The sequence below is a fragment of the Pezoporus wallicus genome, unplaced genomic scaffold (genome assembly GCF_028554395.1).
Source record: "Pezoporus wallicus isolate ANWC-B61680 ecotype Strahan unplaced genomic scaffold, APGP_CSIRO_Pwel_v1 contig_7545, whole genome shotgun sequence".
In the NCBI taxonomy this organism is placed as follows: Eukaryota; Metazoa; Chordata; class Aves; order Psittaciformes; family Psittacidae; genus Pezoporus; species Pezoporus wallicus.
The window spans coordinates 3,993,235-4,065,323 of record NW_026642398.1 but is presented as its reverse complement, the minus strand read 5'-3'; positions in this window follow the sequence as shown (position 1 = coordinate 4,065,323).

Genomic DNA, 72,089 nt, shown 5'->3' with positions numbered 1-72,089 from the left:
GTAAAATTGCTTATAACATACAGCCATATTTATAGAGGTAGAAATGCTCAGCATTATTTCCACAAGCAATTAATAAGGTCCAGAGAGAGCCTCATGGGAACTAGTTATTTTTGTTGTGTTTGGTGCGTGTGGTACCATTTCCTCTTCTAGTATTTGAGTCTTCTTGCTGTAACCCAGAAGTAGTGTCCAGCATTATTTAAAATAAGAAGCAGAGGATAACTATTTTATGATTCTATGATTCTATGATATATATACCCTGTTTGAGCTCTGTATGCAAGTCTCCCTGCACACTAATACAGAGGAAATGATGTGGACTCTAGTCATGATACTCTGACAGAGGGGAATTATGATGCTCATTTTCTCCATCTCTAGCTGTCGTTAATGTTTTATGAAGGGAAAAGGAACGTTTTGACATTTGGTAAGGACAGTTTCTAATTAAGGTTTGGATTGAACAAGGCACTTAAGTTCTAATGGGACTTAGACACATGCCTGACTGGAAACCTGCCCTACCCTGTCCCAGATTTTCCATTTAACCACTAAACCACAGAGTCAGGTTCTTTCTTATTCACTCTTCTTCTGACCCCACCAGCTTTTCTCACAGCAGCCTATCTCACAGGGCAGGCTAAGAGGCTATTGCTATTCAGTGCATGTTCCCAAGTTATGTTATACACAATCTACACTACTGGCACCTAGGGCAGCTAGAGATAGCATAGAAAATAAGAGGTACTGGACTAAGTGGTAAAAGCCAATTGCTCACTTAAGGCAGGTTTCCTACTTACTGGGGAAATACATCATCATCTAGGTCACAGCCTCAGACTTCCAGACAGTGTAAAGACACATATAGGCCTCTTGCTGGCAATGCTTAAATCAAAGGTTTTTCAAGTTACAGAACATACTGAGCTACCAATTGAAATTAGACATTTAAAATGATAGCACTGATTACACTATTCAAACACAGTTAGAATAAATAAGATGTGGGAACTTATTAAAAAAAACAACAAAACCAAATGTTGTCTGTAAATAAACTGTTCTGTCTAGCTGTGTAGCTTTCCCTGGTGAGAGTAATGCTGAGCATGCATTTCTAGTGCTCAGATGAATAATGTTTTAGGATGTCTTTAGGTAACCTAAGTTGCAAGTGTGAAATATGGTATATTGCAATTGGATAGAATAAGAATCAAATTTAATTTCTTCTGGATGCTGGAAAATTGCACTGCCTTGTTTACTCTTCAGGGTGCTTTATGTTTGCATTTTTCCATGTGTTATCCTGCAAATAAATATATATATTGAGGTGAGTCCTGTTACTGTGGTAAGGCTTACTCATCAAGGTCCAGGGAAATAAGGAGCTTGAGAGAAGTCAGACTATGATGTAAAGTTGAACAATAGTACTGCTGCTTGCCAATGTGTTTTAGTGAAAAGACTGAAACTTTCTCAGTCCTTTGGAAGAGTTGTTGCTTATATACACCTAGGGGGTATATGCTGCAGATATTAGAGTAAGTTTTTGTTGCAGGTGTGTAAGTTCCAGAAAGTTTAAACTTTCAGAGCCAGTCATTTGGCTGTGTGTCATATCTCCTCTAACATAACATAATGATATTTCTGGATAGACTCTTAGAGATTTTTTGCTTTCCCTTGTCCTGATGTCAGATGTCCTTCGGAGAGCTCTGAATTACTGTCTAGGAGTCTGCTGTCTAAAAAACTAACCACTGTATTGCTCAATTGTTTTGCTGTGGGTTTATTTAATATCTTTGAGCTGTTGCATACTCACTAATTAAAATATTTTTCCTTCATTCCCAGTTCTAATCCACTTATATTTAACGTTGTTTCTATTCTTTTGCCATTTCAGAAATACTAATGGCACATATGGTGGTTTACAGTTTGGTCGTTTGCATGGACAAATGAGATCTCTTTCTTGTAGTAGTTTTATATATAGTACAGTAAAGTGCCTTCCATTGTAAAGCTTTGATTTGTGCTTGTGAAAAAGAGAATATGAAGAGGCCACTTCACAAAGAATATTTTGCAACTCTGGAACATTAGAGTGATCTCAGATTATGGTGTTTTCAGGCCATGCAAATGGCAAAAAATTATTTACAATTTTATGCTCATCAGTGGCAAAGTCGTCTTATTTACTCTGTGAAGAGTTATTCTGTGTTGACAGGATTAATATAAATGTGAAGGATATTACTGATTCATTTTTATTCAATGTAAGCTCACAGAAGAAAGGAAAAAAAGTCCATCTGAAGTTTATTATATCACTCCTAAAGGCCAGACCTTGTATAAATAGTCTAACCACTGTAAGACATTGCACTGTCCCAGATTACTCTGAGCATCTACTGTTAGATATGTATCATATTTCCTTAGATGTTTTCAAAACAGATAGTAATTTGGATGACAAGGGGAGGGTTAGATGTCAAAGTCATAGATTCAACTTTTTGTGTTATAACATAGCACATTGCTTTTATTCTTTCAACTTCTAAAAATGCTTTTCAATAATTTGCCATATTTTAAATTATTATATCTTAACTGTACAGTTCAAATCTTCCGGTAGAAAACAAAGCCAATTCTGGTCACTAGCTTTTGTTTTGTTTTTAGTGTCATTGCCTTCAGATGAGTCTGTACCTGTCCTGCCTTTGACTGGGATGGAGCTAATTTTATTCCTAGAAGCTGGTACAGTGCTGTGTTTTGGCTTTAGTCTGAGTGTCATAGGGTGAGCCACCTAGTGATCCCTGACAGCAAAACCATAGCTGTGCTATCAAGTGAACTGACTCCTAAAAAGCTGGGTTCCGCTTTCTGTTGCCTCTCTACGAATAATCTTGTTGACTGTTTCACAGTAATTCAATACAATGTTTTAACCTAAGGACTGTAATATACTTCACACGCATACCAAAATGGTATGCGTGTGAAGCCATGCCTTTTTATATCAAAAAAAAGCCTTTTTTACATCAAAAAGTGGTAACAGAAACTAAAATTATTTTTCTTGCATGAAACATAAAAGGTGAAGTTTGGGGACATCAGCTAGGAAAAAAAAAAAAAGAGAAAGTTTCTATTTCCTTGCTCTAAATCCAATGCCACGTTGACCAGAACCAGGCAGAAGTCTTGGATTTCATGAGTTAACTCCAAAGACACTAAATTTTAATGCTTAGGTAAATTCCCTTAATTTAGGGAAGATGGGTTTAACATCTTATGCCAAGAAACATGTCCACACCTCCACAAGCTCTTTATATTGTGTAGGCATGTAAAATAATGTTTCTGGAAGACAGAGGAACATTTCTTTCAGGATTTTCCCAGTCTACTGTGGCCATTTTTATTTTATTTCATTAAAAATCCCCAACCAAACTGTAGTAAAAACAGAGCAAAATACCTTTACTATGAGCACAGATAGTCTAACATCACTTTGTGACATTAAAAAGAATCTTATCTGCCCTAAAGAAAGGGCAGATTTCCAGAGGGGGGAAAAAAAAAAAAAAAAGATAAAAAAAAAGACAAAAATAACCTCCTGTTTATAACCATTCAACAAATAAATGTACCATTTCTTTCTGCTTAATAGGACACATCAAAAAAGCCAAACATTAAGAGCTGAGCCAAGTGTGGTAGTTGCTGGAGCTGCAAAACTCAATTTCTTAACTGATGGAAGCCTGTAGTTAAACCCAGGGCAGGAAAACTGAGCTTAAAGAAGAATTTGATGCAGTATAAAAGAGGAGCGTACAGAGTCGGAGGCGGACAGGCTGTGTATAAAGTGAGCTCTAAACAGTACAGAGAAGAAAAAAGAGAAAACAACCCCCAAAGCCCAACCAAGCAAAGAGGATAAAGAAAAAAGGGAAGAAATATCCAGATGGCCACAATCACCAAGTTTGTCAGCTGCAATCTGATTCATCATAGTCACGTAAGAATACTGGAGGTGAATGTGTCAATGTAATTCACTATTTGAGATCATCATTTGAAGAACAGTCTTTGAAAGATCCAGGAAAGGGCTTTTCTCAAAGTTATTTCCCTGCCTGAATGTTCATTCACATTGGAAAATGTGGTAGCAAAATAAAATAGCATTATCTTTTATAAATATGCCATTTATTCCAAAGTTCCTAGTTACATTAGTTAGGAACTGCGGTATGTGGCTCTATGTGTGTCTTTATGACTTTGAAAACACAAAAATACTAACCAATACTTAAAACACTACTGTGCTGTCAGTAATCACTAGCATCCCTCCTTTATCATTGGAAATGAGGAGTAGAAAGGAGACTGACCTTTCCTGAAGTTGCATGGGGAAATCTGCAGACAGGGGAGAGAAGGGTGAACACAAAGGTTAGGACACAGAGCCAGGCCATTGGAGGAATTTAAATGGTCTTGACTAACCACCTACCATCTTTACTACTGATCAGTCTTTATTACTACTGATCAGTCTTTATTACTACTGATCAGTCTTTACAAGATGTCTTCATGACATCTCTTTGCCCACTAAGGACGAAGTGTGCACATAGAGGATTTGGCTTCCTTAGTATATTACAGTGACGAGTTTAGGCAGAGAGCGTGCCTCTTTCATGTCCCTGCTTTGAAGTTGTCCAATGGTATAGTTTGCTGAAGAGAGAGGAGCAGATGGGTTACAATTTCTATGGCCTTAAAAATAACAGCTTTTAAATTGATGCTGAGGAGGTGGAAAGATGACAATAGAACACAAGTGAACACTGTAAGGAACTGGAAACTGAAATGGAGAAATACAACCTGACATACAGAATCAGCACAACTAGCACATGATCTATTGATTATGGCCTGTCATACCAGAGGGCCTCAGATAGCTGAAAAGCACAAAGCAAAGGAGTGTTTTTCTCTCTATAGAATTTGGCATTTGGAAATTGCATACTTTACCTTTACAGTGATTACTCTCTCCGTACAAAGAAACATGTATCTTTGCTTTTGAAGGCAGACATGGCGCAAACTGTGATTTTTTAGCTGTCAACACAAAAAAGGTGTGGATTATACTATTGATTCACACAGATAAATTGAAGGGCCAGAAAAATACTTGATGGAGAGCAGATGAGTGCAAAATCTGCATGCGTTTGTGAATACAGATTATTGCAAGAATACAAAAGCCACCACCATGGACAAAGACATCCTTTTATCTCCCTCTAATTGCACTAGTTTTGACTGCATGAACTTCTGAGCCACCCTTTTGTGATCCTGCCTTCTTTCGTGATTTAGACAGTAACATGTACAATCTGTACTCCTAAACCTGAAAAATGACTTCAGGGTAATATAACTGTAGCAAAATAGCCCGAAAGAAAATATTCACACAGTGAGTGATCCCACTGCATCCCTTTTGAAGTCAATGGAAATTTGGCTTCCAGAATCTTTGATCAATTAACTGCAGGAAGCTCAGCAGAGGCCACCAAGATGCGTGGGACTGGAACACTTAGCCTGTGAACGGAAGCTGAGGACCAAGTGCTTGTTCAGCCTGAAGAAGAGGTGAAATTGGGGGGACCTAACAGCAGCCCTCAGTATATTGTTGGAGATCACCAAGAAAATGGAGCCAGGCTCTTCACAGAGGAGTGTAGTGTAATGTTGAGAGACAGTTGGCATAAATCAAAACCAAAAGATTCAGATTGGATAGAAAGAGAAAACCTTTTCCCTTGTGGATAATCAGACAGTAGAGCAGGTGGTCTAGAGACCTTGTGTTATCTCCATCCTAAAGGATTTCAAGACCCAGGGGGATACAGCCCTAAGCAACCTGGTCTGACCCCATAACTGACCCTCTTTTTGAAGGAGTTTAGGCTAGAGATGTCCTGAGGTTCTTTTACACCTGAGTTATGCATTAAACTACATACTTGAGTGCTTCAAGAACTCATGTTAGCTCCAGAATGTATTAGCGTCATGCATACTTGCCAGAAGATTAAATATAGAAGTAACATTAAAAAATATGCATAGGGATTTTGGTTTGTTTTTCTTAAAGTGGCTGTATCAAATTCCAGTATTGGAATGTTTTATTGAAGTATACCTAATTTCTAGAAAGGAAGGTGATTATCCTAATAGATAATCCACTTTTTCACAGAACGAGTCAAATTGGTAGATGTTGGTGCTTGGACATTTGTATGTAGGTGGGCTTTAAAGAAGATTGCTTCTCTCATTTATGGTAATGAAGCTTTCACATATATAACCGGTATCCTAGAAACTATTGCAAACTGATATTTATGCATCACATATAAGGAAACTAAAACCTTTACAGTTCCTTTTTTTTTTTAATTGAGAAAAAGAAGTGTTTTCAAATTTCTGAATAGGATTTTAAAAAGCATTCCAATCAAAGTACTTCTTGGAGTGTAATGGAATGTGCACACTACAAATCCATGAACACTGCAAAGTCAGAATAACCTATAATGCTTTAATAAGTATCTCTGAATGAATTTTCAGGATATTATGAAAACATGCAACTCCTTGTAAGCTGCTAAGGGACCAGAGTACAGATATCTAACTCAGGTGACTAGAACAAGAAAGGGTATCTCACTATCTGACAATTCAATGCACTGCCGAAGATATCTGTTAGGATCCTGTGTCTATCTCTACAAGGTTCACGACATTCTTCTTTACCTCCACAATGCTGCTAATTAAACAAAAACTAGCCTAAATATCAAATACTCAGAGCAGTAAGTTTCTTCTATTTTCTCAGGGGCTCAAACACCATTTTAATGGGGTCTGGTGAAGACGACAAACAAAATAAACAGGGATGTATTTCACAGAATGCCTATCTTATAAAATGTTTGTATTATTTAATAATTTTCTTTTTAAATTCACCATCATTTCTACTTACATATTCTTAGAGGTGTGTTTTTTTTTTTTTTTGCTTTATATACTTTGAATGATGTAGACCTGGTTTCAGTATCTACTATTAGTCTGTTCATAAGAGTGATTTAACGGCCAGATCATCAAGAGCTGAACCTTATCTCACACAGCTGACAAATCTTAAATTCCATTTTTTTTAATTTACTGCCTACTTTTCCAGCCAGACCTGCAAACATCTATTGCAATGATTTCCTAGGAACAGTTCTGAAGGATAACCCTTAGCTCCAGAAAGATATTTCAAGATGATGCAATTGTGAACCACTAAGTTTTGATACAAAGAAGTTAATGAAAAGCCATGAGAAACTGATAACATTTCCTCAGCATTTTCTCAGGAAAGCAAAATGGAGAATAATAAGAGTCATAGACTCAGCACTGATTGATCATTTTTGCTGTATAATTAATCAAAAGATCAGAGAGAACCATTAATTACTGTGTCCTTAGAATTTTGAATCATTAGCTGACAGCTCTTCTACACAAGCACGAAGAAGCTACACAGGGGCTAAAAAATTATACAGCACAGCAGAAGTCATCCTTGGTGTGAAGAAGAAGCTAGTGTTATTATCTTCCATCTCCACCTCTTCCTTTATCGTTTGCCATTTGTTAACCTGTATGCAGTTCAGAGGACATTCTCTTTTCCCATCATCTGTTGGGTTAGGGGTTAGAACAGGATCAAATAGAATCTTGTAAATGATAGAATCATAGAATAGTTAGGGTTGGAAAGGACCTTAAGATCATCTAGTTCCAAACCCCCTGCCATAGGCAGGGACACCTCACACTAAACCATGTCACACAAGCCTGGTCCTGAACACTGCCAGGGATAGAGCATTCACAGCCTCCCTGGGCAACCTATTCCAGTGCCTCACCACCCTAACAAGAAAGAATTTCCTCCTTATATCCAATCTAAAATCATGCAGGTTTTATAGCTCAAGTTTATAGTTTTCCATTCCATATTTGTTTTGTATTCAATTTTAGGTCTGGCTGAGGATTATTTAGTTTCTAGGGTGTGATGCATTTGGTACAGCATGGCTTAGACTGCCTAGCTATTGCCTTTGCTTATTTCAGCTGCTATGAGCTACTGAGCTCTTACTAGGGTCCTTAAACTGGTACAAATGCTCTGTAGTAAGAATAACAAAATCATTGGTGCAGATTCTGAGCTAACTGAGAAACAAAGGGTACAATCCAAAAATAATATTAAAGATGATTAATTGCCATGATACCACAGCTAATAGACAGCCACCAGCCACTTCTATTAGCCAACAAAAGCAGAGGGATGGTCCACTTGCAGGCATAGCATGAAAGCAGCAGACAAATTCTAACACTTTCTTACACTTTATTACCTTGTAGGGCTTTAAGAATAGAAATATTTGTTTTAAGAAATTGCCAAAGATTAAAATATTCTTGGAATCCACAATCCAAATGAAATTGGATTTGTTAAAGGGAGACAGACTGCAAAGATACTAGCTCCTGTAAATGTTATAGAAAAGGTGTTTGGAATATGCCATTGGGTAGAGCTTGACACTTATTTGACAGCAGCAACGCAGACAGTTTGAAGGTCCCAAAGAATCAGACATCTTTATAAATGCCAGTGTGTGAAACCAGAGTTCCAATTGTTCCAGTGAGTGTGTGAAGGTTTGGGTGCCATAAAGAAGAGACAAATAGGCTGAAGCAAATATGTTTTTATCCTGGTCAGTGCACTTTTGAAGTGGAAGAAAATGAGATCTCTATGTCATATATCTGAGAGGATGCAATGTATTATAATAACACTTTTATTACATAAACTTTGGAGAAGCTCAAAGGCCATTGCATTATGCGTTGTACAAATATACAGACCAAGATATTCTCTTCTTGATAGTGCTTGAAAAATGAATAAGAGAGACAGAAAGAGCAATGTTGAATAAAGGGGAGATAGGGAGAGGGCGAGAGATTGAGTTACATTTAGAGCACTACTGAATGGTGTTTGTTTTGGAGTGAAAAAAACAGTAATTTCAAATGTAACCAATAAAACTGGTTAACAAGAGAGGAACTGAATCACATAAAGACAGTCAAAAATTCAAGAAGAAACCTGTACAGAACCAGCAACTCACTCCCAAATACCCAATTCCCACTTTAAAAATAGATTTCCTAGCAAATGTGTATGTTTTGGTTATGGGTGTATAGCTTCTCTTAGTGCTCAGAGTCTGGATGAGTATACAAGTTCATTAAACCTGCATGTTTATTCAGATTAAGCTTTCAAAATTCATTACATTCCTGCCTCAACCAGTAAGTTCACTATAAAATTTTACTGAAATGGTATAGAAGGATATGCCTACCTAATTGCAGAAGGCTCGAGAGTAAGGAAGACGCTTGTCTACAGGACTCGGCAACTGTATCATTCCACACACAACCCCAGTGTTAACTTTAATATTACTATTCCATGCTGATTCAGAGAAAACTCCAGGAACAAACTTGCCAACAAAGTTTTCAAGCTGACAAGCAGGTATTCTTTATTGTGGTGCAGGGAGACATGGGGGATAGCACCTCCTAACGTGTGTCTCCCCATTGCCACACAACCCATCCTTTTATAGCCACTGGGCATACATACATATTCATGAGGCTACATATGGATTACATAATTTTCCAGAAAGTTCCCCGCATGCGTACAGAATTGTGGTGGTGGTCTCTGAGGGTCATTTACTTCTTCCAACAATCTTCATCACTTCTGGCAGCCTTTGAAGCATGTGCAGTAGATGCTCATACCAGTTTAATGGTTCGTTAGCCCCAGAGACATAATAATCCTCCTATCCTCCTACTTATCAGTTAGTTTAACTGTAGCCCATCCTGGACACCTGCGGTTCCCAGATACTCCTTATATCTGCGTCCTGTTCTTCTAGACTGTTTTTCTTAAACTATGTCACAACTATAACAGTTTATCTTCTGAGAATTCTCAGTATGCTCTCTAGCTGTACTCTTTTTTTTTCTCTATGTATCATGCACCTCAGTAATTTTCCATTGCTATTGTTACAAAGCCATCAAACTTAACATTACTTAAATCTAATTCTAAAGGTTTCTATATTCCATTTTGTGATTTTGTTCCCCCTTGTTTCAATGCTCTAGCTTTGAAAAGAGAACATTTATGAAAGTGTGGCTTTTATTTTATGTCCTTCCACTGCAAAGCAATGCACAACCCACTAAAAATATGGTATAAATTAGTCTTTCAGACAAAACTTCTACAAGGAAAAAAATAAAGCAATAACACAGTGAGGTTTATTTTATTAGTCTGAAGCCATAAACAGCAGGCTCTATGCAGTGTACTAGCTGAACCAAAGATTTCAATTGCTTCTGCAGTTCAGTGATTCACTCAAAGATTTTCTCTCAGCAGCACAACTATGCTTCCCTGCAACGTCATTCTGGTCATTTTCCTTTATCCTCTTTCTAGTTGGTCTGAGTAACTTAAGAAATTACTTTGAAGATTAGCCTAAATACATTTCCATGTTCTATTTTGGTTTTCACTCTGTAGTTTGCCAGGAGCTTGACCTTACTTTAATGATGGCCACGTAACTCCTGAAAAGAATGATTCCCTATACGTACAGTGAGCCCTCTCCTTACTTGTTACCTGCAAAATATATGGGTGGGTGGAGCAGAAGAGCTATAATGACAAATGTCTTTTGATTCCTTATGTGTGGACAAAGAATTCACTTGAAAAGACAGATTTCAGAAAGATTCAAGCCCTCACCCTGATCGCTTTGGTGTTCCAGGGTGTGCAGCCAAACAGAGAAGCAACCAATAAATTCTAGAAGTTTCAAGACATTTTGAGTTTTTCCCTCCCTACCTGTTGTCTCCCTCAGTTTCAGCAGATGCTGAAGTTACACTGTAAGGCACGGTAGCACAGTGGTTTTCCTAACACAAGTAAATTTTCCCCATGTAATTCTGAATCAGTTAATGTATCTGACTTTAAATTTTACCAAGGCTAATTCATAAGTTCATTTCACTTTGCATATCTCTCCTGAGAGTCTACTCATAGCTGTATATGATTTAGGGTCAGTCTCCTTCAGAAGTCTTAGTCTCATGTGACTTTAAAAGGCAATGAGCTGATCTTAAAAAGCTGGCCAGCAAACATTTAGTAATTTCTTCCAAATTCTCGGCAGATGTAAATTGAGATGGTGCCATTGATAGGAAGAACTAAATTTACATCCACTGAGAGTATGGCCATTGTAATTTGCTCTTTGTTCCCCACTGCATGAAAGTTTTCCCAGGTGCACAGTTCACAGGTTTATCTCTAGTTACAGAATGACCAAGTAAAGGTCAGAAAACACTATTTCCACAGCACCACTCTGAGACATTAATCACTTCCTGTTCATGAAGTCAACAGCTTATATAGAGATGTAAAAAGTTATGCATATATTTAGTGAAACTGATAGAAGAATATTCTAAAACTATACCTTTAACAGGTAAAAAACGTCTTTATAAAATTAACTTCTTAAAACTATGCTGGAAAGTGATTAAATTCTAACAAATGCACTTTACACCTGGAATAGTATGAATGATTTAAATAACAATTATATCTGTGAGAAACTAGAACTGTCATCAGTTAATAGGCTTTATTTCACTGAATTCAACTGAGCTTGAGTTAATTTACAGTCCACTCTCCAAAGCTATGCTGCAAAGGAAGTGCTTTTATCACAAGACATAATGCAGTGAAATTGTAGGATTGCAAGAAATAAGGTGAAGGAGAAAATCTGGCATACATACAAGGACAAAAACACTGGCATACATTCCAAAGAACAAAAAGGTTTCAACAGCAGCTTTACTGAAGTGATACTAAGAACTTGTCATAAAACATGGGGTCTCAATTTGGAATTCAGGGTTTTCTTTGTTAGATACTGAGCTCAACTATTTCCAGAAGATGGTCAGTATCCTGGAAAGTCTGCATGTCCAATGTAATTTAATAGGCTGAAATTCTACATCTGAAGTCACTGATGCCATATAGATAGGTAAAATACCTTCCCTATGCCTGACTTTGTATTTCCTTCCTCTTCTTTGTTCCTACCATTCATATAGTTTCCTTTCAAATTTAATTCTGTGTATGTGGGATTAACACTTAAACACTTTTCCCTAAATGATAATTAAAGATTAGAACTTTGCTAACACATTCTTTTCTCCTGTCTTTACTTAAAACACCACATATTAGAACTTCAACTTTATTGGAAAAGCATGATAAATCCACATAGAAAATTAGTACAAACCAGGCCCGATGAACCTCTGACAATTTTTTGTTTGGAAATTACAGAAAAAATAAGATACTTGTATTTGAAAATGGTCATAGTAAAAGCAAACAAACAAAAACCCAACCACAAAACCTTCTGCTACCATTTCTTTACCTGTATTAAGAAAGTATGGTTGCTGAGGTGAGCAGCTCGAGAGAGGACGCCTTCAACACCGGAGCGGGGGGAGATCAGCGTCCAGGAGCCTCAACTCAGAGCGACAAGAGCCACCGAGGGAGCCTCGAGTCCTCGACAGGACCTGCCCAGGAGCCGGCAGCTCAGCTGACGAGAGCGAGCAGCTGACTCACAGGGGGCGGAGCCTGAAGCAGCGGCACCAGCCCTGAGTGGGTAAAAACCTGCCCCAGGGAGCCCGGAGAGCAGAGCGGGTGGAGGCGGTTTGCGCGGGCAGGCGGGCGGGATGGTGAGCCCTCGGCGTGTGATGGTGAGCCCTCGGCGTGTGATGGTGAGCCCTCGGCGTGTGATGGTGAGCCCTCGGCGTGTGATGGTGAGCCCTCGGCGTGTGATGGTGAGCCCTCGGCGTGTGATGGTGAGCACTCGGCGTGTGATGGTGAGCACTCGGCGTGTGATGGTGAGCACTCGGCGTGTGATGGTGAGCACTCGGCGTGTGATGGTGAGCACTCGGCGTGTGATGGTGAGCACTCGGCGTGTGATGGTGAGCACTCGGCGTGTGATGGTGAGCACTCGGCGTGTGATGGTGAGCACTCGGCGTGTGATGGTGAGCACTCGGCGTGTGAGCAGGGCCCGGTCCGGGAGCTCTGCTCTGGCTGCCCCGGCGGTGGCAGCGTAGGCACCCAGACAGAGCCGATGAGAGGGGAGGCTGCAGTGCAGAGCTCGGGGTGCAGAGAGTGCCTGCACTGGTCTGGTGAGGGGAGGGTGCACAATGGGCAGGGCTGCACTCGGTGCTCCCTGGTGGAGGTGCTCCTGCAGCAGGGGCTGAGCTGAGGGATGCTGTCAATAGACTGCGAGATGTCAGGGAAGCTGAGAGGAAGCAGGAATGCTTGCTCCCGGCCCAAACTGTGCAGGGGCCTCGAGCTTCCCCTCTACCTCATGAAGGAAAGAAGGAGGCCGTTAACCTGGGAAGCTGGGAATTAGTGACAAAAAAAAACAACAAAAAAAAGAAGGAAAAGGACAATCAAAAGCAGGGGGCTTCCTGCTAAATCTGTTGTCCCCATGTAGAACCACTTTGCTGTCCTGCAGGAGGCTGATGAGGAAACGCACTCGCACCAGAAACAGCCGGCTGGTGCACTGCTAAAGAAGATCTCTACTGGTGCTGCCAGGAAAAAGCGGCGGGTTGTAGTAGCAGGGGACTCTACACTGAAAGGGACAGAAGCACTCGTCTGCTGGCCAGACCCCATCTCAAGGGAGGTGTGTTGCCTACCAGGGGCACGGATCAGGGATGTGGCAGAGAGGCTGCCTGCTCTAGTAAGTCCCACGGACTATTACCCACTCCTGGTGATACATGTGGGTGCTAGGGACATAGATAGTAGCAGCCTGGGGAACATAAAGAAGGACTACAGAGCCCTGGGGGAGGTGGTTAGGGGCTCTGGAGCTCAGGTGGTCTTTTCATCAATTCTCCAGGGTACAGGGGAGGACCTAAAAAAGCTAGGAGGATTTGCCAGGTTAATAACTGGTTAAAAGGGTGGTGTCATAGTCAGGGCTTTGGGCGTCTTGAACACGGGACGCAAGCTTGTAGGCCAGGTCTAGTGGGGGCTGGTGGAGCTGCTGAAAAAGAAGGGAAAGAGCAGTTTTGGCTCTTGTTCTCATGGGTGACTTCAACCACCCTGACATCTGTTGAAAGGACGGTACGGCCCAGCACAAGCAATCCAGGAGGTTCCTCAATTGTGTAGAAGACAACTTCCTTCTGCAAGTAATAGAGGAGCTGACAAGGAGAGGTGCTATGCTTGACCTCGTGCTCACCAACATGGAAGGGCTTGTTGGAAATGTGACGCTCCAGGGCAGCCTTAGATGGAGCCATCATGAGATGCTCGAATTTGAGATCCTCAGGACAGTGAGAAGAGCGTGCAGCAAGCTCACTGCCCTGGACTTCAAAAGAGCAGACTTTGGCCTCTTCAGGAGCCTGCTTCAGAAGGTTCCATGGGATACAGCCCTAGAGGGCAGAGGGGCCCAAGACTGTTGGTTGTTATTCAAGGATCACCTACTGCAAGCTCAGGAGTGTTGCATCCCAACCAGAAGGAAGTGCAGCAGGAGGTCCAGGAGACCTCCTTGGATGGATAAGGAGCTCCTGAGGAAAATTCAATTAAAAAAGAGGCTTATAATAAGTGGAAGCGAGAACAGGTGGCATGGGAAGAGTACAGGGATGTTGTCTGGGAAGCTAGGGACCAGGTTAGGAAAGCTAAGGCTCAGTTAGAATTAAACTTAGCTAGGGGTATTAAAGATAACAGGAAGGGATTCTACAGGTACATAGCAAATAAAAACAGACTAGGGAGAATGTAGGCCCCCTCAGGAAGCTCTCAGGAGAACTGGCTACACGGGATTTGGGGAAGACTGAGGTTCTGAATGACTTCTTTGCTTCGGTCTTCACTGCCAAAGGCTCTGACTGCACCACCCAAGTCTTGGAAACCCAAGTCTTGGAAGGCAGATGCAGGGACTGTGAGAATGAAGACCTTGGGCCCACTGTAGGAGAGGATCTGGTTCGAGACCATCTTAAAAATCTGAACGTGCACAAGTCCATGGGCCCTGAGGAGATCCATCCGCAGGTCCTTGAAGGAGCTGGCAAATGAAGTTGCGAAGCCACTGGCCATCATATTTGGGAAATCATGGCAGTCAGGGGAAGTTCCCTATGACCGGAAAAAGGGAAATATAACCCCTATTTTCAAGAAGGGGAAAATGGATGACCCAGGGAATTACAGACCAGTCAGTCTCACCTCTGTGCCTGGCAAAATCTTGGAGCAGATTCTCCTGGATGGCATGCTAAGGCACATGAAAATCAACAAGGTGCTTGGTGACAGCCAGCATGGCTTCACTAAGGGGAAATCCTGCCTGACCTATTTGGTGGCCTTCTATGATGGGGCTACGGAACTGATGGACAAGGGTAGAGCAGTTGATGTCATCTACCTAGACTTGTGCAAAACATTTGACACCGTCCCACGTGACATCCTTGCCTCTAAACTGGAGCGACATCAATTTGATGGGTGGACCACTCGGTGTATAAAGAAGTGGCTGGATGGCTGCACGCAAAGAGTTGTGGTCAATGGCTCAATGTCCGGCTGGAGACCAGTAACGAGTGGTGTCCCTCAGGAATGGGTGTTGGCATCGGTCTTGTTTAACATCTTCATCGCTGACATGGACAGTGGGATTGAGTGTGCCCTCAGCAAGTTTGCCGATGACACCAAGCTGTGTGGTTCGGTTGATACGCTGGAGGGAAGGAATGCCATCCAGAGGGACCTTGACACACTTGTGAGGTGAGCTGATGCCAGCCTCATGAAGTTTAACCATGCCAAGTGCAAGGTCCTACACCTGGGTGGGAGCAATCCCAGGCACAGCTACAGGTTGGGGAAAGAAGAGATTCAGAGCAGCCCTGCAGAGAAGGACTTGGGGGTGCTGGTCGATGAGAAAATGAACATGAGCCGGCTTCAGTGTGTGCTTGCAGCCCAGAAAGTCAACCGTATGCTGGGCTGCATTAAAAGGAGCATGACCAGCAGGTCGATGGAGGTGATCCTGCCCCTCTACTCTGCTCTTGTGAGACCTCCCCTGGAGTATTGTGTGCAGTTCTGGTGTCCCTCAACATAAAAAGGACATGGAACTGTTGGAACAAGTCCAGAGAAGGGCCACGAGGATGATCAGGGGACTGGAACACCTCCCGTATGAAGATAAGCTGAGAAAGTTGGGGCTGTTCAGCCTGGAGAAGAGAAGGCTGCGTGGAGACCTCATAGCAGCCTTCCAATATCTGAAGGGGGCCTGTAGGGATGCTGGTGAGGGAATCTTCATTAGAGACTGTAGTGACAGGACAAGGGGTAACGGGTTAAAACTTAAACAGGGGAAGTTTAGATTGGATATAAGAAGGAAGTTCTTTCCTGTTAGGGTGGTGAGGCACTGGAATGGTTTGCCCAGGGAGGTTGTGAATGCTCCATCCCTGGCAGTGTTCAAGGCCTGGTTGGGCGAGGCCTTGGGTGATATGATTTAGCGTGAGGTGTCCCTGCCCATGGCAGGGGGGTTGGAACTAGATGATCTTAAGGTCCTTTCCAACCCTAACGATTCTATGATTCTATGATAAACAAAATAAATATAGCTAAAATAATTTTTCTGTTTTCATAAAAATAATAAATACAAAAAAAGACTAAATAAGATTCGGATTCATTTCTGCACAGAATTACCTGATGCAGGCTTTGGGGTTTCAGCTGTGTGGGCTACAGCTGAATCATCCTCAAGGTGCAATATTCGGTGTGGTATGAAATGGTCAAGGCCTTTAAAAAAGGCAGAAGTGTAACTTGTGGGATGCAAATTTCAGGGCTCTCTCTAAATCCCATTACCTAGATTCCCTTCTATTACTAGTGTAGTTTCAGGGGAAGCTTTGTTGCTACAGGCAAAAACTTCATTTCATACCCTCTAAACGTAAAGATGTAGAAGGGAATTACAGCTTTTAGTGCTGTCAGCAATTTTAACCTATGTCTATATCAGGAAATTAAATTGTGCCAGTTTACATTCCCAACAGGCAGATTGCCAAAGGCCAACTGGTTTTACTCACACAGGCATAGGCCAAGCATGCGCAGGTCCTGTGGATGTCTGAGTGAGTTACAGGTACAGGCAGCAACTGTAAGCCTCACTCCCAAAAGGAAAGGAAGTCTACAAGACTCAAATTGAGACAGGATGAAGAAGGATGCTTTTTAATTTAAACTGTTTCCTTTTCCCACTTTCTCCTCCCACCATCTACCATTTGTCCCCCAGCAAAGATTTGCAAAAACTGCACAGTTAGATGCAGGAAGAAAATGCAGTAATATCACCCAAGGCCTCGTCCAACCAGGCCTTGAACACTGCCAGGGATGGAGCATTCACAACCTCCCTGGGCAACCCATTCCAGTGCCTCACCACCCTAACAGGAAAGAACTTCCTTCTTATATCCAATCTAAGCTTCCCCTGTTTAAGTTTTAACCTGTTACCCCTTGTCCTATCACTACAGTCTCTAATGAAGAGTCCCTCCCCAGCATCCCTATAGGCCCCCTTCAGATACTGGAAGGCTGCTAGGAGGTCTCCACGCAGCCTTCTCTTTCCCAGGCTGAACAGCCCCAACTTTCTCAGCCTGTCTTCATACGGGAGGTGCTCCAGTCCCCTGATCATCCTTGTGGCCCTTCTCTGGACTTGTTCCAACAGTTCCATGTCCTTTTTATGTTGAGGACACCAGAACTGCACACAATACTCCAGGTGATTCTGAGTGTACTAACAAGTAAAGCAGTGGATGTAAGATACTATTTCTAACACATTGGTTTTTGTTTAGGAAACAGTTTCATAAACTCCTTAACTAATCTAAAATGGCTCTGATGACTACTGTTTAATTTACATTCATGTTTTAATCTTAATCAAAGAGAATTGTAGTGAACATAGACCTAGTGCAAGGATTCAATGGCAACAGTAGTAAAGTGTAGTGATAAACATCCCAGCATCATCCTCCTCTTATTTATCCAGGTGGAAGGCAGGAGCAACTCCACTCTAGCAAATATAGTCATACTGGAGTAAAACTGGTGTAAGCAAGAGTAGATTTGCTCTGTATAAGCTAAAGCAATTGAAGACTTGGCACTAAATTCTGATAAATACAGTGCAGCTGTATATTAAATAACTGATTTAGAACAAAACCAAGCCACTAATGACTACATTTTTCTTCAGACTAATAGGTGACTGAAATACAGTAGTTCGGAAATAAATGACAGCAAATGTTAGCTTCTGAAACATGTTTTCTTAGTTCCCTGCAATAACAGTAGACAATGAAGGAAAAATTGGCTTACATTCACAGGGAAGAATATGTTTGTATGCAAAAGGGACATCAGATCCTGACATACAGAGGGAATTTAAGACATCTGTGCTGAGATTTATAAAGGTTTTTAGATACCTAACTCCTTATAGAACATGAGACGCCCAGGCTGGATAAGAGGAGAAAGGAGGTTACAGGAATCTTTGAGCAGGATATCCATGCCCTGAGCTGTAGCTCTGTTTCACAGGAGGACACAAAGGAGGAGCAGGGGAAGAGGTTTAGTCTGTGTTTTGGGGGCAAAACCCCATAATAACCATTGTGTGAAGAGTCCTTGTCTTTCTAAGAAGAGCATACCAAGCTTTTTTTTCCTCTGGAGTTCTGTTTTATCTGAAAATAAAGGAAAATTCGATCAATAAAAAAACATAAACTTTAAATTTCCAGGAAAATGAAAGAATCAAGCACAAAAAATCTCTTTCCTGCCACTTGCTTCTGGGAGATTGGTTCTTTTCTAAGTCTTGGTCTCAAACTAAGAATTCCAAGGACCTACTGAGCTACAACAAACTCCACATGGTCTTCTGTGAAAACATCTTTCTGTTATCTCTGTGTTGTAGCCGTGATCACACACTCAGAAGGTATAACAGTCCTCCATGTGTAAACACCCTACTTTATTGCAGCCAGAACAAAACAAATGAAAAACTTCCTTCTCTGTTGTTCTGCCATGGCCCATAAATCAGAAAGAACAGATATGCCCTCCAAATAAAGCATTTTAATCATATTGTGGAAATCAAACTCCTATTAACTTCATCTCTTACCAGCTTTGATCTCAATAGCTGAATGTTTTAGAAGATGCCTTAAGACAGCTCCTACTTCTCCTGGTAGTGCATAAAGTATTGATTATAGTAGTCTTTTGATATGGAGAACTTACATGCCTTCCAACTAAGACCCCAGGTATTCCAGTTCCTGAAAAATGTTTTAACTACTGGGCTGTCATACAAAATACAGCACAAACCTCAGATTCTGGAGTTTAGGAATTTAGGATTTTCTTTCTGGAGAGAATTAATACCTCTAGAGGGTGATGATTTGGCTTAATTAAGAAACAATCACTTATCTTCCTTGAACAACCCTTATCTTCTTTTCCAGCCCTAATGATTCTATGATTCTATCAATACGAACAAAGCCTTGGTTGTCTAGATTCTTAACCTCAAACAAAGCAGTAATGCACACTAAGTACAGCAGTAGGACTCAGTGGCCTTGACCAGCCTTGCACAGACCCATCACCTGCACCGTCTGCCCATGGGACCAGAAATACTATTTAAGCTTAGGCCTTGTCACCCAGGCATCAAAGCTGTGCAGTCGGCAGCTTGCCTTATGGGTAAGCTCTTTGTGTGTGCCCTGTAATGCATCTCCAGTCCTGCCTTTGTCCCTGTACCCTGGATGTACCCCCAGACCTATGTTTTAGCCTTGTCTCCATTCCTGTTTCTGGCTTCATCTCATTTAGGTCCTGGCTGGGCTCACTGGATGGGTCCCAGACATGGTTCATCACTTGCTCTGACTGCCACAGCAACCTATGGGTGAGGTCATTATATGTGCTGGAGTCACAGAATCATAGAATCATTGAATAGTTAGGGTTGGAAAGGACCTTTAGATCATCTAGTTCCAACCCCCCTGCCATGGGCAGGGACACCTCATGCTAAATCATATCACCCAAGGCCTCGTCCAACCTGGCCTTGAGCACTGCCAGGGGTGGAGCATTCACAACCTCCCTGGGCAACCCATTCCAGTGCCTCACCACCCTCACAGGAAAGAACTTCCTCATATCCAATCTAAACTTCCCCTGTTTAAGTTTTAACCCGTTACCCCTTGTCCTGTCACTACAGTCGCTAATGAAGAGTCCCTCCCCAGCATCCCTATAGGCCCCCTTCAGATACTGGAAGGCTGCTATGAGGTCTCCACGCAGCCTTCTCTTCTCCAGGCTGAACAGCCCCAACTTCCTCAGCCTGTCTTCATACAGGAGGTGCTCCAGTCCCCTGATCATCCTCGTGGCCCTTCTCTGGACTTGTTCCAACAGTTCCATGTCCTTTTTATGTTGAGGACACCAGAACTGCACACGATATTCCAGGTGAGGTCTCCTGAGAGCAGAGTAGAGGGGCAGGATCACCTCCTTTGACCTGCTGGTCACGCTCCTTTTGATGCAACCCTTTGGCTCTTGGCTCCAGTTCCTTATGGGAGCAGATGGACCTTGCTGCTCCCTAACAGTTGGATCTTGATCCAAGCTGCACGAATTGCCACATCCTGTGCTGAGTGTGTCAGGAATGTACTAGCTGTGATCTGAGCAAGCCTAGGAAAATGGGGTCTTAGGAGACGTAGGCATCTGAATTTCCAGATGACCTTAGGTAGGTGCTTACACACTCAGCTCCATCCAAACGGTGGTGACTTAGTTTCAGATAGTATAAAGGTATTAAACATCTGAAGGAAATAGCCCCTAAAAATAGAGGAGCTGAAGCAATCTAGTGTCAGCAATCTTTAGAGCACACTGACACATACATTTTGCCTCTGTTGTATTTAGAGCACTTTTATTTTACATTATGGTTTTGATACTTATCCAGCTCCTGGATCATAGCATGACTGCACTCTGTTTTCTGGTCATTTTCTGTCCGTTACTTTATAAAGTCTTTTATGGAGAAAGTCCTGTTATAGGAGTGTCCAGCACTTTCCATAATAAGGACTTGCTTTCAGCTGGAGGTTTCTAAGCACTACTTTAAGAGGAAATAGTCATGCCAACAATAGTGACGATGTCTGTGTGTTAGTTTCAGTCTGACTAATGTTTTTTGCAAGGACCTGTAGCATCTTTTCAGTTTTCTGTGCCTCATACTTCTACACTAGCAAAAAGGAGATCACATTTACAAATGCCACAGGATAACACAAGATAATAAAGCTTCCTGAGCATTAGCTATCACATCAGCGATGTCTTTCAGAAAGAAATATTCCTAGAAGTGTGATCCCTCAACTTACTTGTGGGTTTAGCATTTTGATGGAGAAAGGGTGAATTGTATTAGCTGCATTTGCACAGATATTTATATTCACATATGAATCCACACCTATTTAGGACTAGAATTCTCAGTTTGAAGGGCAAAAGAAATCTGGTACAAGTGACAGTATTTCATCTCTATTTCTCACAGCTGCTGGAGGAATTTGTAATGCAAAAAGACACAGGGTGAAGCAGGTTGGTATATTTGGGATTCAGCATTTCATTTAAAGCCTGCTCCCAGAACTGGGAGCTGTAATGAAATGGGTGAATGTTGATTTCTATTAAGTACATTGCAAATATGTACAGCATGTTCTGTCCCTGGGAAGATGCCACTACGAAGAGATAGCACAGCTGAATTGCCAGAGAATACAAGTGTGATGGGGAGGGGGAGGAGGAAGGAAGGAAGGCAGGCACAAAGAACAAAATGTCCCCACAGCCACCCACCAGGACACACTCCCAGTGAGATATGAATCAGCAGCAACCGAGGAAGCCCTGATGCCTAAAAGGGATTATGTAAGAATGTGAGCTAAGTGATAGCACCTTTGGGTATTTCTCAGGCATTAAAGTGTGTCACCTAACCTGAGGATAGATATCCTGAGCTCTCCTGTAGTCTATGGAGAAAGCCAAGCAGCTGCTGAGTGTGATAACTTTAATAAGGAGCATAGACCAGACAGGCTTGTAAATTACGCATCTTGGGTAAATGGTCTTTGGGTGTGCTGAATGCAAGCCTCTAGCTTAAATCTGCTGTTTAATGCTTTGAGGACAGCTCTTTACTATCCAGTCTCATAGATTATGGTCTCCTTGTGCAGGTATAATACCTTCCCCATTCTAGTATTCTGTTGCAAAGGAGAGATATCAAAAGAATAATGATAAGGCATCATTACCATAAGATATTATAAGAATAACCATAAACCAACAAACTGTAAACTTTTCAATACAAAGGTATGTCTCTGTGTTTTATTGACCTTGGCAAAATAGGGACTTCTGTAGAGCCTTGAGACACAAGAATCAGAAGTTTTCATTGCTGCCATCTACTCAGCAAAGTCAAAGATCAGACTGTTCACAAGCACTGATATCTCTTAAGCCAGATATTCAACTAGTTCTCCTTGGGTTATGAGTGTGACCTTTTGTAGATCTTTTCTTCCTGCGCTGTGGAGGTCTACAGTGATTTAACTATCCAGATTAAGGGCATGCAAAACTGACTGCAACTAATACACAACTGTTAGCAAATATTTCTGAGATGGTAGTCATAATTTTGATATTCAGCTGCTAATTTTTAAGCCACATTAGGACTAAAGAGCTATTAGGTTGTGTGTGATTTAGGTGTCAGCACCATAGGAACACAGGGAGAAAAACTTTCAGTAGTACTTCAGTTGCAAAGTCACTTAGTTTTTATGACAATTACAGTATTATTACATTCCCTTTTAAGGAACATGAGACAGCAGCCCCTAGGCATTACAGATGTCTATACAGGGATCCTGTTTGAATCTGGGAACAATAATCCTATACTGTTCTTAACTTTTCTCTGACTGTGGGCAGGATAAACAGGAATAGGAAGGCAGAGGAACAGAAATTTAAGGAAAGAAGTTTCAGATTAGTGTTACTGGAAGATATGCTCTCAAATGTGGCACAGCCATGTGACTTCACTAAGTGATTTCAAGCTATGAGGAGCTCAACCACAAGTAGAGCTTCAGTAATTTTATAGAAAAGACACAGTTACAGGGTTTATCACCTGAGTGGTCAGGGGGTATGGGATCAGGTCATTAACTGTTGGACACTGAGTACTGCTGTCACTCACAATATCTGCAGTATTTTTGGTCCATCAGAGGGCTCTTAAGGAAATGAGCAAGATGGTGGTTACAGAGAATGTGAAAAAAAACCAAAATCCCTTATACACTTATTTATCACAGACAAACGTGTAACTATAGTTGGTAGAACATGGAGAAATTTCAGCAGAGGAAGGGAAGAGAAAGACAATACACAGGTGGAAATGCGAAAGAAAGAAGTCTAAGTCTAAATTTATATTGTTTGATCCTTTATTCGCTTAATGCTTTTATTATTTGATTCCAACACTTCAAAACTTTAAATGCATAATGAACTTTAATGCATTGTTTTGTCCAAAGACTCACAAAGTCAAGATGAAATGAGATTTATTTATTCCTTTATAATAAACCTTCACTTATCAGTGTACATGTTAGAATTTTAGGAGTTAGTTTACTGTGGATTTAATGAGATATTTGGTAAAAGGCAAAAAGCTTCTAGTTTTAATTTTATTCAACGTCTGAAAATGCTCAAAACACTGAAAATATTGTTAAGGCAATTAGAACCATCCAAAATAAGATACTTTGCAGTCAATAGGCTGAAAGTACTGTGATTCGTACAGACTCCTGGAAGTGCTGGCTTTCTGATCAGTACTCTAATTCCTTATACAAGATAGGTCAGATTATACCCTTTTTCAGATTCCTGATATCAGAGTGCTATCTATTTACAGAGAGCATTTTTCCCCCCTTTCCTTGTTATCTGTGTTCCTTGATCAACACCAAAGTTTGTTTGAAAGAGGAAGTTCAAAGCTACTTTACTTAGAAAATTGGACACCCATTCTGCTTTAGCTTTTAAATGCATCATCAACTATTCACCATGGTTGCAGAAATCCACAGTAAATGTCCCCCTACATCATCTCTGTTTCTTGAAGCTTGCTATAATCTGGACTGCAAAGCTTCCCAAAGTTGTGGAACAGCCTATTTTGAGAGGACTTGTAAGCAGGAACACATTAATGAGTATCAGGTGCAGCTATGAATTTAATGAATGGTTTGTTGGAAAGCACATTAAATAGCAACATCCGTCTGCAGATGAGCTCTGCAATGTCCTTATTTCAAGCCCAGGCAGATGGAGGATTTGCAACACGCTTACTGTTTTCTGGTTCATGCAGCATTGCTTGCTTGTAAATACATTCACAATCATGCTTGAAAAGATTTGGAGCTTGACTGTCCAGCCTTTTATTTTTGCAGCTTCCTCTTCAAAGTAATGAGTGTAGCAAGAATGTAACAAGGTTCATCACAAGAATTAAACTGGCTCACTAGTTTGTCCTCTTTCAAACAGCTTTGCGCTGAAGAATGGGGTGAAAGGGAAACTATCAGGTTCTGTTTTAAATTGTCATTACTTTCTGATGTTAAAGTAAACAGGAGTTTCATACTTAGGAACCAAAAAGGCTAAGTAAGTGCCACGTAAGGTATCAACACCAGTGAGTTGCTAGCATATAGCAAGTCACATCATACAGCTCTTTCAGAACATCACTGTAAATTAATTTTTAATGTTGATATGAAAAAAAAATCCCAATTTACTTTCATTTTCAGCCAATTTCAATCCAAATACCCCCTACAATATTCATATATAGCTGTCTACTGGGGAAAGAAGAGATGAAAACACTTTCCCAGGAAATTATTTGTATGGTAGATGAGTGGATAGAGCAGACTAGCAGGTACAACTTCCTTCCCTTAGTGCTTCCCAAGCATATGAAATGAGTTAATCCCTCATATACTGTGTGAGCTGCAGGCTTTTTTTCCCCTATGATTCAAATAAAAAGGATAACAGAGGAAAAGGAAGAGCATATTGAATATTGACTTTTTTTGTCTCAAAAATAGGGAAGTTTATTTTGGGAATGGGTACAAAAAGTTACTGTTTATTAATGATATATTAAATGGCTACTGATTGCTGATCAGTAACTGGACCAGATTTAGCCTCCTGCATATAACTGTCCTGCTCTAGATAACAGGTAATTTAGATCAAGTTTTTAAGGGACCATGTTACTGAGTTGGTGAGATGAGATTTCAGAGACATCTGTGAAATGTGTGAAACATGTAAAAGTGTTCATTGATAAAATTATACAGGTTAAAACATGGAATACAAAGCATATTTCTATAAAATTCAGTTCAGGTAGAAAAGAATAGTCTTATTCCCAATCTTACTCCTACCATGATAACATAGCTTCACTGACTTCAGAATTACACCCAGTAGACAAATAACATAAATATACAGCACTACTGAAGTCAATGGGTCTCTGATGACTCACATCAGTTGGAGTTGCAGTTCAGCTTGTTGTTTGCAGAGATTTCCAAACTTGGAAACTCTTTCTCACATTTCTAGCAAAGTCAAAATAAGTCTTTGTGAAATAACCGCAGCAAACAGTAAATGATGTATGAAATGAAATATCTCATCCACCTCGTACATGAAGAATGGGCAGAGGAAGCTTTGCAGTTTTCACCACGCCATTTAAAACAAGTCCCTGTGCAGAACCATCATTTGCGTGGAGTAATGGGAGGAAGGGGGTGATGCTGTCATTCTCATCTGCTGTCAGGTATGGCACTTCCGTCTAGAGAGACTCAGATTTTATCCCTTCCTCATTTTATATAACGAATGTTGTCCTATATTCTGTCAAGTAACTTCCATTGAGTTCAACAGGAACTGAGCCTACAGTGTTGAGGATCTATTCATGTCTACATAAATATTTTACATATAGTTATTTTTTTGTATACAACAGAGCTAATCTCTTAGCATATGTCTACACAGTGATGTGCTAAAGATGCCTAACTTTCCACCAATAAATTGGCATATCTAGTGTGTTACGTACAAATATATTGTCTCAGGTAACAAAACCAATACTGATTTACCAGCTTGATGATGTGCCTGAGCTAATATTGCTAATATTGCTTGCAAGATATTGCTCATGCAACACCAGCTCTGCACCATGTAGCATTTACATCCTTCAGAAGGTCTAAATTTCACCTGAATTTCTCCATTTTGCAGCTAGATAACTGGTTCATGCAACTTATCTAGGTTTTCTTCACTAGGTAGGTCCAAATAGTAATTATTTTTACTGAATATGAACATCTCTGAATAGCTTTTATGAGCTTAATCAGAGTAAAAGGAGCTTACACGATTGGTACAAACCATCTGAGCCCAGTGAAGTTAGGTATGGTGAACCCCCCCTTTATGTTCAAATAGTTCAACAGTCATTGTAAGTTTTCTGCCATGGACAACTACAAATTGTGAAAAATGTGCTTTCTGACCATGTGCCAGAAGAAAACTGAGCTTAATAAGTTCCAAAACTTAAAAAACAAAAAAACTTCAACAAAGATCATAGAATGATAGAATGGTTAGGCTTGGAAAGGACCTTTAGATCATCTAGTTCCAACCCCCCTGCCATGGGCAGGGACACCTCACGCTAAATCATATCACCCAAGGCCTCGTCCAACCTGGTCTTGAACACTGCCAGGGATGGAGCATTCATAACCTCCCTGGGCAACCCATTCCAGTGCCTCACCACCCTAACAGGAAAGAATTTCCTCCTTAGATCCAATCTAAACTTCGCCTGTTTAAGTTTGAACCCCATTACCCCTTGTCTTATCACTACGGTCTCTAATGAAGAGTCCCTCCCCAGCATCTCTAGAGGCCCCCTTCAGATACTGGAAGGCTGCTATGAGGTCTCCACGCAGCCTTCTCTTCTCCAGGCTGAACAGCCCCAACTTTCTCAGCTTATCTTCATACGGGAGGTGCTCCAGTCCCCTGATCATCCTTGTGGCCCTTCTCTGGACTTGTTCCAACAGTTCCATGTCTTTTTATGCTGAGGACACCAGAACTGCACACAATACTCCAGGTGAGGTCTCACAAGAGCAGAGTAGAGAGTCAAGATCACCTCCTTTGACCTGCTGGTCACGCTCCTTTTGATGCAGCCCAGGATATGTTTGGTTTTCTGGGCTGCAAGCACACACTGCCGGCTCACGTTCATTTTCTCATCGACCAACACCCCCAAGTCCTTCTCTGCAGGGCTGCTCTGAAGCTCTTCTCTGCCCAACCTGTAGCTGTGCCTGGGATTGCTCCCACCCAGGTGTAGGACCTTGCACTTGGCATGGTTAAACTTCATGAGGCTGGCATCAGCTCACCTCACAAGTGTGTCAAGGTCCCTCTGGATGGCATTCCTTCCCTTCAGCGTATCAACCGAATCACACAGCTTGGTGTCATCGGCAAACTTGCTGAGGGCACACTCAATCCCACTGTCCAGGTCAGCGACGAAGATGTTAAACAAGACTGGTCCCAACACCGATCCCTGAGGGACACCACTCGTTACTGGTCTCCAGCCGGACATTGAGCCATTGACCACAACTCTTTGCGTGCGGCCATCCAGCCAGTTCTTTATCCACCGAGTGGTCCATCCATCAAATTGACGTCTCTCCAGTTTAGAGACAAGGATGTCGTGTGGGATGGTGTCAAATGCTTTGCACAAGTCCAGGTAGATGACATCAATTGCTCTACCCCTGTCCATCAGTTCTGTAGCCCCATCATAAAAGGCCACCAAATAGGTCAGGCAGGATTTCCCCTTAGTGAAGCCATGCTGGCTGTCACCAAGCACCTTGTTGATTTTCATGTGCCTTAGCATGCCATCCAGGAGAATCTGCTCCAAGATTTTGCCAGGCACAGAGGTGAGACTGACTGGTCTGTAATTCCCTGGGTATGGGGAAGCTTCTAAAAAGGACTGTTTGTTTCCCAAACTTTGTTCATCTTTAGTTGCATGAATGTAAATGAGATTTGTCCTAATGACCTAATGTAAATGAGATTTGCAGTATGCCTGATTTTGAAAACTCGTATCTGCAGATATTTGACTCTTTGGTTGGCATCTTTGCTATAAAAACCATGTCTGACCCCCACAGGACAGAATTTTAACCAGGAACATGCTACCATTCCCTGCCTGTCTCAGTAAGTTTTTCTCACTATAATACTATGGATGGACATGGGTTAATCATTCTGTGGTGACTGATTTGCAGAAGCACTCAAGCAGTCATCTAAGCATCTCATATTCAGAGTATGGGTGTTTAAGCGTCTCTAAAATTCATGCTGTTTTGATACCTCACATCTCTAAATTCCTCTCCTCCTCTATTATTCATTTGACTGTGAAGGTCTGCTTGGCAGGGATGTGGTAGGAGATTTAGCCATGAGGCTTGGGGTGACTCTGAGTTCCAGTGCACTCTTTCTGAAGGTTTGTCGGAAGCAGTTTGCTCATCTCTGAAAGCAGGGTGATGTGATCGCTCTTGGCAGTCACAGTTTCCCCCACGTATTTTGTTTTGTTCCAAGAATGCCAAGAAAATGTTCTTTCTTTTAGAAAATTGTCTTCTCCCTGCTGAATCCACATTAAAATATCCTTGGAGGGCTCTGCTGTTTTCTTCTGTAGGTTAAAACAACAGGATGTCCCCCTTTCCTCCCCCTAACTTTGAGGAACATCACACTGGGTTGCCTTTTAAAGCTTTTGAGCTAGTCTGTTTTCTATATGCAATCAGCATGATGCCAAAAACCAGCATCTAAGAACCTGAAAACTGCATTTGCTTTTTAGTAGAAGAAAATCAAGATGCAGAGTTATTAGATATCCTCATTCTCTACCACTCAGTAGGATATGTGAATGTGGCAGCTGCTGCTGTGATTTCTATGCAGTGTAGACACATCCAAGTTAACAAGAAACTAGCTTGGTAAGGCATAAGTAACCACGTAGCCTGTCCATTCCCAAATGCCATAAGATTTTCTGTACTGTTTGGTTCAGCCTGCTTGGATCACAAGCCAGGTAATTCCAAAGCAGTTCATATGTACGTTTACGAGACGGTAGGCACAGTGGTGCAGCTAAGATTCATAGGCAAGAAACAGAACTTTTCAGTATCTCATGTTGCTTTTCTACCTCAAGAATAGGTATCTATCTACTTCCAAAGGGGTTAGAGGAGTTGAAAAGCTGATGCCGACAAGACCATCATGTCAGCTGGCCAGAGCAGGAGCTCCACAGAGGACACAGCATGAAGAATTCAGATGAGCGTGACGGAAAAGCACAGTGACACATGGGGAAGCATGTAGTTCTCCATGACCAGGGCAGCAGGGGAACATGAACAGGGGAAGCATGTAGTTCTCCGTCCCCAGATCTAGCCGTTGCAGAAGGGAAACTTTCCATCTCATTGAAGAGTCTTTGACACACAACAAATTTATCGTGTGTCAATCATTTTCCAGCTGAACCATAGTAACTGCTCGTGGTGAACAGGATGTGCTTTGACTTCACTTAAGCCTCTTCCACTGTGTGCTAAAAGATATGAAATTACTTTTGCTGCCTTTTCTTTGCAGTGAAGATCTATCTTATGGTATTTGGAGAGAAGTTTCAGTTAGGAAACTCTCATCTACTTTAGGTTACTAAAAAACAGACTATGAGATATGGTGACTATGGGCAGAGAAAGATAACCCTTGTCCTCCCATTCTTTTCTGATAATAGTGTCCTGAGCCAGCAGCCAGAGTACCACTTTCCCAAACTTGTGTGCTCTTGAACTTGTGTGTATGTGTGCACATATACATGGACACTTCTGCCAGCTCAATGATGTCTTTGGAGCTCTTACTCTTGGTCAACATATAACATTATCTCAAATGCCTACTCAAGATAAGAAAACAAGGGCAAGATTACTTCTAATACCAAATACATTACAATAATGCAGGATATTATCTGTTTCATCCAGACAAAGAAAGAGGAAAAAGAGCACCTCTAAGACTTGTGCTTCCTTACAACTCTTCATAAATGAGGCAAATGAAGAAAGACAGTGGAAGATTTTGTTTTGAATTACCATTTTCAGAGAAATTGCAACTACAGTCAAAACATTGATCTAGCTTGCCAATGTTTAGATGCTAGGGGAAGTCAGAGCAATCTGAAGGTTTTGAGGGAAAAATAGAGATAACAGGAAAAATGCTAAACTGGGCATTAAGAAAAACAGAATCAAAAAACCACACTTTAGAAAGACAGCTACAGTGTATTCCTCAGAGAAGTGGTGGAAACCCCAAAGAATTCATTGCATAGCTTTTTTTTTTTTTTTTTTTTGCCAGAGCAGAAAATATGCTTTGGAGAACAATTCCTCATTGTCATGTGAATTAGGTATATTTCCTACTAGATCTTTCCTGTCTCAGGAATTCTATGAATATGTGAGATAATGCAATAGAGGAAAAGTACTAGCTATGTCTCTCTGCAGCAGAGGGCCAATGTTAATGCAATTCTGTCATTAAAAACTGAAAGGCTGAAGATTTTATTTATTTATTTTAAAGGTGATAATAACCTGTGTGCAAAAAAGATGAGGAATGTGTATAGAAACACAGCTGTACTTCTTTTGTTAACTGGTGTTCCAAATCCTGTCTTGAAACATCACAATTCTTTAGCTGTAGCTAGGGGAATAGATGAAATTACTTTAGGAAATGTTCTTGCTTTTGTTAAGCAGCAGAGCAGAGTCATGTTTCTTTGCAATTTCACTCTCAACTTTAACCTTCATGTTCATGTATGTCTGGTTAAATACCTTTAAGGCTTTCCCCTTCCACTACTTATGACTATATTCCTATTAAATCTGGCATTTCATTGTTGTTTCAAAGAGATTGAATATAGATTCTCCATACACAGCTTGAACCTTTGATATTTGCATCCAAGCATGCCCAAGGAATATCACCGTGTAGCTACAGGAATTTTGTATGAAACAAACACCCTATAAGAGAGAAATAAAGACTCAGATCAGAGTCTTTCATTGTCTGAATAGGTGTATCTTTTTTTGTTTACTTAGAGGTTTGTAATCATACCTCATTTCAACAGAAATGATAATTCAGAGAAACTGGACACTCCTGATAGTAAAAGGATATTTTGTGTGGTCCTCCATAGATCAATTTTATCTCTACTCTGTCTCAAAGAGAAAAAAGCAAAATCATATGGGTCTAGCCACACAAATTTCAGTTCATCAGAGATGCTGGAAGGAAAGTAATAGCTTATCAATTGGAAACAGTACCAAAAAATCAGAATAAAATACAATGCATTATGCAGGCAGCTATGCTGAGAGCATAAATGAAAGATTAATAGTTCATATGTTTCTCATTGTGGTACATTGGCATCTTTGACCAAAGGGAGGGAAAATATCCTTCTGCTGCTGGAATTAAATAATGATTTCTCAGACAGCTGCACTAGATTCATAAGGGGGTTAGCAATCAGAGAGAGATTAAGACCTACATTTTCCTAGAGTCTGCCATGCAATCATTTCCATAGTGCAAAATAAGTCTAAGGAAGCAATTACATGTCTGAATTCTTTTATGCACATGATCATAGCCTGTCTTTGTTGAAACAGTAGATCTATGGAGTTCCTGATGCTGTTTCACTAGGAGAAATACTGCTGTATTTAAGATTTTGCACTAGATAATCATACAAGTAATTTTGTGTTGCCTGTTTATAAGTGTTATTTTACTTCAATAGATCTGATTATGGATGTTGATTATGCAGTTGAGTAGCATACCTTTTCAACTGCTAGGGATGAGATTTACTCCGGGCACTTCAGACATTTTCTTGGTTTAGTTTTATAAAGGAAGTTATTGTTACTTTAAAAGCAGAGTGTAAACAGGTTATACTGCACTTGTTTAAACAGCAGGGCATGCTTCCTTGCATATAGGAGTAACGGTGCCCTCTCCCCATTTCCAGCAGTGATGTATCAGACCTCTCCTGTTCATCCCTAGGACTGCAGCACAGATTGCTCTAGACATGGGGATGCCCTGGGAAGAAACTTTTTGGTCAGAGCTGAGGAGCTTTGCAGCTGAGGTGATCTGGGTTAAATATGGGTGTAACAGACCCCTTGTAATCAGGAGGTACCAGGCACAAGCCTGTTTGGGAATACACATGGATTTCTGTCCCTGATGCTGCACTGTAAAAGGATCACTGTGTGCTTACAATTATCAATTCATCTCTGTATCACACAGTAAACGCAGCACCACTGAAGGTGGGAGGGAAGAATGGACCAGAACTGTACAGCAGGCACTTAGGTCAGATTCCATCCACAAGCTGCTTCTTGTAAAGTCCTGCTGGTTCTCACATGCAAAAATCTAGGCAAGGATCTGGGGTCCCCTCCAATCCCTGGGACCCCTATCTCTGCCCCAGTGTTGTTATGAATCTGTGACAGACCGGATCGATCAGTCCTACACCTTGTTTTAAACTAATGGGTGATAAGATTGGATACATGTGGGACAAGGATCCTGGACCATCCATGTTTCATCATGTCCCAGAAACAAGGCATTAACAAAGTCTTCCTTTATAAAAATCATCTAAGCCCAACAGAATATCAATGTATTTGCACCTAGGCATGATATAATATATCATTTTTAAATGTATAGCTGTAATTATCTGCAAGTGACACCTATCCATAACTAATATTGATTTAGTGTCTAGAGCAAAACTCTCTACAGCAATGTATAAAGTCACTCCATAAAAGAAACTTCTCTGTGACCCTAACTTCTCTGGCTGTACCTGCAGATCCGAGATTTTTGCATTTCTCTACACGGTGAAGATATTCCCTTTGCGCAGTGTCTATATATAGGTGTGTGTTGTATGTCACCATGTTAGTCTTACTACAAAACACAAAAGTTCAGATCCACTCTTGTAAATCAGTAAAGGTCCACTAAAATCAATAGGGCTGCAGTGATTTGATCTCCTTCTGCATCTTAATTTCATTATTTTCTTCCTTTCATGTAAACCAAATTACTATTCCCTAAACTCAGATAACTCATTTTTCTTAAATTTACTCACCACAATGCTAGATTTTTATAGAAATAAACAATCACAGAGAACAGCTATAGTTAACAACAGAAAGATTAAATATAGAACTTGATGCCATAGTGCAAAAACAAAAAACAAACCCAGCTGATATGACATCCTGCTCTAATTAAAGTATGTTAATTATGGGAACAGATTTATTCAAATTATACTTTCTATGTGTAAGTGCAATATATAACAGCTTTTTAAATATTTCTGCAAGCATGGGAGTAAGATAATTGAAATCCCTCACCTTATGTTTCAGTTAGAGCTAGCCAATTCCCATTTTCTAATGGCATGTATGAAACACTATGTCACAACTAAAAAGCTAAGTGAAAAAGCTGAGTTACTGATTTTAATCTGGAGGGATGATTTTAACACTATGACACCAACAGGAACAATAGGGGTTGTTATGACTGTCTGTTTCCTGATGTGGGAGATTTCCAAAGGGACTGAACTAAAAGAAAGCATCAGTCATTTGTACCCTCTGTTTAAAGGCACTCTGCTGTGTGTGTGTGCTGGATGACATGGGTAATGATAATATCAAGGCAGCTCACTTTAGAGCCAGATTGCCACAGATATTGCCTAAGGTAGTCCTTCCATAGATGCCAATGCACTTGGAGGCTTTCAGCTCTCAATTCAGTTGCTTAAACACAAGCAGCAAGTGTCACTAGAAATGTGTTTGGATATATGAGACATTCAAATAGTACTAGTCAACACGAACCTATGACTCTCAGGAATATCAGCTGTATATAGATTTCTGGGATCCGATCAGGCACAGCAAATGACACCAAGTACCTCTGTGTGGACAACTGAATCGAGTCCTCAGGGCTGAATTCATTTTCCCTAGCTAGGTTTGCACAATCTATATTTCTACATCTGAGTTAGTCTCCCTGTCAGACCTTTACACACAGGAATAGGTACAGTGCATTTGGCTTATTTCAGATGTTTACATCGGGATCAGATATCTTACCCCCAGTTCCCTTCACTGGCTCTATAAAGATTTAGTTATTGGCATCTTCATTGTAGATACCTTGGCTTTATACAGTGCTCTAAATACGAATATTGCAGGTCATCTGCTATCCTGCCGGTATCTGAGTTGCCTAGTAGCCCACATTAGCATTCATTCATAACAATTCATCTGTTTACTCTGAAGAATGCCTTTGTGTGCTGTAGATCTGCCTACTTGCATGATTCGTGTTCCTTAAGGCTTACAAATCTGATTAAAACAAAAGGGAAGACCTCTGACTCCATTATTTTGACCACTACTTGGCCACAGGAAGAAGGTCCTTTATTATAGGAAGGTCCTACCCATTATTTCATAGCTGCCTGTCTTTGGTCGAGAGGAAGAAAGAAACATTAATTTAAGCCAGCAAGATGGTAACTGGAAGCTTTCCACTAACTTCGCTAAACTTTGGACTGGAATCATGAAGACATGAAGACCCCTTCACTGCGACTTACTTGCTAAAGTCATACAAGGCGGATCAATGGTCTTGCACTGTTCACATGACACTTTATGCCTTCATTTTAATCCATATGATGTCATCTCTTCACACTATCCCCTGGCTTTGGGGAATTTGACTATGTTTTGATCTGCATTTGAATTGTGAATCTGCACTTCTCTGATGTATAGGTCTGCAGTGGGTTGGCCTTGGCCAGCAGCCATGCACCCACACACCCACTTGCTCACTTCCCTCTCCCTCCCACCTTCCAACAAGTTGGGGGAGTGATTAAGAACAAAAGTGAGAAAATTTGTGGGTCGAGATAATGACAGTTTAATAAGTTTAATAAGAAAAAGTAACAAAAAAAAAGGAGAAAGTGATGCAAAAGCAATCAGTCACCACCACCCACCAGCAGACCCATGCCCACCTTGGAAATCGAGTGCCCACCTCCTACCCCCTTCTTCCTCTACCCTAGTTTTTAGTGCTGAGCATGACGTTATATGGTATGGAATAGACATCAGGCTTATTCAGGTCATCTCTCCAAGCTGTGCCCCCTTCCCAATCTCTTGCCGACCCTCAGCCTTGTGGTGCAGAATGGGAAAAAGAGAAAGCCTTGCCATTGTGCAAGTGCTGTTCAGCAACAGCCAAAACAGTGGTCTGGCATTAACACTGGTTTAGCCACAAATGCAACACACAGCACTGCACAGGCTTCTATAAAATTAACTCCATCCCACCCAGACGCAGTACAGGGTCTGTGGTCATTGCCTTCTTGAAGGCAAAGGCAAAATCAGGGACACTGGAGAACAGCATCATTTATCTATGTGCTACCACCTATTGAGGTTTGGACACTGAAGGGATGAAAGGAGTAGAGCATTTCCAGCATCACAGTGAATATCTCATCTGTCTGTAGCTCCCAAAGCAGCTCAACTGTTATTTAGGGTTAATTGTTGATTTGCTGCCTGGATAGTCTAAAATGGAAAAGCAGTCAGATATTATTCTTTGTCGCTTCAGATTCCCAAAGGCAAATGAAGGTCGTATTGGATTATTTTCATACTGTCTATTTTTTGGCCCTACCAAATCAACAGTATGAGTTTCACTTTAAAGGGAATACAGAAATAAATATATAGGTTTACATGTTAAAATGCACACACCTTTCACTGTGCAGTCTAAACCTTTCACCAGGCAACCAGAATTTCTCTGCTTGTTTCGTATCTCTTTAGATCTCTCCTCACTTTGATTGCAGATCCTTTCTCTTCTGCTCTAAATAGATAGAGATCATGGCTGAATTCTCCTGAACATTTGCCAAGAGAAGGTGCTGGTTTTTATGGGAGGTGTTGGAAACATTGCCAAATACAGACTGTACAGCAGAACACTCAGCTTTTAAAATGGTTTAGGATTATTTTTTTCCCCTGGAAAGTGTCATATTGGCACACAAAATATCTTTCCTTGGTTGTTTGTGTGGAACAGACACCCAATTACTAGCAAGCTGGGGCTCAGTCCATCAGTAGTTGAAGTGTTTTGTTTGGAAGCTCCAGTCTTGCCTTTGGTTTTGTTTTTTCTCAGATGAAGAAACTATTGTTATCACACCATGGAAGCAGCAGTGGTGCCAGCTGTCCCAAATATTGTTTTACTTGCAGCCTCACTGGTACTTGTTTCATTATTGTCTCATTTAATTTAATCTACATACTCTAGGAACATTTTAGTACTTTAAGCCAAAGAGAACACTTGTGGACATTTTTATCACTTATAAATAGAGACTCAGAAACTGGTAGGGTCACCTGGATGCATTTTTCATTTAATATGTAGTTAAGTTAATGATATTGCTTAATAAGAAAGATTTTGCATGAAAATATTGGATGCAGCCAGGAGGTTTTTTATACAATAACCAGTTTTTCAATGTACATTGCTTGCATACTGATACACTGGCCTCTTCTTTTGGGCTGAGGAAATAATTGGAAAAAGCAATGTTTTTTACAGGATTTAAAGTAGAATCATAGAATCATAGAAACGGTTTGGATTGAAAAGGACTTCGAGATCATCCAGTTCCAACTCCCGTGCCATGGGCAGAGACGCCTCGCCCTAGTCCATGTCACCCAAGACCTGTCCAACCTGGCCTTGAAACTTCATCTTTGCTTGCATGATGACAGGTAAGTCACAGTCTGCAATGGGAATCTGGGGTGAATGAGTGTCGTGGTTTAACCCCAGCTGGCAGTTGAGCCTCACACAAGCACCCACTCACTCCCATCCCCAGTGGGATGGGGAGAGAATCAGAAGAGTAAAAGTGAGAAAACTTGTGGGTTGAGATAAGGACAGTTTAATAGGTAAAACAAAATCTGTGTGCACAAGCAAAGCAAAACTAGGAATTCAGTCACCAATTCCCATGGTCAGGCAAGTGTTCAGCCACCTGCAGGAAAGCAGGGCTCCAATATGTGTAATGGTGACTTGGGAAGCCAAATGCTGTCACTTTGAACATCTGCCTCCTCCTTCTTCTGCCAGCTTTATACTCTGAGCATGACACCATATAGTCTAGAATATCCCTTGGGTCAGTTGGGATCTGCTGTCCTGGCTGTGTCCCCTTCTAAATCCTTGTGCGCCCCTAGCTTGCTTCCTGGTGGTGTGGTGTGAGGAGCAGAAAAGGCCTTGGCTCTGTTTAAGGACTGCTCAGCAGTAACAAAAACATCTCTGCATTATCAAAACCATTTTCAGCACAAATACAAAACATAACCCCATACTAGATATTAGAAGGAATTAACAATACCCTAGACAAAACCAGCACAATGAGTTTGGCCAGTGCTTCTCATTATACAGACTGAGTCAAAATGCTGGATTCAGGCATTTTTGTATTTTGGTGCATTCTAAATCACCACTGCTGTGTGTGTTCAACATGTCCTTATCTTTAGGGACTTTTATGAGCTCAGTGGGTAAAAAAAAAAACACAAACCAACAATTGTGTTTGTGGACAAGTAACTGTTCATCTCAACAGATTAAAAACAATTCTCTGTGATATCAGATGTTTGGTGACAGATTTAAGACAACCACAGTACTCCTGCCTGTCCCCAGACAGTACATCATCTCATGAGGGAAGAACTCCATGCTCACTTTGAGTGGGTCATCATGCCCACACACCACTGTGCAATGCTGGGAGTAGATGTTCACTTGTTCCCTTAAAAGCTGTGGGTACATAAACAGGAAATGGTGACTGAACCAATAAATCCTTCCTCTCAGGGCACTGTCACCGTGAGTACCATACTAATATGATAAGGTTTCACTGTATTTTGCTGAAGTCAAGTCCCTGTCAGGCTTCACTGAGTCGTTAGAACATGTTTCTTTTGTAAGCACCTTTCTGTGCTTGGGAAAATGTTTCTATTTTATCCTTTTTTCTCTAAAAGTTGCCTATGCGTTTGTCACAAGACACATAGACTGAAGCACAATTACAGGGCAGAATGTCAACACATTGACCTGAAATATGGAAAGTGCTCTTTCCCTTCCTGAAGAAAAGAAAGCAGATGACAAATAAACATATAAAGGGGATGGGGGGGAGATAAAAATATATCTTACTTCATAATAAGAAAATAAAGAATTCACACAAATTGTAATCCTCAGTGTGAAAGAATTATTATTGCCTTCATCTGAGGTACTGATGAAGTACAACTGAGAAAATAACCAAAGGCAAAATAGAAATAAATATTTTCATCTTTAGAAATAAGACTATATTTGGTGAGCCCATTTATTACCCTGTATTCCTGCTATTCTTCATGGTTTGTATGTGTTTGTCTGTATCTCTTCTATATCCTTTAGTGTCTGCATTAAGGATATAAATGAAGGAATATTTACCTGTGTAAGGTTTTCTTTCGTCCTTCCCAAGGTGAGTTCAGACTAGATTTGCTCTCTAGCGTGCATGGTTTTCCCTTCTGGTTTATTTTATGTGTGGAACGTGTCTCAGTAAACAGAGCTCAGTCTTCACATGAATTGTCATACTTCAATTTATTAGTATATGATCAAAAAGTTTGCCATCATTTAGACAAGATAGGTCATTCCCATGCTTTGTATCTATTAATGAAGTCCATTGTACTTCAGGAGAGGTATAATTATGCTGTTCTGCAAGAGCTTTATGAAACTTCAGTAATGAAGTTTTTTACTAGTTTTCAAGGACCTAAAAAAAGTAATCTGATAATTTAAGATGAAAAAGATACATAAAGGCTTTTTAGAAGGAATAATAACAAGTTATGAAGCTGTCGTGGTTTAAACCCAGTCAGGTAATTTGTTCGCTCACTTCCCCCCCTTTCTTGCCCTCCCCCTGCTCTCGGAGGGACGGAGAGGAGAATCAAAAGAATGCAACTCCCACGGGTTGAGATAAGAACAGTTTAGTAACTAAGGTATAACACAAATCACTACTGCTACCACCAATGATAATAATGATAAAGGAAATAACAAGGGAACAGAATACAACACCTCACCACCCACTGACCGATAACTCGCCCCCCAAGCCCGACCAAGCTCCGACCGATACCTCCTCCAACCCTGCAGTCCCCCAGCCCTTCCGGCTAGCTCCCAGTTACCTCCTGGGCATGACGTGCTGTGTTATGGAATACCTCTTTGGTCAGTTTGGGTCAGGTGTCCTGTCTCTGCTTCCTCCCAGCTTCCCCTCCTCCCTGGCAGAGCATGAGGCTCACAAAGTCCTTGGCCAAACCAAAACATCTCTATCAGCTCTGTTCCCGAGCCGAAAGTCAAAACACTGCACTGCACCAGCTACCAAGGAGGAGAAACATGACTGCTACTGCTGAACCCAGGACAGAAGCACATCAGCAACTTAGAAAGAACTTACCAAGCGCCTGGTAAGAAACTGAAATTAGATGTATAAATTATTTTAGAGGACAGAAAATGCCCCATGAAATGTAGAATTAAATTGACCTCTCAGTTTTATCTGTTCGAACATGTGAATGGCAAAGGTTTTGTCATACATCTTTGTGCTAACCATCAGTATAACTAATGTGTGTCTCCACATCATGCTGCCCTGCCACTCCCCACAGGCCTGTGCTCCTGAATGGTGTTTAAAGTTAAGCTAATGGTCAGGATCAACTGATAACTCTGTTGATTCTGAGAGGAGCTTGAATTCAGGGGTGAGATTACCTCTTCTTGACCGACAGAAACAAAATGTGCAAAAGAAAGGATTCCTGAGTTGCTTCTAACTGGGGACAGAGTCAAAAAGAACTGTGCCCAGTTTTTTCCCAGAAGAATTGCCTTCTCCTATAATGTGACATTTAGTCTTTATGTGAACTTTTGCTAATGTGTCAGATTGCGGATTGTATGAATATTTTGTCCCCAAGGCAGAAATCACACCCAATTCTTCCCTACCACAATGTAATTAATTAATACATTGCTCTTTATCAGAATAATCTTTCTGTCTGCTTTGCATAATTATAGCTGGGTTCATATTTATCAGAAACCTCTCTAGAACAGGCACAAACAAGCTATGCTTTCCTAAGCCCACTGTATCTCATTATGACAATGGAGAGATCATGCCACAGTGGAATTTCTGGTCTCAAGGGATACAGGCCAGGCAATAAGTATGGACATGACTATGAACCTTAGGAAACCAAACTTTTAGTTGTTTAACAAAGTGATGGATGAGACCCCACTGGAAACTGCCTTCAGGGATAAAGGAGCAGAAGACAGCTGGAAGCTATTTAAAGACATTTTTCTTAAAACACAAAAGCTGTTCATTCTGATGTTCAAGAAACAGGGCAGTGAAGGCGGGAGAATGGCCAGGTAAGGACCTCCTGGTCAGACTGAAACACAAGAGGGAATGCGTAGGCAGTAGGAAGCAGGGACACGCATTCTGGGAAGATCATAGAGATACTGCCTGGGAGTGTAAAAGTGAGATCATAACAGGTAAGACACAGCTGGAGTTAAATTTGGTAAGGAATGTGAGGAATAATAAAGGCTTCTGCAGGTATGTCATAAAAGAAAGGCAAAAGAATCTGTATCCTTGGCATAAATGAGATGAGGGAATGGGTGACAACTAATGTGGAGAAAGATGAGGTACTCAACAAGTATTTTCCCTCATTTTTTGTCTGTGAACTGGTCTTCACACACCTTTCCAGTGGAGGGACTGCAAGACAGAGACTGGGGGAATGGTCACACCCATCATAGGAGATCAGGTTTGAGACCACCTGAGAAACCTGAACATACATAAATCCATGCGACCAAATGAGACACAGGACCCATGGTCCTGAGGGAACTGGCAGATGTACTTGCCAAGCCTTGATCACATTTGGCAGTCAGGTGAAGTCCCTGGAGAGTGGAAAAGGGAAATGTTATATCCATTTTAAAAAATGGTCCAAAGGAGAAGCTTGGGAACTATCAACCAGTCAGTCTTACTTCTGTGCTTGGAAAAATCACAGATTACAGCCTCCTGGAAGTGATGTCAAGGCTCATGGCTGCAGGGAGGTATTTAGAGACAGCAAACATGGGCACTAAGGGCAAGCCTTTCCTGACCAACCTAGTGACCTATGATGGAACGACTTCATCAATAGGCAAAGAAAGGGCTATGGATGTCATCAATCTGAGCTTCTGAAAGGTCTGGATGTCATCTATCTGGCCTTCGGAAAGTTTTTTGATGCTGTCCCCCACAACATCCTTCTCTTAAATTGGAGAGATATGGATTTGATGGGTGGATTGTTAGGTTGGTAAGGAATTGTCCAGGTGACTGCATCAAAGAGTTGCAGTCATCAGCTCCAAGTCTGGATGGAAATCAGTGATGAGTGGTGTTTATCAGGGGTCTGTACTGAGACTGATACTCATTAATATCTTTTCCAATGACACAGAAGATAACAGGACTGAGTGCATTCTCAGCAGATTTGCTGGTAACATGGAGCTGAGTGGTGCACTTGATTTGCTTGGGAAGGGATATCACCCAGAGGCCTTTTCACAGGCTTTATGAGTGTGCCCATGTGAATTTCATGAAGTTCAACAAGGCCAGTTCAAGGGTCTTCACTTGGGTTTGTGCAATCATCAGTATCAATCATTGGAATCAGTTCAGGCTGGGTGATTAATTCATTGAAAGCAGTCCTGTAGAGAAGGAGTTGGAGATATTGGTAGATAAAAAGTTGGACGTGAGCTGACACTCAGCCCAGAAAGCCAATCGTATGCTGGGCTGCACCAAAACAAGAGTGCCCAGCAGGTTTAAGGAGGTTATTCTCCATTTAGACCCCACCTGGAGTACTGCATCAAGCTTTGCAGTCCCCAGCACAAGATCATGCAGTTAACTACTCTTTGCACTCTCCTTTGAGCATTTATTCACAGATTTAGGGTTAAATATGAAACCTCTATCAGGGGACACCTCTGTGTTTTAATACTAACACTGAGCCCTGTGTCAGGAGGGATGTCCCTGAAGCAGATTGGTAAGTGATTCATCAATGTGTCTGTGGGATGCTGTATATGGCCAGCTTGACTTTGAATCACCGAACTGTCGAAGAGTACACTATGACAGCGCTGAGTTGTCATCTTCAGGGCATCTCTTCAATACTGATCCTCATTTGACACAACAGTTCCCACTTTCTCACTGTTCTTGCTAGAAAGGTTGGTCCTATTTATGAAGCAGTAACTTGGCCTTTATGAGTCCTAGATTAAATTTCTTTTATCTCTGCAGACTTTCTTTGTGACTTTGGACAACTCTTTTACAAAAAGTTGCATAAAGAACACCTACAGACATGAAGATGTGACTAGTGATTTAAATGGGAGATGGACATCTTTGAAACATCACAGACTACCAAATATCTTATTTCAAATCTTCCTTTTAGTTTTTTAATTCCTCAGTTGCTCCTCAGTACATAGGAGATAACAGCACTCACCTCTCTCATGGGATAAAAGTCCATAAGGATTGTGGTATTTTCCCTGTACCCATATAAGAAAACTGGAAAGTTTTAATGCAGTTAGATGGACAGAGGTACGTCACTATTAGTATCACCTGAAAAATCACAGATTACAGTAGTACTTAATTTATCCTAGAAGGATAACTTTGAAATACCCAAGTTGCATATTTACCAAATAATATAATTATATAAAAAGAACCTGCTGCTAGTCTAAAACCAGTTTATAACAAAAGTTCAAAAAGCAAATGTATTCTTATCAGTATACCTATATGCTCAATGGCACATTATAAAATCATGGGTATATAACAGAAAATTACAGCTGAAATTACATTAGGAAATGCTAGTGGCATCTAGTAGCACATGTCCAAGAACAAAACAACCAAATGCAGATACAGTAATCTGTTTCTACAATAAGGTTATTTGCCTGATCAAATGTTCCTGTCTGTAGCTCTTTCCTTTGGCTTGAAGCATGCTGAAGCGACAGATCAATATTTTCTTCGACCAAAGACTATAAATCCTTATGACAGTGAAATATGGTTTTGCCTAATAGGTTCCAATGCTGCTTGCACAACTGCAGTGTGCCTTTGTAATCGTTATCTTTTCATGGGCAGACCTGAGCAACATGTGGAAAGTTTAGTGAAAAAACCTGTTTTGCAGGATAATAACATATTGGAACATCTGAACTTGAAAGTAATGCCCTTTGACATAATGCCCCTAAAGAGTCATCTGTCTAAGCCTGCCATAATCATAACTATCTCCATCTATTTCATTTGCACTCTGTACAGCAGAAAGCATCTCTTCTACCCACTGCAGTTCCTTTTACAATTGTTTTTTCCTCTGTGATCTGTCGCTTTGCTACTTACGTGGCAGCTTAATACATATTTCTTGTCTAGCCCATGTGTGTGTTTGTGCCTATGTATAGTGTTATTTAGTGAAAGTAAAGTGAACCTCTCCTACAGACTGATGTGTCATCTTGCAAGGGAGAGATGGGGTGGTGGAATTTACAACAGCCATACAATTCCTCACCAAAACAAGACAATGTTGGTCATTGAAGAATATGAGAATAAGCAGGCAGTAAATTCAGGGGACAGTTCAATTATTAGCTTCTGCCTATCTCAGAATATCAAATGAGTTGGCCAAATTTGCTGATCTGATTGAGAGCTAACCCAGAAAAAGACCCAACCAAAAAAATCCATTTTCTTTTGGATCAGTTAGTGAATTACTGATCTTACAGGAGTATTATCAGTGAAGGTACATAAAAAACAGGGTTGACATTCTTTTGTGAGGAAGAGAGCAAGAATAGCCCTTTTGGAGTTAGTTCCTATTATGGATTGATTCAGCTGGCTGTAAAACCACAGAATGAGAGCAGGCCACTTAACAAGCACAATTCTGTCTTCTTTCTATAGCAAGCAGCAAAATGAGTAGGATGTTTTTATTAAAATGCACTTAAACATATGTTTCTTACATACAAGCACCTTAATCATATTTCTCTTTATAACTTCTTGGTATTCCAGTTATTATTTTAATGCTTCATAAGCTATTCCCCATGGTAGAATTCTTGAATGGGAGCCACTGCAGATTGAAGGAAAAGCTCCCAAAATGGAAGACATCCTACCTGATGGGCAGACTGACCAGATATCAGAACATGTGTTTTCACCTGGACAGAAGTGCTGCACTGTGACTTACAGATTGTTTTCCCTTTCTCATATCTTCACTTTGACAGCCATAAAGCACAAAGAATTATACAGGCCTTCTCTGAAAGAGTATTGAGATTTGTAAGAACAAAGTGTGCTCTTGGAGAAATGTGTAATTAAGTAATTAAGCCTTGCTGGGTTTAATGGAAGCAAGAAGAAGTATGGATAAGCTGGAACTGAATCTCTTTTTTTCTGTACACTACAATTTTCTGTACACACTATGTTATTGAAATCTGGAAGAAAAGCATTATTTGGGTAACTAAAGTGATGAATCCTATGCCCAATTTTAGAAACATAGGAGCTTCTACTACTATCATTGACATTGCCTGCTTGGTAAGGCTTGTCACATGTGTCAGCAAGGATTGATGAAGAGTTGATAATAAAAATCTGTCTTTGAAAGGGGTGGGAAATTTGTTTTGGATGGTTAGAATGTGGTCAACGATAGCCTGCTCTATATTGTGTTCCTTAAAAGAAATATCAGCCTTAAAATTCCTTCTTGAAAATTCCCAGCTCCTATCATTGTCCACCATTGGACAAGCTGGAAATTCAACTGAACACACGGGAAAGCTGAATAACAAACAATAAAGATCACAGTACATGAAGCAACTTGAGACAGTAATAAAGGTGCTAGGATTTGATGTAAATGGCACTAAGTCTGTAGCAAAGGTTATGAAAGTCTGCTTACATCAGATACATTGGGTACCTATTAAATGCACAAGATCCTTTTGAGACAGCTGTGTCAATTCATGTCAGAACAAAAGAGCAATAAAGCAGTGGATTCTGCAAAAGTTGAAGATTATGAAATAAAATTCCAGTGGATTTGTTCAGTTGAATGTTGTATTCTGGTTTTTTTTTTAAGATTAAATGCAGACTTTCTGACAAATTCTGACATCTTTATTTCTTTCTTCCCCAGCACAACTAAAATAACCAATAGACACACAAAAAAAACCCTCTCCTGTAAAGACTGTGATATTATTTTTCTTCCAGGTTTTGAAAGCCTGGCTTTTTGATGCACAATTCATTACTTATTTTATGGGTGGTAGTAAAACTAAGTAAGTAACTAACTAACTAGATTTGTGTCCCCTCAGCCCCAACATTAACAGAGCTGTAAGCACTGGTTTATTTGAAGGAATGTTTATTGCTTTTATAGGACACTTTTGGGTAAACTTTACAATGGTCATTGAAAGGATCCTGAAAAAAAGTTACATTGCTACAGCATCTTGTACATTTCATGAGTGGATTTTCAGGTGAGTACTTATTCAGCTTTGTCAGCAAAACTTTTTGTCTAGAATGCCATCATTCTGGGGAATTAAACACATATGTATATAACAGCTAATTCACTGTCTACTACAGTGACTGTATTTATGTGTTAACAATATGTGCAAGCTCTGAGCACAAACCTATAAGAAAAAATAAACCACTTTGTCTTCTCTTTACACACATAATACCACATTTTCTGGTGTATTTCAAGAGTTCCTATATTATGTTTGCATTATGCTTCATAAACTGCACTAAGTAAAGTGATAAAGACTAATGGTGAGCAGATTAGATTGCTACAGAGAGTAGAATGGGTTGATCCAAAATTATTTTATATAATGGGATAAGAGAGATGATGACCCACGAAGAAGTGAGGAAGGCATGGACAGGGTTGGCAGGCAAAGTGTGCAGTGTGATGTGGAACAGGGAGACCTTGACATCAATAACAGGGCTGAGGGGTGCCCAGCCCAAGATGCACACCAATAATGAAGTGCCTACACCAACATTAATGTTGGGGAAGTTCTCACACCTTTTCAGTGAAATTTGCATGGCTGCGGGCCCATCTGAAGTGCTTTTATACTAATTCAGACAAGGATGGGGATGGTTGATATCACAGCATGGCCACTCTTTAGTATCTTTAAAGGTCATTATGATCAGGGGAGTTTCCTGAAGATTGGAAGAAAACAAATATCACTCTTGTCTTGAGTACCAAGGAGGGCCACATAGTCCAACTCCCTGCCACAGCAGGGACACCTTCCATTAGATCAGATTACCAAAAGCCCCCTCCCTGAACACTTCCAATTATGGGGTGTCCACAACTTCTTTGGGCAACCTGTTCCAGTGTCTCACCACCCTCACAGTAAAGATCTTCTTCCTCATAGCTGATATAAATCTACCCTCTTTCAGTTTAAAACTACATTCAAGTCCCACTGACTATGTTGTGGATGAAGATATTAAATAGATCTGGTTCCTGTATGGACCCTTGAGGACACAACTTGTTACTCGTTTACACTTGGACATTGAGGCATTTACTATAACTCTTTAGAAGTAGCTATCAGTCAATTCATAATCTGTTTAAGTTTATATCCATCAAACCCTTGTCTCTCCATTTTAGTGGCAAAAATAATGAGTGGGACAGTACCAAAGGCCTACACAAGTCCAGGTAGATGACATTAGTACCTGTTCCCTTGTCCACTGATGTAGTCACTCCATTTTAGAAGGCCACTATAACAGTCAGGAACAATTTGCACTTCGTGAAGGCAGAGGGAGATGACACCGTCCTTCTGATTTAGTGAGACAGATCTAGTGTGCCATGTCCAATGCTGGTGGCTGGATCAGATGATCTATAAAGGCCCTTTCCAACTTCAACTATTTTGTAAATACATGATTCTTTAATGGGACCTTTTATTGAAAATCAGCTTATATAAACACAATTCTGTGTGGAAAACTATCCAAAGGAGCCATGAAAACTGCATAATGATCAATTTCAATATAACCAGAACATGATTAGAAGACTGCTGATATGCTAGAGTTCTTTTGTAGAAAATCTAGTGATTATGCAAAGATGATGTTACAAGAACTTATGAAAAATGCAACACCATATCTTGGAAACATCAGTAAGGCAAAACCAAAAAAAAAAGCCCTCACCAAGAAGCATCAAGAAAGCAAAGAAAATAACATTGCATTTACCTCGGGGAAAAGGCAGTTTAATAAACTTAAAGAAAATATTATTTAAGGAAGATGAAACACAGTGAAATATTTAAAAATCTGGAGTTGATAATAGATAAAAATAAATAATTAATTATTATGAATGTGGAAGCAATACTGCATCTAAATAGCAGGTTTTCAAATGTCACATAATGTGATTTTCTGCTGCTTACTCTGAGACTTTGCATCACAAAAGAAAGACACCTGGTGAGATAACATCTGGTGTGCTCATGGATTTTGAGGTCATTTTTATAATTTAGTCTGACCTCACTCAGCAAGAAACTTCTGACATCCACCTTCTCGCAGTTCAGGCTTCCTCTTGAAAGCTTCTTGGAAGTTTCGATTTCAATATTGTCCTAAACTTGTTGGGTTATGAGTAAGAACCACCACTTGGGAGGATGATCATGTATCGTGGTTTTGCTCTTAGGTCTTTAGGCCTAAGAGACCTAACATCTGGAGAGAAAAGGTGGAGCCAAAAAGATGTGTTCTCCAAAGAAAGGAGGGGAAATAAAGACAGGGTCCAGAAAGAAGAAGGTGAAGGTCCTGGCTGGGGGAAACACCCTGGGAAAAGATTGGAAGATGGAGGAGATACATGGTGATGAGTGCCTGAGGACTCCCAGGGACCCTGGCCAATAGGATCTGTGACTGGTAAGTGGTAACTGTGAGCAGCAACATGATCCCAGAGCATCATGGACCAGCTGTGACCTTTGTGCATGGGAGGGGAGTTAAGACTTGGTGAGCATAGTGCTGCAGGGGAAATTGACTGCGATAATCAAGCAGGAAAAAGCTCCTACCTCCTTGCTTCTTAAATAAACTCCAGTAATCAGATACAATACAGGTTGTCACTGTACAATTCAAGCACTTCAAGAAGAATTTCTGATTTATTATAGGATACATGGCCACTTTGATGTTAGGAAAAGGGGTAGCGGGTTAAAACTTAAACAGGGGAAGTTTAGGTTGGATATAAGGAAGAAATTCTTCCTTATATTCCAGTGAGGTACTGGAATGGGTTGCCCAGGGAAGTTGTAAATGCTCCATCCCTGGTGGTGCTGAAGGCCAGGTTGGACAGAGCCTTAAGTGATATGGTTTAGCGTGAGGTGTCCCTGTCTGTGGCAGGGGGGTTAGAAGTGGATGACCTTAAAGTCCTTTCCAACCCTAACTATTCTATAATTCTATTCTATGATCCTATGTTAGAGAAAAACAAAACCAACCAAAAAACTCCAACCCAAACCACGAAATGATTTTCTATCATTTATTTTGCACAAAGTGCATTTTTCCTTGATTTTTATCAGTTAACAATGAAAGAAAAAGAAGGCAAACCTGCTTATGGTCATTGTTTTAAACCAAAACTGTAAGACATATGAAAATACCAACAAAATGTAAAACCTCTATCTATAAGGAACAATAAGGGATGGAAAAGATGTTGAGAGTTCAAGTGTCCATCAGGACCATTACTTTTGACTCATGAATACAAAAATAATAGGTATTTTGTCTTCCAGAAGTGAGATTACTTAATCAAATACATAGAAAAATATCCAACCTTCTTTAAAAGGCTATAAAGTCCAAATCTTAAGAACTAGTCTCAAGCTTTTACCCACTGACAACATCTATCGTAATGCATCACTTAGCTCCCAACAGCAATTCAGCCTAAATTTTGAAGATGCTTTTAACTGCTGGGTGTGAATTTTACTTGAATATTCTAAATTCATGCAGAAGTCTTGGATTTTATTTTTGCATGCCTTAAAACCATGAAGTTCTCCATTTGCAGTCCCACAAGAGTTGTGTTTTTGTCCTTTCTACATAGACGTAGTCCTAGAAAGGAAGATTAATTCCCTGAACTAGGATGCATCTTAATAAACTTCAGACATAAACAGTGCAGATACTTCTATTTGAGCTAATTGTCTGGGCTCCCAGAGAAGAAAACCAGTAACTGTAAGCTTGCAGTTAATTTGATTTATATTAGAGGCTTCCTTTAGTAATGAATCAGAAACTATTTATTTATAGCCATTAAAATAAAGGGAACCTAGAAAAGGAGGTTTATATGAAATATTTGCCTTGGGAATATTAGCTTTACATTATAGTGAAATAAGATTCATAGGCAAATGATACAGTATGGATCGTTTTGGTGCTGACTACAAGCAGTGACTTCAGTGTGCATCAGGGGCTCACAGAGCTCTAGTTAACCAAGGACAACCTGGAGGCAAAAGCTCTAGTTAACCAAGGACAATCTGGAGGCAAAACCTTGTATCAATGTACATGACTGCAAGGGACATCAGTGTACTCAAACCTTTCCTAACTCTAGTCCCTCTGACCTTATTGTCTTCTGTAAACTATTCAAGTTCTTGATTACTCTAATTGCTTGGAAACTGTGCTTTATAATTTCTGCTTTATCCAGCTCAGGGATGCTCTAACCTAAACTAGTCTCATTGCTCACTGAATCCTGGTATGATTGTTTTCTCTGCACTTCCCTCATTATCAGATGCAGTGACCATTAAAGAAACCCGATGTCTTTAATAAGCTGGATAGACTGACCTCCTAAAGCTTTACATCAACAAACGTGACTGATAGAGCATTTTTGTTGTCCTCCTGCCATCTTCCGTCTTGCACAAGTATTTTTTGTGCATCCTTTAATGGAAAATTGAACTACAGAACTGTTGGGGATCTTGACAGTGCTGTGTACTGAGACAAAGCAATTTCTTTATTTTTCTTTGACAGCCCTGCTTTTTATACTTCTGAAGATGATTTTAGTCCTTTATGTTACAGCATTTCACTGCTAGTGTGTTGAGATGATATTCTATTGTTGAACAAAAAGGGTTAAGTTTTCTCTGACTTACTACTCTCCACATAAGGTGGACATAAGTTCGGTATGAATTTCCTGCTATTGCACATGTTGCTGAGTCATTGATTATGAGAAAACAGTTTTAAGATACTTCAGAATATGCTGTTGGAGAAGCATGTCTTCACTATTTATCTCACTTTTTTTTCCTTATCTTCAAGATATTGAGAACTTTACATCATAAATTGGTGAGTTCATGGATGACTGTCCTTGAAGAGCTGCTACAATAAGTGACACTAATCCACTTGATGTTCTATTTATTCCACAGAAAATAAAACACTGTGTAGTACTTTCTCAAATGCCCTGCAGGAATCCCAGTGTGCTACATCAATATGTTTACCCTGATCAGATGGATGAATAATAGCAGCATAGAATGGGAAGAGACATTCTATGTCATTGAATACAGTTTTATTTTACCACATTTATGTAATATGCTTATAGACTGCTCTATAGAAAAACAGATATGTTTGCCTGACTACTACAATTAACCTGTTGCATCACAACTTTGTTACTCTTATGACTAAAAGCCTTCTTCTAAATTCTGGCCTGAGTTTCTTAATTATAATTATCTTTCTTTGTCCCACAATTGTCCTTTTTCTTAAATAGTTCTTCTGTCATCTTCAGATTTAGCCCTAGATATAGTGCTATTCAGTTACAGAGATATTTCTAAACAGAATATGTTTGCTGTTGTTGGTTGGTTGTTTTTTTTTTCCTGGTAAAACAAACCCAATTCTTCTACTCTAGGGATAGTTAAACAGTGTCATTGTTGTGGATTTTTGTAGCAACTATTTTCAGCAGTTATACTATCATCAGGAAAATTATAAGGTTATTCGATAAGCCACATGGATAGCCATTAATCATGGGGTTTGCTCCTTTGTGTACTGGATATGCATTTTATCATTACACTGTTTTCTCTGGGGTTTAAGTCAAGCTAAGCAGTCTCCAGCTGTTGCAAGATCTGTCTGTCCTACTTAAAAATATAAACTAGGTTGATGGTCTTTTTAGTCAAGCCTCACAGCTCCAATTTATTCATTCAATTAATTAATTAATTAATTAAAATGAATTTTCTGAGAAATAAGTTTCCAGGTTTGAAAATGTTGAATCTCAACAAATCCTGCTTTGAACCACCTTTATTAGGAATGCTATGCAAAAATATATACTGAACACTTTTCCTTGTTGTGCATCCTCACCACATCCTCTTACATTTCCATTCAAATGTAACAATGGATGCATACATTACTTAGGAACTCACATTCATTGTAATATGCTTAGTTACTGGGTCATGACCCATGATTTTTACTGAGCCATTTAAACTTCAGTGATTGTTTCACTTTCTTTATCAGCTTGTTGCAATAAATATTCTATTTGAATTCATTATGTTCAAGTGGTTCTCTTTCCATATCATATTTCATATTAAACTAGAATAGTCATTTTCACCTCTTCTTTTAATCAAGACTATTTTGTGTAAAGAAGGATTCTCTGTGGTTTTGAAATCATAGCTTCTTGTGCATCCAATAATATCCTTGAAGAAGTTACAGTGTTGATTAACACTTTCTTCTTTAAATTCATCACTTCATATAAAACGTCATTAAATATTGGGATTAAATTTATCACTTAATATAAAACATCATTAGTGTTACAATGTTAATGTGAATATAATCTCTTCAACTCAGAGGAAGACTTGCCAATGCCTGTTGTGATTATAAATGATGAGGAAATCATAAAAATTCTGTAAGCTTAATGATGTCCACCTTTTATTCATCACCAATCTAGTCATAGCTGATACAGGTGACTAATCCCTTTGTCTTCCTGTCTGATTCCTCTTGTTATTTCAGAGTCAGCTGTCTAATTTGTCAGTTTTCCCAGTGCTTATCATTGCTACTTAAAAGTGGCCTCCTGGATTTGTTGCTGAGTCCTGTAACTATTTACTTTAAACCTGCTGCTTTACTTGAACATGCAATTGTATCTGTATTGCAAAACTTCTTATAACAAGATACTGCTTCTTGAAAAGGGCTATATCTATCTCTACAAGAGAAAAAAGGCCTTTCTAATGGTAAGGCAGGATGTTACTGCAGAAATCAGGACAACCAGGCCTCAGCGAAGTCTAGGATATTGTCAATACAGTGAGAGAGAACAGAAAGGAAATACCACTTCTGCAGGAACAAGTTTTTACTTTTCAGGAAAAAAAAATAGGGTATTAAAACATTTCTATGTGAAAGAAAATTTGAGTTGCATGTACATAATGATGCCCAGAAGGTATACTATTTCCTTACTAAGCTGCTACAAGAAAATTGCTTTCTCATTAAATGAAAATCCTTAAGATAATTACGGAGGGGACAATCCCTATTCTTTACAGTGATGAAATTGCAGGATATCACTAATGTTGGAAGGGACCTCTCAAGGTCACCCGGTCCAAACCCTTTGCTCAACCAAGGCTACCTACCGCCAGATACCCAGGACTGTGTCCAGACAATCTTTTAATACCTAAAGTATGGAGCAGCCACAACCTCCCTGGCAGCCTGTGCTACCTGTGCTAGTGCTCAATCACCCTCACAGTAAAAGTGCTACCTGATGTTCAGAAGGAACCTCCCGTGTTTCAGTTTCTGCCTCTTTTCCTGTCGCTAGGCACAACTAAAATGATCCTGGCTCCATCCTTTTTGTACCTTGCCTTCAAATATATATACACATTAATAAGATCACCCCTGTTGTGGTTTAAACAAAGTCAGCCATAAATCACACAGTTGCTCTCTCACTCCCCCCCCCCCCCCCTTTTTGCCCTCCCCCTGGTCTCGGAGGGTTGGGAAGGAGAATCAAAAGAATGCAACTCCCACAGGTTGAGATAAGAACAGTTTAGTAGCTAAGGTATAACACAAATCACTACTGCTACCACCAATAATAACAATGAAATAACAAGGGAAGAGAATACAACACCTCAGCACCAGCCCACCAATACCTTGCCCCACCCTCCCTGACCAAGCACTGACTGATACCTCATCCAACCAACCACAGTCCCAGCCCTTCTGGGTAACTCTCAGTTACCTCCTGGCCATGATGTGCTGTGGTATGGAATACCTCTTTGGTCAGTTTGGGTCAGGTGTCCTGTCTCTGCTTCCTCCCGGCTTCCCCTCCTCCCTGGCAGAGCATGAGACTCACAAAGTCCTTGGCCAGACCAAACATTTGAGCAGTAACTAAAAACATCGGTGTTATCAGCACCGTTCCCAGGCTGAAAGTCAAAAACACAGCGCTGCACCAGCTACCAAGAAGGAGAAAAAATGACTGCTACTGCTGAACCCAGGACAACCCCTGAGCTTTCCCTTCTTCAGGTTGAACAACCCCAACCCTCTCAGTCTGTCTTTATAGGAAACATCTCCAGATCCTTCATCCTTTTTGCAGCTTCACTGGATTCTCTCCAGTATGTCTTCTGTAGAGTCCTGGACTGTTGTGTCCAGTTGTGGACTCCACAGTTCTGATGGGGCTTACCTGTACCTCGATTTGCTGTCAACTCTCTTCCTAATACAGTCCAGGAGATTATGTGGCATGTTTATTACAAAGGAACATTGCGGACCATGTGAAACTTGTTGTCCAGCAGAACCACCAGGACCTCTTCTGCAAAACTGCTTTCCAGCTGCTCAGCCCTCAGCAGGTATTGCTGCATGGGTTTTTTATTCCTTCCCAGGAGCAGGGCATAGCTTTTTCCTCTGTTGAACTTTATGATGTTCTCATTATCCCAGTTCTCCATCTGTCGATCTACCTCCAAATGCAGCACAATGTTTGGATGTGAGAATTCATTGGTCTGAATCAGGAGGGGAGGAATTTCAGTCCATACCCCACAAGACTTTGTGACTCCCATACATATTTCATCTTTGGTGTTCTCCTTCATCAGGTGATTTCATATTTAGACACTGAAATGAAAATATTCTCATGAAACACTTCCATTTGACAAGCTGTGTTTTCAGATATTTAACAGCTCATTTTATGCCTTCCAGACATTCTGCATTATTTTCATTTCAGGTAGTGGGTACAATCCTACTTATTGCCTAGGTACAGAATGAAAGACATCTGTGCTCCTAGTTATACTAAGCCAGCTAAGGGGAAGAACGTACATTACTGCTTCAGTCTGTAGAGAAATTTCTAGATTCAAGGTCATAAGTCAAGAAAAGAATTAGCTTCACAAAGGAGGTATTGAAACAGTGTGGGGAGAACTTGAAGGGATATCATTGTAATTCCTCCATCTGGCAACAAACACTCTGTCATTTGCTGTCCTAATAAGGAACACAGTGATTAAATATGGGTAAGCACTCAGGCTAGTTGTGATTTTTTAATTAAAAGAAAAGCAAATTGTTTTGATTTTTTATCATAAGAAAAAGATTTATTGTCAACCTTTGTGCACAGATGCAATTCCATTCAAATTCTGACTAAGCCTCTGAAGCAGAGAACAAAACCCAGCGTGGCCTTGTTTAGGTTTTTCTTCAGAAATACAGAAACACCTGTAATCAACTGCATTTGCTAATGGATGGTATTTTATGCAGCAGCAGTTTGGGTTTATTTTTGCTGGTTTTGGAAGTACTCATAGACTGCCATATTGGTATGTCCTTTAAATATAGCACAGGTTGCATAGTAAAGATCTGACTGAGGTCCTGTGAAGAAGGAAAAGGATCAGATATTGAGGAATGTTTGAGGGGTCTGTTAAGTCTGTATATTTGCAAAGTCTCTCTTTCCCTGCAAGAACTAACTCCTTATTTTCTATTTTTTTCCTTTTTTTTTCCTACCCTCTTTCCTTAAAAAGCTGCTACAGATCATTTCCAGAGAGAAGGATACTGTGCTGGAATGACTTCAAGGGTGAACACCACACTTCTATTTACAGAAATGTTTGAATCGAAAAAGTAACAGCAATGCACAGAGTCAGGCACTTGTGCAGGTATCTGAATAGTAGGACTTGTTGACAGCTATGTCAGAGCATCATGCCTGCTAAAAATGGTCCAGTTTGGTGCCAAATCCCATTAGAATCATAGAACATCCTCTGTTGATTTCAACTAGAGACTCTGCTTGAAGTAAAAATGCATCCTCTGAAATATAATACCTGTTTATTACCTTTACATAATACTCGATTACTAGCAAACAAGAAGAGTAAAATCATTGTTTTCAATTCCAGCAGTCCCTTTTGCTCATAATTGTATGCCAGCCTACACAGGTGAGTGGCAGTGAGAAGTTCTTATCATCTCAAGGTTGTTTAATGGTCTACATGAAGTGAGTTTTCCAAGCATAAAGTCTGGACATAGTGTAGTTAGGACTCAGTCTTCCCTTATCGATACTGAAACCTTTCACCACACTGTCATGGAAACATGTAGCCAACAAAACATTCTGTGCCTTGCCTGTGACAGTTCTTAAGAAGCACCATATTAATCCATTAAGCATCAAAAATAATACGCATATTTAAAGAGAAAGAGTGAGACAAGAAGAGAGAAGGTTGTAAATACTAAAATATGTCCATTTGTCCTGTAGCAGTATTCTGAGATGTTTTTCACATTGGTTGCTTCACCCAGTTAATCCTGTTAAGTGTAAATGATGAGTCAAGTTGACAGCTTGGTCCCTATTTATGCTTGTATTTTCTTTATACTCAAATTTTAAATAAATGTAATTTGATGGGGATGAATAAACCCCTTAGGCCTTTTTACTGAAACAGCTCAGGAAGAGGCTATTTTAAATGGAAGTAAAAGAATGCAAACTAGAAATACCTGAGAGCAAACCAGCAAAATAGTTCTAAAATCCAGCATACCCTAGTAACCAAGTAAAGAATGAAAATGAAAGAGAACCTTTATAGTAAATGTATCCACTGTCTAAAAAGCACAGCTTGGTCAACATCACAAACTACATGAGCAGAAAAATGTGAATATCTCTTTAATAAGGTATAATGTTTGTTGGAGAAGATGAAGCAACAATGGAAAATATTCTTAACAGGCAGCCTGAACATGAAATTATCAATAAATTCATAAATTGGACATATCCAAAACTACTGGCTGATCTAAGCAGGTACTCTGATCATTAGTGTAATTATCACTTTACGCTCAATATATGATTGAAATACTGATGAAAGCTTTACTCCTCTCCCATTCTGTCTCTTCTCGTGCATTTTGCAACTTGCAAAGAAAAAGGAAAAAAGAGTTTGTCTTTGCACACAGCTCCTCACAGACATGAAAGGCCACTCAGGTGAAAGCACAGACATCATAGGTTATCCAGCAGTGCTTAGGACCTTGGTGTTGCAGGATATGGCAGCCAGAATCTGAACAGAGATTGTAGAAATAGATACAGAGTTAAGTTCCTTGAAGTCCTATTTTCTATTTATATTATTGGCTGAAGCACCGAGTTGCAGGTCCCAAGTGGCCTGTGTTTGGAAACAAAGAACGTGATGATTCTTCACTTATGAGGGTGGTGAGACACTGAAACAGTTTGCTCAGAGAAGCAATGGCTGCCCCATCCCCAGCAGTGTTCAAGCCCAGGTTGGATGGGGCTTTGAACAACCCAGTCTAGAGAAAGGTGTCCTTGCCCATGGCATGGGGTTGGAACTGGATGAGCTTTGAGGTCCCTTCAACTCAAACTATTCTGTGATTCTATGATTTCATCTGGGACAAGAAGCAAGTGTCTGCCCTGACTACGCTTAGGTCTCTAGGAAGTTAGTAAGGGAAGTCTGGGCTTACCAGACTGGCTCACAGCTCTAGTAACCAGAGCCACTGGCTGTGAGCTTCTTCCCAGCACTGATCTGAAACAGAACCTGTGGGCATATCTGTGTACAAGCAATGTGACTGGAGGAAAGTCAGGGTAGGTCCTTGCTTTAGCTGACAGCATAGGCACAACTGCCTTGGGCTGGCTTCTTGGGTGAGGGGACACTGGAAATAATCTTTAATGCTGTCAGAAAGGTTACAGAGGTTTCCATGACTCCTGAGAGATTTAGCTTTTTCAAGATGTGCACTGACTGATATATTGCTCCAGACTGTAGAGACACCAGTACAGACCAGAGAGGTTTCGGCTAGCACAGAGTGATATAATTCTTGTCAGACTGACATTCATCCTCATTTGCTTCCTCTTTCTCTCAGCTGGGAACCAGATTTCAGCAGCAAGCAGAAAACTTACAGGAAAAAGAAGTAAGGGAAAAAATATAAAGCTTCACAGTATCATTCTGTGCAGATGTTAGCAGCTTAGGGGTATCCATAGAGGTTCACATACCCGCAAAACTTCAAGCCGAAAGATAGATGACACCTAGTCTAATCAGCACTGGTCTCCAAACAGGCATTCATTGATTTCAATCTTGTTAAATCATGTTGTAGTTACTCAAAGACAGAAGGAAGGAAAGAAAACCAAAACAGAACTCAGCAATAACCAAATTCCCCAGGAGATGAAATCAGCAATTTTACTGACTTCTCAGGCTAGAGAACATGAGTTTGAAAGGATTTAAAGCATAGGCAAGGAAAGCTGTTGTGTTTTACAACGTGGTAACATAACAGAAGTAGCTGCAGAGAAAGTAGATTTTTAAAGACAAACTGTGGAGAAGACCTTGAAACAGGAGTAAGAAAATATATTCCAGTGAGATCCAAGCTTTCATGAAATCCATTTTCTCATAAGAAAATATGAAGCTGTATTTAATTTGGGGTATGTTTATAAGTTCCTTTCTGAGTCTGAAATTGCCATCTATACCCCAACCTCTAAGTCTCCAGACAAAAAGTGGTTTTAATACTTTTCAGAGAGAATACTGTGAACTAGGAAAACCATGCAGTCCAAAAGCAGAAATCAGTCTTAGTTCTGGGCCCCAGTGTCTGAAATGTTGTAAATGGCAGATCTAAAACAGATGCCCAAGTATTCTTGGGTTATTTGTTTTGTTTTGAGTTTCCTTCCTGTCTTTTACTAAATGGTGAAAAGTGTCCTCAGATTTCACAGAAGGCATACTTGCTTTGTGGCAAATGGGCACTTACAGAGAGGGAGGGCTTGGGCTGGTTCAGAGTTTGGCAGAGTGTGCCAGGTTGTACATTCTTCCCAGTCTTTCCAGTCACTTAAGGAATACTTCAGGACAAACATATTTTTCTGTTATCCCCATTTGTAGAATCACAGCACCAGAAATGGGCTTTAAGCCATTTAAAGTGACATCATTCTTACCATGGAGATATAGCAACCAGATACCACTGCAATTAATACTACTTACTATCCTCCCTTTGGGTGGAGTGAAACTTAATCCACTAATGCTTGTAAAATGCTTCGAGAGTCCTCAATGAAAGCCAGAATAAGAATGTAAAGCATTAGACTTGTAAGTGACAGCAGAGTGCACTGTGGAAGGAAGAATAACAATAAGATCATTGGGTTAAACTCAGGGGAATATTCACTTGTTCCTCACAGCATCTCTTTCCGAAAAGCATGTCTCAGTAGCAGCTCTAATCCTGATGATAAGCAGTACTGACTTCAGATGAACACCAGTGCATCATAAGGTCTCCTCCTTTTGATCCTGAGCTGGAGGGACAGTATTGTACTGAGCTTACTTACTGAGAAATTACCCTGTTACTTATATGTCTCTCCATTTCTATGGCAGTGTCCATTGATGTTTTAGAACAGGCGGTTGTTAATGCTGTTCTCTTCTGGAGCCAGTTAGTCAGCACTTGGATACTGCAAAGGGATTGTCTCCTGCTATACATGGCTTTAGCCTTAAAAATACCAAGGAATTCACTGAAGATTCATCACTGTCTCCCTGAATAGTTCAACTGCCAATACTTTTAGGACAGGCCTGATGACCCTTTACTGCTTTTAGCCATTTAGTATGTACCATGTTGGAAATGATCATCTGGAAAAATCCCCTTCAGACAACTGGCCAAGACTTTAACCAACTGACCTGCATGTCCCAGTCTTATCTGGTATGACCGTGTCAGGTGCTTACAGTATGACTGCGTCCTGGATTAAACACTGTAATTTAACCAAGTAGCATAAGACTTGGAGCCTTGATTCAGATAGGGCAAACATAAACAGAAAAGCCAGTGATGACAGAATTTATTCCTTGTGCTGACCATGGACTACTGAGGAATGTAGATGTGCCTTTAAAGAGATGCTGCATATGGCTGTAAGTGTATATAATATAAAGTCGTGGCATTTCTCCAGTCCAATGATTGATGCTAAGCACAGAGCATTTTCCTCCACAGCCCACCAAACAACTTATAGGGTTACCTTGTACACTTTGTAAAATTCTCGTTATAGACACAGAGAAGTTAATTAAGAGTTGAAGAAAAAGCAGAAGACATTATTAGCACACAAGCATGGTTATTTCATAGTGTCGTTTTGTCATATTTAACATAGCAAACCCAGAAAGTAAAAAGCTATGGTACCTGCCTATGAAGTAAAATTTTGGATGTTTTAGGTGAGTGACACTCCAATGATTCCTGTGCTTGAAATAAGTGACTTTTTGTTGTTAGGGTGAGCAGAGAAATGTCATTCTGTTTGGCACTCTCACATGAGAGTCAGCTGCTTGTGTACCTTGGGAGTTCTACTCTGTCTCACCTAAGAAGTGTAGTAATTTGCTTTGATAGCAGCTCCCATATTATTCCCAGATGCCTGTTGTTTGCACTTCTTTTTCTTTGTGGTCACCCACAGAACAGGATTGCCTGAGAGTATACACACCTCACTGACCTAAGTAGAAATCATCTGTCAGTGAAGGATAATAATCATCCACCAATAAAATAAACATCAAATCCTTTTTTTCACCCTCCTTCCTTCCATTATTCCTCTCAAGTGAGCAACTCAGTCACTCCCAGAGCACAGTAATCAGAGGAATGAAAGACAAAGGAATCACTTCTGCAGTTACAGGGGGCAGACATTCACCTGGCTAAGATGCAGCACGAGCACTCACAGCTTCTGTAATGGACATTCAATTTGATTTGTAAATGTACAAATAGCTGCCATGCTACTGCAAAATTGTCAGGGAAAAGACCTACCCCAATCCTGGCCGTTTCTCTTGCCATAGCTGAAAGTAAAATTACTATTTTCCTTCAGGAGTTGCTGGGAGGCAGGTAGAATTGTCATAGAATCATCTGGAACATCTTAAAACGGGAAGTAGTGCTATCTGTTGCTCACATCCAGCTGCCTTTATATATGTAAATTATATGTTGAAATTATTCCATCAAAAATTCTCTTGGTCAAATGGTCATTTCAGAAATGCAGATTAATGATAGTGCGTTTTATAGAACAGAACAGAACAGTTGGAGAGGCACCTCTATCTAGCAGTGGTCTACCTTCTTCTTCAGGATTAGTGACCAGCAGGTCAAAGAAGAGGATCCTGCTTTACTCTGTGATCCCTTCACTCTGCTCTCGTGAGACCTCACTTGGAGTATTGCGTGCAGTTCTGGTGTCCTCAACATAAAAAAAACATGGAACTGTTGGAACAAGTCCAGAGAAGGGCCACGAGGATGATCAGGGGACTGGAGCACCTCCTGTATGAAGATAGGCTGAGGAAGTTAGGGCTGTTCAGCCTGGAGAAGAGAAGGCTGCGTGGAGACCTCATAGCAGCCTTCCAGTATCTGACGGGGGCCTACAGGGATGCTGGGGAGGGACTCTTCATTAGGGACTGTAGTGATAGGACAAGGGGTAACAGGTTAAAACTTAAAACAGAGAAAGTTTAGATTGGATATAAAGAAGAAGCTCTTTACTGTGAGGGTGGTGAGGCACTGGAATGGGTTGCCCAGGGAGGCTGTGAATGCTCCATCCCTGGCAGTGTTCAAGGCCAGGTTGGACAAAGCCTTGGGTGACATGGTTTAGTGTGAGGTGTCCCTGCCCATGGCAGGGGGGGTTGGAACTAGATGATCTTAAAGTCCTTTCCAACCCTGACTATTCTATGATTCTATGATTAAGCTTTGAGTTAGTCATATTTCTTTTCTTCTTGTGAGTATATGTGGAGGAATGGCAAAGCACACGTCACCACAATTCACAAGCTCAGTTTCAGAAAAATTATCAGAAGATCACTGATATTTTAACACTTTTTAATCTGAATCCTACTTTGCTTGCTTCATAGCAGTAAGAAAATGAGGAAGAGTGCACAGACATGCCATGATTTTGAATAATTGTGTTTTCTTACTAGATAGCAGTGCTTTCATGAGTCAGTTTTGTGAATGCATTGCTGTAATCTTCAGCAGGAGGTAGTGACACACATTAGATGGTTTCCAGAGTGGACAAGTCCTTTATCCTTAGTGTCAGCAAGCAGGGAATAAGGGCTGATCTGCAGGAGAAAAAGAGACATGAGTTGAAGCCAGGCAGGCAGGGCAGTGCTCTTGAAGATAGGGATACTGTCCCACAGTACCCAAACCAGAAGAGCAGAGCAGGTCTGGTGACAGTAACAAGGGGAAAAACACTGTAGGACCGCTACATTAATCTTAACGATAAGTCAGGTCTGAGTTCAATCAAGTCAGGATCTGTGTGGTCCAAGGTCAGGCATGGATGTACCTGTAGTGTAGCTCAGACAAAGACCAAGGGCAAGGGCTGGAGGTAAAGTGCAGCTTCTGGACAGGGCGGAGGGTGTAAGCATGAGTGAAGGCCCTGGATAATGCTTCCCATAGGGCTTTCTCAAAATGTAGTTGTTTTCACCAAAGTTTTCTCTGGGGTTACACAGCTGCATCTTGTGAAGGCTGACCATGAACACAAGCAGCTAAAGCCTCAGGCTGGAAGAGAAGAGAAGAAGAGAAAGTTTGCAGAGGAGGATTATAGAAGATGTTTTCAAGCTGGCCAGAGCAATCAGAGCCTGCTGTTTCACTCAGGGCTCTGACACTCAGTGTTCCACCTCTGACCTCTGAAAACCAGTGTTAACACTATCCTCAATTTATTGGACCATGAATCTTCCCTACAGCGTTAAAAAGCAGGTTACAAGCAGAAGCAGCATTAAGCTATACCTTAACATAGCCATTAGTGGTTGAGACAGCTGCTGCACCGAATACCTGAGACATCTGCAGGAACTGGCAGATGTGACAGAGGGCTCACAGAAAAGTGGCAGCAGGAGGCCAAGCATGGTGCAATAAGACATTTAAAATGATGCTAGACCTAAGCTTAGGCAGCTGAACAAAGCAGTTCAGGATCGTCAGGAATATTTTACCTTTGTTTAATTAGATGATAACTTCTGCTGCAGATTGGCATGCATAAGGCTCCCTGTGAAGTGGAAAAGCATGTCTCTGAAAATGTGCTGTGTTAAGCAAACTGTTAGGGATAATTGTAAATGGTAATGTCTCTGACACTTATATGACCCATTAGCTTGTCTGGCAGAATAAAACCCTAAATTCAAATTGTGCATGTGCTATTAAGGAAACATTTTTAACATGGTCTCTGGACTCAATGTCCAATAGTGAAAAAGAATAATAAATTGGTATACTACAACTGAGGATGTGCACAGGGGCTGTGAGTTTTGAGATAAAGAACTATTTATGCATCAATGGTATCGTTCCCCCTAAATATTGCTACAGCCCTGCTGATCTTGATACCTAGAACCTCAATAGTAAAATCTATTACCTTGTTTAATAATTGAGACTGACATTTGATCAGAAGAAACAAATAGTAATGAAGAGCTCTAAAGGAAATTCATCTGGCTGAGCATGAAACTAGTTTCCAGTGAATGCTAGGATGATGAATGTGAAGTTGTTTTTTTGAAGGCAAGTCTGAGATGCCAATTTGCAGAGAAAAAACATGTCCTATTCCCCAACATTGCAACAGATCTGGATCAAATAACTCTGTAAACATCCTCCTCCAGACTTTTTTCCCTGCACACGTTTATACATGAGCAATGAGCAGGGAATTCTGAACATTTTCATGAAGGAAATTTAAACACAGTCCCCATTTCTTTTAACTTGCACATCAGTGTTTGGCAGGTGTATGTCTCATTAAGTCTCTGAAACCAGCATCAGTGCAGCAGGGAACAACTCTTCCTTCTCATTACATACTTATAGCAAGCTCATAGTCTACGCCTCTAATGGTAGGGATTTGTGTGTTTGTCACATCTTGTAAGCACTGATGTAAATCGCTATAAAGTTTTTGCTTGCCTTTGAACCATTGTACAGACAGAAATTAAGGTGATATTTGAATCAGTCAGGGACTTAGTGGACCTGTCTGTGAAGCTGACTACAAGCATAAGAGAAAGAAATTGAAAAATGTTTAAAAGATTGGGTAAAAAATCATTGATTCTTCTTCCATTTCCTGCCACTGTCCCTGTTTTTCCTCTCACACATACAATAGTTATGACCACACATAAAACTAGATGCATTTTTTAGGAAAATGAGAATACAGAAAACAGACAAAGACTGAATGCTTCAGATATCAAAATGTTTTCAAATTGGAGAAATTTGGAATACTTCAGTATGTCAAACAAATAATACAAGACAGAAAAAGGTCTACACAGCCATCAGCTCTCCTCTGACATTTGCTAATTCTGGAGATTGTCAAGTTCAATATTATTGAGATATATATAATATTTTTTTTTAATGGCAGGTATTGTTAGGAACCTAAAGTCGTAGTTAGAGGCTCATTTGTTTTAGCAGCTCAGATCACTTCTGTTTACCTCTTTCCTCCCCGTTTTATCCCCTTACTGGCATCTCAGTCTTCTTCCAGTATATGCATGCTGATGTATGTAATGGGAATTGTGCAATTAAGGCCAGGCTGGACAGAGCCTTGGGTGACATGGTTTAGTGGGAGGTGTCCCTGCCCATGGCAGGGGAGTTGGAAATAGATAATCTTAAGGTCCTTTCCAACCCTAACTATTCTATGATTCTGTGTGTATATCCAAATGAAAGAAGGGTAGACCTAATTGGAACACTCATTCTAGCTAAAACTCAGCTTCTTTGACTGCATATGTTTCTGGCTAGGTGTGCTTTATGTTGTGATGGCAACATAGGTGAGTACAAAGAGGGGGTAGAACCATGAGAAAAATAAGTGTTACAGAGTAAATCTAGCAATTTTGCATCATGATTGCCAAAACTAATATTTCTTGAATGATTCCTTAATAGAAAAATAGTCAGAAACTTCATTTGAGTTGCTTAAATGATTCTTCTTCATTTATTCAAAGACACTGGCTTTCACACAGACAGCATTGCTTGTAAATTCACTGCATCTTTCACTTTCTTTCCTGGATTGAATGAACACAAACCCAAACAAAACTTCTGCTTCAATGTTTTAAACCTGATATACAAGAGGGCTGGTGAGTTAAATACTATTTAAGTGTTCATGATCTCACATTCTCTAATCAGGCAGTGGAGGTGGCTTAAGAACTTACTACCCCTTATCCGTTTTTTATTGCCTCCCTGCTATCCATTATTACCTGAATAGCAGAGCTGGTGTGTTATGACAGACTTATGCTTTGGCCACTTCATTTCATGGAATAGTTTCTATATTCTAAGTAAAAGACAGACCCTCTCTGAAAACCTGGTTACTAAATTCCATCCCTCCATTTGACCATTTCACCAGTTGGAGAAAAAAGATCACTGTGTGTCTACTGGAATCCAAAACTTTAAAACCCCATAACATTATGTTCTTTCTGACAAAGTTCAAAATAGCTGCTCCTGCTTACATGGATGTTCCTGCAGCATTATGTACTTTAAATACAAAAATTGACACATGTCTAGGAGAGAAGAACCCCCCTGGTCCCTGCACTCTTGAAGGTGTATGTGCCATTCATTAGATCTCAGGGGAAGGCAGTACAAGAAGCGTTGTCTCCAAAATTATCTGCTCAAGAAGGAGAAAGACAAAGAGGAGTAAATTACGCAGGGAAGTGGCCCTTGCACAAACTCTGACAGGAAACTTGTGTTGCAACCCAAGCATCTTTAGCCGCATCTCCACAGAGGACACCAGCCAATGATGCTTCAAACTGCTTGCAGCCCATAAGCCTGTCACCTTTCTCATTGAGATGAGGACAAGGATGGGGTAAAGCAGGTGCAAGTGCTGGGGCCGAAACTGCTGAGAAGGGATCTGGCTGCTGCTTTTTTAGCTCATCCAGATCTCTTAATCCCCCTTGGCATTCTCACTCACCGGAGGTGTGATGGTGTCCAGCAGGATATAATTCTTGGTGATTTTCTCTGAATAACCTTTCCACAGGTCAGCCTCAGCAGAGATAAGACTGTCCCTCTAGAGAGAGACAACCACTGATATATTTGGATACTTAGCAGACGTGCTGTCTGAAGAGCCTGTCACTGATAGCAGTGGAACAACACTGGTGCAGAGCTGCTCAAGTTATCTCAGGTTCAGAATGATTTTTCAGTGCTATCCATTCTGCTGGTTTGTTGTTTTTTTTCCTCAAGAGGCTTTTCAAATGTCATATCATCCCTACTCTTTAGCACAATAGTCTTTATGCTAAAACTAGCTATAAAAATCAGTAAGCTCTACCAGGGAATGAAGGCTGTGCATATATCACAGGGGAACAATACAAAAATGAGCAGCAGTCAGTTACACACTTGCTGTGTTAGTGAGAGACTATTATTTACTTTTAAGAATGGAAGCAAACTAAGTGACAAAAATGTCTTCAAGGGAAAGAAAAAACAGTTTGCATCTTTGCTGGGCTATTTAAATGAAGACAATCTGTGGCATGAAATTCTGCTTCCACTGCTTATCCATACAAAGGTTTGTACTGCGTTAATAGTCTCAGATTGACTAGATCAGCACATGCTAACAAACTCAATTTTAAGGCTAGATGCAATAAAGATATAAAGATCACAGAAGATAGGACCTGCATAGCCTAGGTGGTTCTTGGCCACTGGACCTGCCTGAAGAGCAGTGTGACAGCCTGGATCTTTGTGTGGGGAGATTTGGGGGCTTCAAAATGACAACCCAAACAGTCAGTCTGTGAGGATAAAGCAGCTTAGAAGAAGACAATGGGAAACACTTATGCCAGAGATGATTTTAAACTGATGGTTCCTCTCCCAAAGGCACATAACTCATCTACTCCAAAACTGATATCTCAAACTGAAGCAAAGCTAACACAGGATTGTCCTCTTGAGGGCCTTCTGCTTTTCCAGAATAAAAACAGACTTCATCCTCCTGCAGAAGAGCTTCATGGTTTGAACAGTCATTTGGGATGTGGGGGAGAATGAAATTCAATGCCATTTTTAGGTTGGAAGGGCCTCAAACCCTACACTCAGAGAATGCTCTAACCGTTGAGGAATTTGTACCTGTCATTGATGTTGAGCTGAGGGCTCTAGGGAGTGCCACATTATTTGAACCAACAAGAAATAACATGGGGCATAAGGCTGTCAACACTTGTATTAGACACCTCTGGGACCAAGGTACTAATTAATGACTGAACTTTAAAGATGTGCAGGTTCCAGACTGTTCACATCAGCATTTACTGTCCAGTGAAGTTGTCCTATAAGTCACATAGTTCCTTCCTTTTAATGACTATCCTGAGGTTCCTCACTGCCACATCCCACTGAAAAGCATCCTCAGGAAGACAGGACCAATCTTCACAGGCAGAACCAATACTGATACTTGAATGTGAAACTGTGACGATTTTATTCCAAAGCACAAATTCCCATTACTGTTAGTGAGGACAGTGCTTCATTCATGGGGAATTATGCCACTGATTTTCACAAGAGTTTCCCTAAGATTTATGCTGAGCTGTATCTTTCACTCTATAAATATATTTCATAGAAACACAGAATCATAGAATGAGGAGTTGAAAGGGACCTTAACGATCATATGTCCCAAGAATATAATGGGAAAATTTGGTAAGATATGCTTACATCTGGGGTATAAAATATACACATGAAAATAAGTGTCTGTATTAGTGAGCATGATTCCACCTTGCTGAATCTTTTCTGTGATGTGTAAAGGTGTTGTAAATTGATGTAACATTGACTCTCCCAGGAGACTTCCATTCTCAGTTAGGCAACTCCATCTTCCTTGTTGCATTTGTTCATGTGCATGAAGGTACCTCAGTGAAGTGTTTTAGTACTGGATATTGAAATCCAGCTGTTCCTCACGGTTAAGAAGGCAGACTGCAAGGACACGTGAACCAGTCGGTGGTAAAAATAATCCCTCTCCTGCTCATTTAAAAAAATATATTTTCCCCTAATGCGGTTCCATCAGCTTCTATCATGAATAAATTATCATGTGCCAAGGTACAGTCTTTTTCTTGTTCCTGTTCTTTTTGTTGCTAATTGGTCATTAATACAGGAACGACGTCTGTATGGAACAGTTTTTGCCATTTATTTTAATGCAGAAAAGATGTTAAAATATATCAGGTACTGCTGATTCTCTACCAAGTGTTCTGCAATTCTCACAATGGTTCCCCCAAACCCCTGGTTTTTATAGGTGATAGTGATATGTGACATCATCTCCTACTAAGGTCAATGGAAGTCAAAGGCACTCAACATTTCACGTGGTCAGGGTCTTACACTCCAAACAAATAAACAAACAAAAAAATAAGATCCCCACAAAAACTGATAGAATGGTTTGGGTTGGAAAAGGCCTTAAAGACTATCCAGTTCCAACCCCCTGCTATGAGCAGGGACACCTCACCCTAGACCATGTGGCCCAAGGCTCTGTCCAGCCTGGCCTTGAACACTGCCAGGGATGGAGCAGTCACCACTTCTTTGGGCAACCTGTGCCACACTCACAGTAAAGAACTTCTTCCTTATATCTAACCTGAACTTCCCCTGTTTAAGTTTAAACAGCCTGGTTTTGTCCTATCAATACAGTCCCTGATGAAGAGTCCTCTCCAGCATCCATGTAGGTCCCCTTCAGATATTGGATGTGTACCTTGTCTTCTGTTCAAACCTAGGTCATGAGCAACGAAGGATTCCTGGGCACTTTTCAGAAAGGGAGAGGTGTCGTAGCTGTATTTCAGAGAAACATAAGAATACAGTGTTTGAATAAAATAGTGGTGACACCCGCATTTTCTCTGGAAGACTATTAATATCAAATATTGCAATGAATGTTTCCATATGTTCCATATACTTTCCAACTCTGGTAAATCATTCCTCTGGAAAAATCATGCTGCGAGTGCATTACAGCTCTCTATCCTTTAGAGAATCACCACAGCAGTACAGATTATGAAATTATTACGGGCAGCAGGGAAAATTGATAACAAACTTTTCTTTGCTGCTTGACCTCAACACCACTATTGCAGCATACCCATAGAAAACTTAAAATGACAGTTTAATAGCTAGGTTGATATTGATCCACAAAGAGAGAGGCTGAAAAGTCTAAGAGAATCAAAAACTCATCTGTTCCATTAAACTAGCACAGTACTGATCTCCCCTCATCAAAAAAAAAAAAAAGAACAAGAGAAATCAGTCTCAGTTTACAGTATTTTTTCCATAACAACTGATATTTCTGCATTCTAGCATATAGCCCATTCAAAAAGATCCTTTTCTTCACATTTTCATCATACATTACCTAAGAAAATACTTCTTTAGAGAAGTGTGAATGAGTACTGGTGAGAACATGATTCAGGGTGTCGTGTTCCAGGAGGTAAGGCTCCTGTTTTTTTTTTGCTTTGGCAGCTACTGTCAGAAACCTGTGGTTAATTTACACATATTTAGGACATACTGCACAAAACTTTGCTTCATATATTAGAAAGTTGCAGGGTGTATCTAAACAATTTTACTCCCCATTTAAAAGAATATCACAATAATGTAGGCTACAAGAGGTCAGTCCCACTTCATGCTCAAAACATGTCTTGTGGCCTGTTATTGCCTCTTGTCCTACCACTGCACTTCTGGGAAGAGTTCCATTCTGTTTCCTTTACACCTTACCATCATGTAGATGAAGACAAATCACAAGATCTTCACTTAGCTTTCTTTTTCCAAAGACAAAGCAACAATTCCCACTATTTTCAGCCTCCCCTTATATCCTCATCTCACTTATATTTTAATTCTAGTCTGACGTCCATATATATCCAATATACAGTTCATGTATATTACTTTACATCCAAACTTTGATACGGAGTAGAGTACTTTTTTATTTTCCATTCTAGCTCCATGCACTATGGAGATATGAATTTCATTAGGCCTCTTGGATTGCACATTTTCCAATGTAAGCACAAATGTTGGTGGGTATTTTTTTCATGAACAATGGAACTTGACTATTTCAACACTTCCTAAAAAAAATTATTTTGACTTAAAGAAATTAATTTTAAAAGCAAAACTATTGTATGGTATAATTTAATTATTATATGAGGAATAATTATTAAATTAATTATTCCATGGTATAATTATTATAATTTAAATCTTTCTTCATGAAAGACAAAGGGTTAACAGTTCAAAAATATAACAACATATTTTTGACATAAATATTAACAACATTTTGGAGAACTTATTTCAAAGGTCTATGATGAAAAAATACAGTCATCTAATTAGGGTCACAATGTTTTCTTTATTACTGTGTTTATTGTATTAACCACCAGATCTATTACAAGAAAGTATTATTTCTAAAAAGAAAATATTTGACAGTCCACTGTGTGAGTGTATTTCAGATAGAAAAGTTGGGGGAAAACTATCATGGTTTAGAGTTGGCTACTAAATCAGTTCCCAAAGTGTGGATGTGACTATGAATAAGCAGTTAAAAAGTTACAACTATTCCTTTTGTTTAAAATACATATTTGCACCTAAAATTGGCTGCTTTGTGACGTCTGCGAGCACTATTTAAGCTGTGCTAAACTGGAATTTCTATACATGAACTTCAAGCAAGCCGCTAGCCAACTTAATCTTGTTAGTACTAAAAATCACAGCTGCTACAATCTAAGTCCTGCCCCCCCTTTAATAGTCTCTGTTGATGCAATTTTGTGCCTTATGACCTCAGTTCCCAGCCATTACATGGAGATGGGAACACCCTGTAACCCCTTTCTCCCACACATCTGCTCTGTTTTCTTCACTTACAGGAACAACCAAGCTACAAATTGCTGGAAGCTGAAAAGTTCTCCCACAAACTGAGTCATTTTGTTCTTTTCATGGTATCACCTTTGTTCTCTAAGCTTTTATTTTGGGCATTGTCAGCAATGGGTTATAGTATTAAATGATCTGACGCAAAACAGCTGCTCTTATCTTCTTGTAATCCCAAACCACTGCCAACAGCAATACAGTTTGGATTAGACTCCTGCTTTAAAAGCTTTTGAGGAAAAAAAATGTAAAGGAAACAATAGGAGTCTTCTATTTGTATTGCAAATGACAGCAATTATATGACTACATAAAATTATTATTCATTATCAGTTTCTTGGCAGAAATATAGAAAGAACAGAATTATCCTAGATTTACTTTGGATTTGCTAACAGCCAAATTATATCTTCATTTCACTAATTTGGTTTGTAGGCATCTTTTAAGTTTTCATGCTGCTTAGATAAAAAAAGGGTGGCTGTTTATTTACTTATTCATTTACTCATTTAAAATAGAGCCTGTTTTCATCTTTTGATTTCTTGTACATGGAAAATACTGCTATAATAAAACATACTTTAGGCCAAATTTAAGACTTGGAACAATTAAACACATGAAATAATATTATCTTAAGAGAGACAAGCAACGTTGTTCAGAAGTCTTTTTCATTCACCTTGTATTAGACAATGCATAGGACATTAGTGATAATGACAGGTCTGCTGCAAAAGCCATAGATTACCAAGGGGAGAGTGTCTCCCCAGATAAGTGATGAGTGATCAGTATTTATTGGCCCTTTGTCAACTTCAATTATGTTTTATGGAAATTTTGTTTAGAAAGCAAAGTTCAAAATGCTGGATTTAGGTAGCTGAGTTTTTATCAGGTCTTTAAGCCTAATATAAACAGATAACTGCACATCAAACTGCCTTATTGTTGCAATTACCAATTTCAGAAATATTAAGATATTAGTAGTCTTCTACAATAGAAATTAATTCATCCAATAGAATAAGCTCCCAGCAAAAGATGCTGTTATGATCTATATGCTGAGATTAGCTAGAAACTCCCTAGCAATAAACCGTTATTATTTACCAGTATGGATTTTAAGGACAAGCTTTTCAAAGCCACTTCAGGGCTGAGTATGCCCAATTCTCATTAATTTTATAGGTGACTGGGTATCCAAATCTCATTGGAAAGCTGAATAGTTCATTTTCTGAAAGTCCAACAGGCATCTATGTCTGGATGTTTCCTCTTGAGACCACAATTTGTATGTGCCCTAGACACTTGAAAAATTATTTTTCTCATTAAGTTTTGATGCAAAGAATCAAGACATGACACTCATGAAATATGTATATGAAGCTAAAATGGAAACTTTGATCTAAAAAGTCATATGATAGGAATAAAGACAGAAAGTGAGCAAGCAAAATACAGGAAAGGGACATATTTTGCATAAGGGTAGAAAATCCTCTATTACAAGGGAAAATAACCCCATGTAATTAATACAAAAGCCATAAAATGACCAGTAAACCCTAACTTTATTTGTCTATTTTTCTCTCAGAAATTCCACAGTAAATCCATGAAATCTTACCAATTTCTTATAAAACTGCTCTTAAAACAAGTTTTTCTACTTCAAAGGGAGAGACGCTTTTATCAGGAGATATTCTGGTATGAGTAAAAACTAATAGTTGCAATGCGAAGAAAAATTTCTAGCAGATCTACTGCATTTGATTACTGTTAGCAGTGATAGCAATAGGCTAAATTGCAGACATATAAAATAATACTGATTTCTTGGTATTAACATTTGTTTCTGTAATAATTCTGTTTGTAATTGTTGTGGTTTTGGAAAAAAGCAATGTTTATTTCGGTGGAGCAGGTGATTAATGAAAAGTGAGCGAATAGTATATTACCAGCAGTAGAGGTTCAATAATGGACTGTTATATGCTTGAAAATAATAAGATTATTTTATAAAATCATAACATTAAGAATAATAAAGGCAGTTTTTAAATTATTTATAGGCATTCTGGGAAACCTGTATGTTTTTTCTCAGCTATCTATCTGGAATATTGTTTTTGCTTGGTTTTGTTTGGTTTTGTTTCCTAAGTCTCATGTAGTTCTTTGTAGATGAACCTGTAGTTCAGAATGTACATTCTTAAAGGCAGGCTGAGAAAGCTGGGGCTGTTCAGCCTGGAGAAGGCTGCGTGGAGACCTCATAGCAGCCTTCCAGTATTTAAAGGGGGCCTAGAGGGATGCTGGGGAAGGGCTCTTCATTAGGAACTGTAGTGATAGGACAAGGGGTAACGGGTTAAAACTTAACCAGGGGAAGTTCAGATTGGATATAAGCAGGAAGTTCTTTACTGTGAGGGTGGTGAGGCACTGGAATGGGTTGCCCAGGGAAGTTGTGAATGCTCCATCCCCGGTGGTGCTCAAGGCCAGGATGGACAGAGCCTTGGGTGACACGGTTTATGTGAGGTGTCCCTGCCCATGGCAGGGGGGTTGGAACTGGGTGATCTTAAGGTCCTTTCCAACCCTAACTATTCTATGATTCTATGATTTTTCAGTAATTGCTTCCTAATTATTTGGTAAATCCAGAGCTGCTGGGGAAAATATGTACTTTAAATATTGAATTAATATAAAAGTTAAACATTAGATGAACTGTTCTTATTTACCTACTTGTATGCAGGAATGTGCACACAGGAAGCGTGGCAGCAAAACTGATATTCTTCACACATCTTGGCATAGATTTCTTCAAAAGGCACAAATCTGAAAGGTACCCATTACCTTTTC